This window comes from Gorilla gorilla, chromosome 9, assembly GCF_029281585.2.
Source record: "Gorilla gorilla gorilla isolate KB3781 chromosome 9, NHGRI_mGorGor1-v2.1_pri, whole genome shotgun sequence".
NCBI lineage: Eukaryota > Metazoa > Chordata > Mammalia > Primates > Hominidae > Gorilla > Gorilla gorilla.
Genome location: NC_073233.2, coordinates 1,732,803 through 1,804,891, shown reverse-complemented (window position 1 = coordinate 1,804,891; position 72,089 = coordinate 1,732,803).

The window sequence follows — 72,089 nt, the reverse complement described above, 5'->3', positions numbered from 1 at the left end:
GTTCATACAGATAGCAGTGTAGATATTTCCATGTTCATGCAGATAGTGTTGTAGATATTTCCATGTTCATACAGATAGAGGGGCTGATATTTCCATGTTCATACAGATAGTGGTGCTGATATTTCCATGTTTATACAGGTAGCGTTGTAGATATTTCCATGTTTATACAGATAGCGGTGTAGATATCTCCATCATAATTCAGATGGCGATGTAGATATATATATGTTCATAAAGATGGCCGTGCAGATATTTCCATGTTCATACAGGTGGCGGTGTAGATATATCCATGTTCATACAGATAGTGGTGTAGTTATTTCCATGTGTAAAGAGATAGCGGTGTAGATATTTCCATGTATATGCAGATAGCAGTGGAGATATTTCCATTTTCATGCAGATAGCGGTTTAGATATTTTCATGTTCAAACAGATAGCGGTGTAGATATTTCCATGTTCATACAGATAGCGGTGTAGATATTTCCATGTTTATACAGATAGCGGTGAAGATGTATGCATGTTTACACAGATAGCGGTGTAGATATTTCCATGTTCATACAGATAGCGGTGTAGATATTTCCATGTTCATCCAGATTGCTGTGAAGATATATCCATGTTCATACAGATAGCGGTGTAGATATTTCCATGTTCATACAGATAGTGCTGTAGATATTTCCATGTTCATGCAGATAGCGGTGTAGCTATTCCCATGTTCATACAGATAGCGGTGTAGATATTTCCATGTTCGTACAGATAGCGGTGTAGATATTTCCATGTTCATACAGATAGCGGTGCTTATATTTCCATGTTCATACAGGTAACGGTGTAGATATTTCCCTGTTTATACAGATAGCAGTGTAGATATTTCCATGTTTATACAGATAGCGGTGTAGATATTTCCAAGTTTATACAGATAGCGGTGTAGATATCTCCATCTTAATACAGATGGCGGTGTAGATATTTATATGTTCATACAGATGGCGGTGCAGATATTTCCATGTTCATACAGATGGCGGTGTAGATATTTCCATGTTTATAGAGATAGCGGTGTAGTTATTTCCATGTGTAAAGGGATAGCTTTGTAGATATTTCCATGTACATGCTGATTGCTGTGTAGATATTTCCATTTTCATGCAGATAGCTGTGTAGATATTTCGATGTTCATCCAGATGGCTGTTTAGACATATCCATGTTCATACAGATGGCGGTGAATATAATTCCATGCTCATACAGATAGCGGTGTAGATATTTCCATGTTCATACAGATAGTGGTGTAGATATTTCCATGTTCATACAGATAGAGGGGCTGATATTTCCATGTTCATACAGATAGCGGTGCTGATACTTCCATGTTTATACAGGTAGCGTTGTAGATATTTCCATGTTTATACAGATAGCGGTGTAGATATCTCCATCTTAATACAGATGGCGATGTAGATATTTATATGTTCATACAGATGGCCGTGCGGATATTTCCATGTTCATACAGATGGCGATGTAGATATATCCATGTTCATACAGATAGCGGTGTAGTTATTTCCATGTGTAAAGAGATAGCGGTGTAGATATTTCCATATATATGCAGATAGCTGTGTAGATATTTCCATTTTCATGCAGAAAAAGCGGTTTAGATATTTCCATGTTCAAACAGATAGCGGTGTAGATATTTCCATGTTCATACAGATAGCGGTGTAGATATTTCCATGTTTATACAGAGAGCGGTGAAGATGTATGCATGTTTACACAGATAGCGGTGTAGATATTTCCATGTTCATACAGATAGCGGTGTAGATATTTAAATGTTCATCCTGATGGCTGTGTAGATATATCCATGTTCATACAGATAGCGGTGTAGATATTTCCATGTTCATGCAGATAGCGGTGTAGATATTTCCATGTTCATCCATATGGCTGTGTAGATATATCCATGTTCATACAGATGGCGGTGAAGATATTTCCATGTTCATACAGATAGCAGTGTAGATATTTCCATGTTCGTACATATAGTGGTGTAGATATTTCCATGTTCATCCAGATGGCTGTGTAGTTATTTCCATGTTCATACAGATGGCGGTGAAGTTATTTCCATGTTCATACAGATAGCGGTGTAGATATTTCCATGTTCATACAGATAGCGGTGTAGATATTTCCATCTTCATACAGATAGCGGTGCTGATATTTCCATGTTTATACAGCTAGCGGTGTAGATATTTCCATGTTTATACTGATTGCGGTGTATATATTTCCATGTTTATACAGATAGCGGTGTAGATATTTCCATGTTTATACAGATAGCGGTGTAGGTATCTCCATGTTAATACTGATAGCGGTGTGGATATGTATAAGTTCATACAGATGGCGGTGCAGATATTTCCATGTTCATACAGATGGCGGTGTAGATATCTCCATGTTTATAGAGATAGCGGTGTAGTTATTTCCATGTATAAAGAGATAGCTTTGTAGATATTTCCATTTTCAGGCAGATAGCGGTGTAGATATTTCCATGTTCAAACAGATAGCGTTGTAGATATTTCCATGTTCATACAGATAGCGGTGCTGATATTTCCGTGTTTATACAGGTAGCGGTGTAGGTATTTCCATGTTTATACAGATAGCGGTGTAGATATTTCCATGTTTATACAGATAGCGGTGTAGATATTTCCATGTTTATACAGATAGCGGTGTAGATATCTCCATCTTAATATAGATGGCGGTGTAGATATTTATATGTTCATACAGATGGCGGTGCAGATATTTCCATGTTCATACAGATCGCGGTGTTGATATTTCCATGTTCATACAGATAGCGGTGTTGTTATTTCCATGTGTAAAAGATAGCTGTGTAGATATTTCCATGTATATGCAGATAGCTGTGTAGATATTTCCATTTTCATGCAGATAGCGGTTTAGATATTTCCATGTTCAAACAGATAGTGGTGTAGATATTTCCATGTTCATCCAGATAGCGGTGTAGATATTTCCATGTTTATACAGATAGCGGGGAAGATATTTGCATGTATACACAGATAGCGGTCTAGATATTTCCATGTTCATCCAGATGGCTGTGTTGATATATCCATGTTCATACAGATAACGGTGTAGATATTTCCATGTTCATACAGATAATGGTGTAGATATTTCCATGTTCATACAGATAGCGGTGTAGCTATTTTCATGTTCATGCAAATAGCGGTGTAGATTTTTCCATGTTCATCCAGATGGCTGTGTAGATATATGAATGATCATACAGATGGCGGTGAAGGTATTTCCATGTTCATACAGATAGCGGTGTAGATATTTCCATGTTCATGCAGATAGCGGTGTAGATATTTCCATGTTCATACAGATATCGGTGCTTATATTTCCATGTTTATACAGGTAGCGGTGTAGATATTTCCATGTTGATACAGATAGCGGTGTAGATATTTCCATGTTTATACAGATAGCGGTGTAGATATTTCCAAGTTCACACAGATAGCAGTGTAGCTATTTCCATGTTCATACAGATAGCGGTGTAGATATTTCCATGTTCATACAGATGGCTGTGTAGACATATCCATGTTCATACAGATGGCGGTGAAGGTAATTCCATGTTCATACAGATAGCGGTGTAGATAATTCCATGTTCATACAGATAGTGGTGTAGATATTTCCATGTTCATACAGATTGAGGGGCTGATATTTCCATGTTCATACAAATAGCGGTGTTGATAATTCCATGTTTATACAGTTAGCGGTGTAGATATTTCCATGTTCATCCAGATGGCTGTGTAGATATATCCATGTTCATACGGATGGCGGTGAAGATATTTCCATGTTCGTACAGATAGCGGTGTAGATATTTCCATGTTCATACAGATATGGGTGTAGATATTTCCATGTTCATACAGATAGCGGTGTAGCTATTTCCATGTTCATGCAGGTAGCGGTGTAGGTATTTCCATGTTCATCCGGATTGCTGTGTTGATATATCCATGTTCATACAGATGGCGGTGAAGGTATTTCCATGTTCATACAGATATTGGTGTAGATATTTCCATGTTCATACAGATAGCGGTGTAGCTATTTCCATGTTCATACAGATAGCGGTGTAGATATTTCCATGTTCATCCAGATGGCTGTGTAGATATATCCATGTTCATACAGATAGCGGTGTAGATATTTCCAGGTTCACACAGATAGCGGTGTAGATATTTCCATGTTCGTACAGATAGCGGTGTAGATATTTCCATGTTCATACAGATAGCGGTGCTTATATTTCCATGTTCATACAGGTAGCGGTGTAGATATTTCCCCGTTTATACAGAAAGCAGTGTAGATATTTCCATGTTTATACTGATAGCGGTGTAGATATTTCCAAGTTTATACAGATAACGGTGTAGATATCTCCATCTTAATACAGATGGCGGTGTAGATATTTATATGTTCATACAGATGGCGGTGCAGATATTTCCAAGTTCATACAGATGGCGGTGTAGATATTTCCATGTTTATAGAGATAGCGGTGTAGTTATTTCCATGTGTAAAGGGATAGCTTTGTAGATATTTCCATGTATATGCAGATAGCTGTGTAGATATTTCCATTTTCATGCAGATAGCGGTGCAGATATTTCCATGTTCAAACAGATAGCGGTGTAGATATTTCCATGTTCATACAGATAGTGGTGTAGATATTTCCATGTTCATACAGATAGAGGGGCTGATATTTCCATGTTCATACAGATAGCGGTGCTGATACTTCCATGTTTATACAGGTAGCGTTGTAGATATTTCCATGTTTATACAGATAGCGGTGTAGATATCTCCATCTTAATACAGATGGCGATGTAGATATTTATATGTTCATACAGATGGCCGTGCGGATATTTCCATGTTCATACAGATGGCGATGTAGATATATCCATGTTCATACAGATAGCGGTGTAGTTATTTCCATGTGTAAAGAGATAGCGGTGTAGATATTTCCATATATATGCAGATAGCTGTGTAGATATTTCCATTTTCATGCAGAAAAAGCGGTTTAGATATTTCCATGTTCAAACAGATAGCGGTGTAGATATTTCCATGTTCATACAGATAGCGGTGTAGATATTTCCATGTTTATACAGAGAGCGGTGAAGATGTATGCATGTTTACACAGATAGCGGTGTAGATATTTCCATGTTCATACAGATAGCGGTGTAGATATTTAAATGTTCATCCTGATGGCTGTGTAGATATATCCATGTTCATACAGATAGCGGTGTAGATATTTCCATGTTCATGCAGATAGCGGTGTAGATATTTCCATGTTCATCCATATGGCTGTGTAGATATATCCATGTTCATACAGATGGCGGTGAAGATATTTCCATGTTCATACAGATAGCAGTGTAGATATTTCCATGTTCGTACAGATAGTGGTGTAGATATTTCCATGTTCATCCAGATGGCTGTGTAGTTATTTCCATGTTCATACAGATGGCGGTGAAGATATTTCCATGTTCATACAGATAGCGGTGTAGATATTTCCATGTTCATACAGATAGCGGTGTAGATATTTCCATCTTCATACAGATAGCGGTGCTGATATTTCCATGTTTATACAGCTAGCAGTGTAGATATTTCCATGTTTATACTGATTGCGGTGTATATATTTCCATGTTTATACAGATAGCGGTGTAGATATTTCCATGTTTATACAGATAGCGGTGTAGGTATCTCCATGTTAATACTGATAGCGGTGTAGATATGTATAAGTTCATACAGATGGCGGTGCAGATATTTCCATGTTCATACAGATGGCGGTGTAGATATCTCCATGTTTATAGAGATAGCGGTGTAGTTATTTCCATGTATAAAGAGATAGCTTTGTAGATATTTCCATTTTCATGCAGATAGCGGTGTAGATATTTCCATGTTCAAACAGATAGCGTTGTAGATATTTCCATGTTCATACAGATAGCGGTGCTGATATTTCCGTGTTTATACAGGTAGCGGTGTAGGTATTTCCATGTTTATACAGATAGCGGTGTAGATATTTCCATGTTTATACAGATAGCGGTGTAGATATTTCCATGTTTATACAGATAGCGGTGTAGATATCTCCATCTTAATATAGATGGCGGTGTAGATATTTATATGTTCATACAGATGGCGGTGCAGATATTTCCATGTTCATACAGATCGCGGTGTTGATATTTCCATGTTCATACAGATAGCGGTGTTGTTATTTCCATGTGTAAAAGATAGCTGTGTAGATATTTCCATGTATATGCAGATAGCTGTGTAGATATTTCCATTTTCATGCAGATAGCGGTGTAGATATTTCCATGTTCAAACAGATAGCGGTGTAGATATTTCCATGTTCATCCAGATAGCGGTGTAGATATTTCCATGTTTATACAGATAGCCGGGAAGATATATGCATGTATACACAGATAGCGGTCTAGATATTTCCATGTTCATCCAGATGGCTGTGTTGATATATCCATGTTCATACAGATAACGGTGTAGATATTTCCATGTTCATACAGATAATGGTGTAGATATTTCCATGTTCATACAGATAGCGGTGTAGCTATTTTCATGTTCATGCAAATAGCGGTGTAGATTTTTCCATGTTCATCCAGATGGCTGTGTAGATATATGCATGATCATACAGATGGCGGTGAAGGTATTTCCATGTTCATACAGATAGCGGTGTAGATATTTCCATGTTCATACAGATAGCGGGGTAGATATTTCCAAGTTTATACAGGTAGCGGTGTAGATATCTCCATCTTAATACAGATGGCGGTGTAAGATTTATATGTTCATACAGATGGTGGTGCAGATATTTCCATGTTCATACAGATGGCGGTGTAGATATTTCCATGTTGATAGATATACTGGTGTACTTATTTCCATGTGTAAGGAGATAGCTTTGTAGATATTTCCATGTATATGCAGATAGCTGCGTAGATATTTCCATCTTCATGCAGATAGCGGTGTAGATATTTCCATGTTCAAACAGATAGCGGTGTAGTTATTTCCATGTTCATACAGATAGCGGTGTAGATATTTCCATGTTCGTATACATTGCGGTGTAGATATTTCCATCTTAATACAGATAGCGGTGCTTATATTTCCATGTTTATACAGGTAGCGGTGTAGATATTTCCATGTTTATACAGATAGCGGTGTAGATATTTCCATGTTTATATGGATAGAAGTGTAGATATTTCCAAGTTAATACAGATAGCGGTGTAGATATCTCCATCTTAATACAGTTGGCGGTGTAGAGATTTATATGTTCATACAGATGGTGGTGCAGATATTTCCATGTTCATACAGATGGCGGTGTAGGTATTTCCATGTTTATAGATATACTGGTGTAGTTATTTCCATGTGTAAAGAGATAGCTTTGTAGATATTTCCATGTATATGCAGATAGCTGTGTAGATATTTCCATTTTCATGCAGATAGCGGTGTAGTTATTTCCATGTTCAAACAGATAGCGGTGTAGTTATTTCCATGTTCATACAGATAGCCGTGTAGATATTTCCATCTTCATACAAATAGCGGTGTAGATATTTCCATGTTCATACAGATAGCGGTGTAGATATTTCCATGTTTATGCAGATAGCGGTGTTGATATTTCCATGTTTATACAGATAGCGGTGTAGATATCTCCATCTTAATACAGATGGCGGTGTAGATATTTATGTGTTCATACACACGGCGGTGCAGATATTTCCATGTTTATACAGATGGCGGTGTAGATATTTCCATGTTCATAGAGATAGCGGTGTAGTTATTTCCATGTGTAAAGAGATAGCTGTGAAGATATTTCCATGTATATGCAGATAGCTGTGTAGATATTTCCATTTTCATGCAGATAGCGGTGTAGATATTTCCATGTTCAAACAGGTAGTGGTGCAGATATTTCCATGTTCATACAGATAGCGGTGTAGATATTTCCATGTTTATACAGATAGCGGAGAAGATGTATGCATGTTTACACAGATAGCGGAGAAGATATTTCCATGTTCATACAGATAGCGGTGTAGATATTTCCATGTTCACCCAGATGGCTGTGTAGTTATTTCCATGTTCATACACATGGCGGTGAAGATATTTCCATGTTCATACAGATAGTGGTGTAGATATTTCCATGTTCATACAGATAGTGGTGTAGATATTTCCATGTTCATACAGATAGCGGTGCTGATATTTCCATGTTCATCCAGAAGGCTGTGTAGATATATGCATGTTCGTACAGATGGCGGTGAAGATATTTCCATGTTCATACTGATGGCGCTGTGGATATTACCGTGTTCATACAGATAGCGGTGATGATATTTCCATGTTTATAAAGGTAGCGGTGTAGATATTTCCATGTTTATACAGATAGCGGTGTAAATATTTCCATGTTTATAGAGATAGCGTTGTGGATATTTCCATGTTTATACAGATAGAGGTGTAGATATCTCCATCTTAATACAGATGGCGGTGTAGATATTTATATGTTCATACAGATAGCTTTGCAGATATTTCCATGCTCATACAGATGGCGGTGTAGATATTACCATGTTCATACAGATAGCGGTGGAGTTATTTCCATGTGTAAAGAGATAGCTGTGTAGATATTTCCAAGTATATGCAGATAGCTGTGTAGATATTTCCATTTTCATGCAGATAGCGGTGTAGATATTTCCATGTTCAAACAGATATCGGTGTAGATATTTCCATGTTCATACTGATAGCGGTGTAGATATTTCCATGTTTATACAGATAGCGGTGAAGATGTATGCATGTTTAAACAGATAGCGGTGTAGATATTTCCATGTTCATCCAGATGGCTGTGTAGTTATATCCATGTTCATACAGATGGCGTTGAAGATATTTCCATGTTCATACAGATAGCGGTGTAGATATTTCCATGTTCATACAGATAGCGGTTTAGATATTTCCATGTTCATACAGATAGCGGTGTAGATATTTCCATGTTTACAGATAGTGGTGTAGTTATTTCCATGTTCATCCATATGGCTGTGTAGATATATCCATGTTCATACAGATGGCGGTGAAGGTATTTCCATGTTCATACAGATAGCGGGGTAGATATTTCTATGTTCATATAGATAGCGGTGTAGATATTTCCATGTTCATACAGATAGCGGGGTAGATATTTCCAAGTTTATACAGGTAGCGGTGTAGATATCTCCATCTTAATACAGATGGCGGTGTAAAGATTTATATGTTCATACAGATGGTGGTGCAGATATTTCCATGTTCATACAGATGGCGGTGTAGATATTTCCATGTTGATAGATATACTGGTGTACTTATTTCCATGTGTAAAGAGATAGCTTTGTAGATATTTCCATGTATATGCAGATAGCTGCGTAGATATTTCCATCTTCATGCAGATAGCGGTGTAGATATTTCCATGTTCAAACAGATAGCGGTGTAGTTATTTCCATGTTCATACAGATAGCGGTGTAGATATTTCCATGTTCGTATACATTGCGGTGTAGATATTTCCATCTTAATACAGATAGCGGTGCTTATATTTCCATGTTTATACAGGTAGCGGTGTAGATATTTCCATGTTTATACAGATAGCGGTGTAGATATTTCCATGTTTATATGGATAGAAGTGTAGATATTTCCAAGTTAATACAGATAGCGGTGTAGATATCTCCATCTTAATACAGTTGGCGGTGTAGAGATTTATATGTTCATACAGATGGTGGTGCAGATATTTCCATGTTCATACAGATGGCGGTGTAGGTATTTCCATGTTTATAGATATACTGGTGTAGTTATTTCCATGTGTAAAGAGATAGCTTTGTAGATATTTCCATGTATATGCAGATAGCTGTGTAGATATTTCCATTTTCATGCAGATAGCGGTGTAGTTATTTCCATGTTCAAACAGATAGCGGTGTAGTTATTTCCATGTTCATACAGATAGCCGTGTAGATATTTCCATCTTCATACAAATAGCGGTTTAGATATTTCCATGTTCATACAGATAGCGGTGCTTATATTTCCATGTTTATACAGGTAGCGGTGTAGATATTTCCATGTTTATACAGATAGCGGTGTAGATATTTCCATGTTTATACAGATAGCGGTGTAGATATCTCCATCTTAATACAGATGGCGGTGTAGATATTTATGTGTTCATACACACGGCGGTGCAGATATTTCCATGTTTATACAGATGGCGGTGTAGATATTTCCATGTTTATAGAGATAGCGGTGTAGTTATTTCCATGTGTAAAGAGATAGCTGTGCAGATATTTCCATGTATATGCAGATAGCTGTGTAGATATTTCCATTTTCATGCAGATAGCGGTGTAGATATTTCCATGTTCAAACAGGTAGCGGTGCCTATATTTCCAAGTTCATACAGATAGTGGTGTAGATATTTCCATGTTTATACAGATAGCGGAGAAGATGTATGCATGTTTACACAGATAGCGGTGAAGATATTTCCATGTTCATACAGATAGCGGTGTAGATATTTCCATGTTCACCCAGATGGCTGTGTAGTTATTTCCATGTTCATACACATGGCGGTGAAGATATTTCCATGTTCATACAGATAGTGGTGTAGATATTTCCATGTTCATACAGATAGTGGTGTAGATATTTCCATGTTCATACAGATAGCGGTGCTGATATTTCCATGTTCATCCAGAAGGCTGTGTAGATATATGCATGTTCGTACAGATGGCGGTGAAGATATTTCCATGTTCATACTGATGGCGCTGTGGATATTACCGTGTTCATACAGATAGCGGTGATGATATTTCCATGTTTATAAAGGTAGCGGTGTAGATATTTCCATGTTTATACAGATAGCGGTGTAAATATTTCCATGTTTATAGAGATAGCGTTGTGGATATTTCCATGTTTATACAGATAGAGGTGTAGATATCTCCATCTTAATACAGATGGCGGTGTAGATATTTATATGTTCATACAGATAGCGGTGCAGATATTTCCATGCTCATACAGATGGCGGTGTAGATATTACCATGTTCATACAGATAGCGGTGGAGTTATTTCCATGTGTAAAGAGATAGCTTTGTAGATATTTCCATGTATATGCAGATAGCTGTGTAGATATTTCCATTTTCATGCAGATAGCGGTGTAGATATTTCCATGTTCAAACAGATATTGGTGTAGATATTTCCAGGTTCATACAGATAGCGGTGTAGATATTTCCATGTTTATACAGATAGCGGTGAAGACGTGTGCCTGTTTACACAGATAGAGGTGTAGATATTTTCATGTTTATCCAGATGGCTGTGTAGATATATCCATGTTCATACAGATAGCGGTGTAAATATCTCCATGTTCATACAGACAGTGGTGTAGATATTTCCATGTTCATACAGATAGCGGTGTAGCTATTTCCAAGTCCATGCAGATAGCGGTGTAGATATTTCCATGTTCATCCAGATGGCTGTTTGGATATATCCATCTTCATGCAGATGGCGGTGAAGATATTTCCATGTTCATAAAGATAGCAGTGTAGATATTTCCATGTTCATACAGGTAGCGGTGTAGATATTTCCATGTTTATACAGATAGCGGTGTAGATATTTCCATGTTGATACAGATAGCGGTGTAGATATTTCCATGTTCATCCAGACGGCTGTGTAGATATGTCCATGTTCATACAGATGGCGGTGAAGATATTTCCTTGTTTATACAGATAGCGGTGAAGATGTATGCATGTTTACACAGATAGCAGTGTAGATATTTCCATGTTCATACAGATATCGGTGTAGATATTTCCATGTTCATCCAGATGGCTGTGTAGATATATCCATGTTCATACAGATAGCGGTGAAGATATTTCCATGTTCATCCAGATGGCTCTGTAGATATATCCATGTTCATACGGATGGCGGTGAAGATATTTCCATGTTCGTACAGATAGCGGTGTAGATATTTCCCTGTTTATACACATAGCAGTGTTGATATTTCCATGTTTATACAGATAGCGGTGTAGATATTTCTAAGTTTATACAGATAGCGGTGTAGATATTTCCAAGTTTATACAGATAACGGTGTAGATATCTCCATCTTAATACAGATGGCGGTGTAGATATTTATATGTTCATACAGATGGCGGTGCAGATATTTCCAAGTTCATACAGATGGCGGTGTAGATATTTCCATATTTATAGAGATAGCAGTGTAGTTATTTCCATGTGTAAAGGGATAGCTTTGTAGATATTTCCATGTATATGCAGATAGCTGTGTAGATATTTCCATTTTCATGCAGATAGCGGTGCAGATATTTCCATGTTCAAACAGATAGCGGTGTAGGTATTTCCATGTTTTTACAGATAGCTGTGTAGATATTTCCATGTTCATCCAGATGGCTGTGTAGATATATCCATGTTCATACAGATGGCGGTGAAGATATTTCCATGTTCGTACAGATAGCGGTGTAGATATTTCCATGTTCATACAGATATTGGTGTAGATATTTCCATGTTCATACAGATAGCGGTGTAGATATTTCCATGTTTATACAGATAGCTGTGTAGATATTTCCAGGTTCAAATAGATATCGGTTTAATTTCCATGTTCATTAAGATAGCGGTGTAGATATTTCCATGTTTATACAGATAGCGGTGAAGATGAATGCATGTTTACACAGATAGCGGTGTAGCTATTTCCATGTTCATACAGATAGCGGTGTAGATATTTCCATGTTTATACAGATAGCGGTGTAGATATTTCCATGTTTATACAGAAAGCGGTGTAGATATCTCCACCTTAATACAGATAGCGGTGTAGATATTTATATGTTCATACAGATGGCAGTGCAGATATTTCCATGTTCATACAGATGGCGGTGTAGATATTTCCATGTTCATACAGATAGCGGTGTAGTTATTTCCATGTGTAAAGAGATAGCTGCGTAGATATTTCCATGTATATGCAGATAGCTGTGTAGATATTTCCATTTTCATGCAGATAGCGGTTTAGATATTTCCATGTTCAAACAGATAGCGGTGTAGATATTTCCATGTTCATACAGATGGCGGTGCAGATATTTCCAAGTTCATACAGATGGCGGTGTAGATATTTCCATATTTATAGAGATAGCAGTGTAGTTATTTCCATGTGTAAAGGGATAGCTTTGTAGATATTTCCATGTATATGCAGATAGCTGTGTAGATATTTCCATTTTCATGCAGATAGCGGTGCAGATATTTCCATGTTCAAACAGATAGCGGTGTAGGTATTTCCATGTTTTTACAGATAGCTGTGTAGATATTTCCATGTTCATCCAGATGGCTGTGTAGATATATCCATGTTCATACAGATGGCGGTGAAGATAATTCCATGTTCATACAGATAGCGGTGTAGATATTTCCATGTTCATACAGATAGTTGTGTAGATATTTCCATGTTCATACAGATAGAGGGGCTGATATTTCCATGTTCATACAGATAGCGGTGCTGATATTTCCATGTTTATACAGGTAGCGTTGTAGATATTTCCATGTTCGTACAGATAGCGGTCTAGATATTTCCATGTTCATACAGATATTGGTGTAGATATTTCCATGTTCATACAGATAGCGGTTTAGATATTTCCATGTTCAAACAGATAGCGGTGTAGATATTTCCATGTTCATACAGAAAGCGGTGTAGGTATTTCCATGTTCATCCAGATGGCTGTGTAGATATATCCATGTTAATACAGATAGCGGTGTAGATATTTCCATGTTCATACAGGTAGTCCTGTAGATATTTCCATCTTCATACAGATAGCGGTGAAGCTATTTCCATGTTCATACAGATAGCGGTGAAGCTATTTCCATGTTCGTACAGATAGCGGTGTAGATATTTCCATGTTCATACAGATAGTGGTGCTTATATTTCCATGTTTATACAGGTAGCGGTGTAGATATTTCCATGTTTATACAGATAGCAGTGTAGATATTTCCATGTTTATACAGATAGCTGTGTAGATATTTCCAGGTTCAAACAGATATCGGTTTAATTTCCATGTTCATTAAGATAGCGGTGTAGATATTTCCATGTTTATACAGATAGCGGTGAAGATGAATGCATGTTTACACAGATAGCGGTGTAGATATTTCCATGTTCATACAGATAGCGGTGTAGATATTTCCATGTTCATCCAGATGGCTGTGTAGATATATCCATGTTCATACAGATAGCGGTGTTTATATTTCCATGTTCATACAGATAGTGGTGTAGGTATTTCCATATTCATACAGATAGCGGTGTAGCTATTTCCATGTTCATACAGATAGCGGTGTAGATATTTCCATGTTCGTACAGACAGCGGTGCTGATATTTCCATGTTTATACAGGTAGCGGTGCAGATATTTCCATGTTTATAGAGATAGCGGTGTAGATATTTCCATGTTTATACAGATAGCGGTGTAGATATTTCCATGTTTATACAGAAAGCGGTGTAGATATCTCCACCTTAATACAGATGGCGGTGTAGATATTTATATGTTCATACAGATGGCCGTGCAGATATTTCCATGTTCATACAGATGGCGGTGTAGATATATCCATGTTCATACAGATAGCGGTGTAGATATTTCCATGTTCATACAGATAGTGCTGTAGATATTTCCATGTTCATGCAGATAGCGGTTTAGCTATTTCCATGTTCATACATATATCGGTGTAGATATTTCCATGTTCATACAGGTAGCGGTGTAGATATTTCCATGTTCGTACAGATAGCGGTGTAGATATTTCCATGTTCATACAGATAGCGGTGTAGATATTTCCCTGTTTATACAGATAGCAGTGTAGATATTTCCATGTTCATGCAGATAGCTGTGTAGATATTTCCATTTTCATGCAGATAGCGGTGTAGATATTTCCATGTTCGTACTGATAGTGGTGTAGATATTTCCATGTTCATACAGATAGCGGTGTAGCTATTTCCATGTTCATACAGATAGCGGTGTAGATATTTCCATGTTCATCCAGATGGCTGTGCAGACATATCCATGTTCATACAGATGGCGGTGAAGATAATTCCATGTTCATACAGATAGCGGTGTAGATATTTCCATGTTAATACAGATAGTGGTGTAGATATTTCCAAGTTCATACAGATAGAGGGGCTGATATTTCCATGTTCATACAGATAGCGGTGCTGATATTTCCATGTTTATACTGGTAGCGGTGTAGATCTTTCCATGTTCGTACAGATAGCGGTTTAGATATTTCCATGTTCATTCAGATAGCGGTGCTGATATTTCCATGTTTATACAGGTAGCGGTGCAGATATTTCCATGTTTTTACAGATAGCGGTGTAGATATTTCCATGTTTATACAGATAGCGGTGTAGATATTTCCAGGTTTACACAGATAGCGGTGTAGATATTTCCATGTTCATCCAGATGGCTGTGTAGATATATCCATGTTCATACAGATGGCGGTGAAGATATTTCCATGTTCATACAGATAGCGGTGTAGATATTTCCATGTTCATACAGATAGTGGTGTAGATATTTCCATGTTCATACAGATAGCGGTGTAGCTATTTCCATGTTCATACAGATAGCGGTGTAGGTATTTCCATGTTCATCCAGATGGCTGTGTAGATATATCCATTTTCATACAGATGGCGGTGAAGATATTTCCATGCTCATACAGATAGCGGTGTAGATATGTCCACGTTCATACATATAGTGGTGTTGATATTTCCATGTTCATACAGATAGAGGGTCTGATATTTCCATGTTCATACAGATAGCGGTGCTGATATTTCCATGTTTAAACAGGTAGCGGTGTAGATATTTCCATGTTCATACAGATAGCGGTGTAGATATTTCCATGTTTATACAGATAGCGGTGTAGATATCTCCACCTTAATACAGATGGTGGTGAAGCTATTTCCATGTTCGTACAGATAGCGGTGTAGATATTTCCATGTTCGTACAGATATCGGTGTAGTTATTTCCATGTGTAAAGAGATAGATGCGTAGATATTTCCATGTATATGCAGATAGCTGTGTAGATATTTCCATTTTCATACAGATAGCGGTTTAGATATTTCCATGTTCAAACAGAGAGCGGTGTAGATATTTCCATGTTCATACAGATAGCGGTGTAGGTATTTCCATGTTTATACAGATAGCGGTGAAGATGTATGCATGTTTACACAGATAGCGGTGTAGATATTTCCATGTTCATACAGAAAGCGGTGTAGGTATTTCCATGTTCATCCAGATGGCTGTGTAGATATATCCATGTTAATACAGATAGCGGTGTAGATATTTCCATTTTCATACAGGTAGTGCTGTAGATATTTCCATCTTCATACAGATAGCGGTGAAGCTATTTCCATGTTCATACAGATAGCGGTGAAGCTATTTCCATGTTCGTACAGATAGCGGTGTAGATATTTCCATGTTCGTACAGATAGCGGTGTAGATATTTCCATGTTCATACAGATAGCGGTGCTTATATTTCCATGTTTATACAGGCAGCGGTGTAGATATTTCCATGTTCATACAGATAGCAGTGCTGATATTTCCATGTTTATACAGGTAGCGGTGTAGATATTTCCATGTTTATACAGATAGCGGTGTAGATATCTCCATCTTAATACAGATGGCGGTGTATATATTTATATGTTCATACAGATAGTGGTGTAGATATTTCCATGTTTATACAGGCAGCGGTGTAGATATTTCCATGTTTATACAGATAGCGGTGAAGATGTACGCATGTTTACACAGATAGCGGTGTAGGTATTTCCATGTTCATACAGATAGCGGTGTAGATATTTCCATGTTCATCCAGATGGCTGTGTAGATATATCCATGTTCATACAGATGGCGGTGAAGATATTTCCATGTTCCTACAGATAGCGGTGTAGATATTTCCATATTCATACAGATATTGGTGAAGATATTTCCATGTTCATACAGATAGCGGTGTAGCTATTTCCATGTTAATGCAGATAGCGGAGTAGATATTTCCATGTTCATCCAGATGGCTGTGTAGATATATCCATGTTCATACAGATGGCGGTGAAGATATTTCCATGTTCATACAGCTGGCGGTGTAGCTATTTCCATGTTCATACAGATAGCGGTGTAGATATTTCCATGTTCATCCAGATGGCTGTTTAGACATATCCATGTTCATAGAGATGGCGGTGAATATAATTCCATGCTCATACAGATAGCGGTGTAGATATTTCCATGTTCATACAGATAGTGGTGTAGATATTTCCATGTTCATACAGATAGAGGGGCTGATATTTCCATGTTCATACAGATAGCGGTGCTGATACTTCCATGTTTATACAGGTAGCGGTGTAGATATTTCCATGTTCATCCATATGGCTGTGTAGATATATCCATGTTCATACAGATGGCGGTGAAGATATTTCCATGTTCATACAGATAGCAGTGTAGATATTTCCATGTTCGTACAGATAGTGGTGTAGATATTTCCATGTTCATCCAGATGGCTGTGTAGTTATTTCCATGTTCATACAGATGGAGGTGAAGATATTTCCATGTTCATACAGATAGTGGTGTAGATATTTCCATGTTCATACAGATAGCGGTGTAGATATTTCCATCTTCATACAGATAGCGGTGCTGATATTTCCATGTTTATACAGCTAACGGTGTAGATATTTCCATGTTTATACTGATAGCGGTGTATATATTTCCATGTTTATACAGATAGCGGTGCAGATATTTCCATGTTTATACAGATAGCGTTGTAGGTATCTCCATCTTAATACTGATAGCGGTGTAGATATTTATAAGTTCATACAGATGGCGGTGCAGATATTTCCATGTTCATACAGATGGCGGTGTAGATATCTCCATGTTTATAGAGATAGCGGTGTAGTTATTTCCATGTATAAAGAGATAGCTTTGTAGATATTTCCATTTTCATGCAGATAGCGGTGAAGATATTTCCATGTTCAAACAGATAGCGGTGTAGATATTTCCATGTTCACACAGATAGCGGTGCTGATATTTCCATGTTTATACAGGTAGCGGTGTAGGTATTTCCATGTTTATACAGATAGCGGTGAGGATGTATGCATGTTTACACAGATAGCGGTGTAGATATTTCCATGTTTATACAGATAGCGGTGTATATATCTCCATCTTAATATAGATGGCGGTGTAGATATTTATGTGTTCATACAGATGGCGGTGCAGATATTTCCATGTTCATACAGATGGCGGTGTTGATATTTCCATGTTCATACAGATAGCGGTGTTGTTATTTCCATTTGTAAAGAGATAGCTGTGTAGATATTTCCATGTAGATGCAGATAGCTGTGTAGATATTTCCATTTTCATGCAGATAGCGGTGTAGATATTTCCATGTTCAAACAGATAGCGGTGTAGATATTTCCATGTTCATCCAGATAGCGTTGTAGATATTTCCATGTTTATACAGATAGCGGGGAAGATATATGCAAGTTTACACAGATAGCGGTCTAAATATTTCCATGTTCATCCAGATGGCTGTGTTGATATATCCATGCTCATACAGATAACGGTGTAGATATTTCCATGTTCATACAGATAGTGGTGTAGATATTTCCATGTTCTTACAGATAGCGGTGTAGCTATTCCCATGTTCATGCAGATAGCGGTGTAGATTTTTCCATGTTCATCCAGATGGCTGTGTAGATATATCCATGTTCATACAGATGGCGGTGAAGATATTTCCATGTTCATACAGATAGCGGTGTAGATATTTCCGTGTTCATACAGATAGCGGTGTAGATATTTCCATGTTCATGCAGATAGCAGTGTAGATATTTCCATGTTTATACAGATAGCGGTGTAGATATTTCCATGTTCATACAGATAGCAGTGTAGATATTTCCATGTTTATAAAGATAGAGGTGTAGATATCTCCATCTTAATACAGATGGCGGTGTAGATATTTATATGTTCATACAGATGGAGGTGCAGATATTTCCATGTTCATACTGATGGCCGTGTAGATATTACCATGTTCATACAGATAGCGGTATAGTTATTTCCATGTGTAAAGAGATGGCTGTGTAGATATTTCCATGTATATGCAGATAGCTGTGTAGATATTTCCATTTTCATGCAGATAGCGGTGTAGATATTTCCATGTTCAAACAGATATCGGTGTAGATATTTCCATGTTCATACAGATGGCGGTAAAGATATTTCCATGTTTATACAGATAGCGGTGAAGATGTATGCATGTTTACACACATAGCGGTGTAGATATTTGCATGTTCATACAGATAGTGCTGTAGATATTTCCATGTTCATACACATAGCGGTGTACCTATTTCCATGTTCATACAGATAGCGGCGTAGATATTTCCATGTTCATACAGATAGCGGTGTAGATATTTCCATGTTCATCCAGATGACTGTGTAGATATATCCATGTTCCTACAGATAGCGGTGAAGATATTTCCATGTTCATACAGATAGTGCTGTAGATATTTCCATGTTCATACACATAGCGGTGTACCTATTTCCATGTTCATACAGATAGCGGCGTAGATATTTCCATGTTCGTACAGATAGCGGTGTAGATATTTCCATGTTCATACAGATATCGGTGCTTATATTTCCATGTTTATACAGGCAGCGGTGTAGATATTTCCATGTTCATACAGATAGCGGTGTAGATATTTCCATGTTCATCCAGATGGCTGTGTAGATATATCCATGTTCATACAGATGGCGGTGAAGATATTTCCATGTTCCTACAGATAGCGGTGTAGATATTTCCATATTCATACAGATATTGGTGAAGATATTTCCATGTTCATACAGATAGCGGTGTAGCTATTTCCATGTTAATGCAGATAGCGGAGTAGATATTTCCATGTTCATCCAGATGGCTGTGTAGATATATCCATGTTCATACAGATGGCGGTGAAGATATTTCCATGTTCATACAGCTGGCGGTGTAGCTATTTCCATGTTCATACAGATAGCGGTGTAGATATTTCCATGTTCATCCAGATGGCTGTTTAGACATATCCATGTTCATAGAGATGGCGGTGAATATAATTCCATGCTCATACAGATAGCGGTGTAGATATTTCCATGTTCATACATATAGTGGTGTAGATATTTCCATGTTCATACAGATAGAGGGGCTGAAATTTCCATGTTCATACAGATAGCGGTGCTGATACTTCCATGTTTATACAGGTAGCGGTGTAGATATTTCCATGTTCATCCATATGGCTGTGTAGATATATCCATGTTCATACAGATGGCGGTGAAGATATTTCCTTGTTCATACAGATAGCAGTGTAGATATTTCCATGTTCGTACAGATAGTGGTGTAGATATTTCCATGTTCATCCAGATGGCTGTGTAGTTATTTCCATGTTCATACAGATGGCGGTGAAGATATTTCCATGTTCATACAGATAGTGGTGTAGATATTTCCATGTTCATACAGATAGCGGTGTAGATATTTCCATCTTCATACAGATAGCGGTGCTGATATTTCCATGTTTATACAGCTAACGGTGTAGATATTTCCATGTTTATACTGATAGCGGTGTATATATTTCCACGTTTATACAGATAGCGGTGCAGATATTTCCATGTTTATACAGATAGCGGTGTAGGTATCTCCATCTTAATACTGATAGCGGTGTACATATTTATAAGTTCATACAGATGGCGGTGCAGATATTTCCATGTTCATACAGATGGCGGTGTAGATATCTCCATGTTTATAGAGATAGCGGTGTAGTTATTTCCATGTATAAAGAGATAGCTTTGTAGATATTTCCATTTTCATGCAGATAGCGGTGTAGATATTTCCATGTTCAAACAGATAGCGTTGTAGATATTTCCATGTTCATACAGATAGCGGTGCTGATATTTCCGTTTTTACACCGGTAGCGGTGTAGGTATTTCCATGTTTATACAGATAGCGGTGTAGATATTTCCATGTTTATACAGATAGCGGTGTAGATATTTCCATGTTTATACAGATAGCGGTGTAGATATCTCCATCTTAATATAGATGGCGGTGTAGATATTTATATGTTCATACAGATGGCGGTGCAGATATTTCCATGTTCATACAGATGGCGGTGTTGATATTTCCATGTTCATACAGATAGCGGTGTTGTTATTTCCATGTGTAAAGAGATAGCTGTGTAGATATTTCCATGTATATGCAGATAGCTGTGTAGATATTTCCATTTTCATGCAGATAGCAGTGTAGATATTTCCATGTTCAAACAGATAGCGGTGTAGATATTTCCATGTTCATCCAGATAGCGGTGTAGATATATCCATGTTTATACAGATAGCGGGGAAGATATTTGCATGTTTACACAGATAGCGGTCTAGATATTTCCATGTTCATCCAGATGGCTGTGTTGATATATCCACGTTCATACAGATAACGGTGTAGATATTTCCATGTTCATACAGATAATGGTGTAGATATTTCCATGTTCATACAGATAGCGGTGTAGCTATTTCCATGTTCATGCAGATAGCAGTGTAGATTTTTCCATGTTCATCCAGATGGCTGTGTAGATATATGCATGATCATACAGATGGCGGTGAAGGTATTTCCATGTTCATACAGATAGCGGTGTAGATATTTCCATGTTCATGCAGATATCGGTGTTTATATTTCCATGTTTATACAGGTAGCGGTGTAGATATTTCCATGTTTATACAGATAGCGGTGTAGATATTTCCATGTTTGTACAGATAGCAGTGTAGATATTTCCACGTTCATACAGATAGTGGTGTAGATATTTCCATGTTCATACAGATAGCGGTGTAGCTATTTCCATGTTTATACAGGTAGCGGTGTAGATATTTCCATGTTTATACAGATAGCGGTGTAGATATTTCCATGTTTATACAGATAGCGGTGTAGATATTTCCAAGTTCATACAGATAGTGGTGTAGATATTTCCATTTTCATACAGATAGCGGTGTAGCTATTTCCATGTTCATACAGATAGCGGTGTAGATATTTCCATGTTCATACAGATAGCGGTGTAGATATTTCCATGTTCATACAGATAGCGGTGTAGCTATTTCCATGTTCATACAGATAGCTGTGTAGATATTTCCATGTTCATACAGATGGCTGTGTAGACATATCCATGTTCATACAGATGGCGGTGAAGGTAATTCCATGTTCATACAGATAGCGGTGTAGATAATTCCATGTTCATACAGATAGTGGTGTAGATATTTCCATGTTCATACAGATTAAGGGGCTGATATTTCCATGTTCATACTAATAGCGGTGTTGATAATTCCATGTTTATACAGGTAGCGGTGTAGATATTTCCATGTTCATCCAGATGGCTGTGTAGATATATCCATGTTCATACTTATGGCGGTGAAGATATTTCCATGTTCGTACAGATAGCGGTGTAGATATTTCCATGTTCATACAGAAATGGGTGTAGATATTTCCATGTTCATACAGATAGCGGTGTAGGTATTTCCATGTTCATGCAGGTAGCGTTGTAGATATTTCCATGTTCATCCGGATTGCTGTGTAGATATATCCATGTTCATACAGATGGCGGTGAAGATATTTCCATGTTCATACAGATATTGGTGTAGATATTTCCATGTTCATACAGATAGCGGTGTACCTATTTCCATGTTCATACAGATAGCGGTGTAGATATTTCCATGTTCATCCAGATGGCTGTGTAGATATATCCATGTTCATACAGATAGCAGTGTAGATATTTCCATGTTCATCCAGATGGCTGTGTAGATATATCCATGTTCATACAGATAGCGGTGTAGATATTTCCAGGTTCACACAGATAGCGGTGTAGATATTTCCATGTTCGTACAGATAGCGGTGTAGATATTTCCATGTTCATACAGATAGCGGTTCTTATATTTCCATGTTCATACAGGTAGCGGTGTAGATATTTCCCCGTTTATACAGATAGCAGTGTAGATATTTCCATGTTTATACAGATAGCGGTGTAGATATTTCCAAGTTTATACAGATAACGGTGTAGATATCTCCATCTTAATACAGATGGCGGTGTAGATATTTATATGTTCATACAGATGGCGGTGCAGATATTTCCAAGTTCATACAGATGGCGGTGTAGATATTTTCATGTTTATAGAGATAGCGGTGTAGTTATTTCCATGTGTAAAGGGATAGCTTTGTAGATATTTCCATGTATATGCAGATAGCTGTGTAGATATTTCCATTTTCATGCAGATAGCGGTGCAGATATTTCCATGTTCAAACAGATAGCGGTGTAGATATTTCCATGTTCATACAGATAGTGGTGTAGATATTTCCATGTTTATACAGATAGCGGTGAAGATATATGCATGTTTACACAGACAGCAGTGTAGGTATTTCCATGTTCATACAGATAGCGGTGTAGATATTTCCATGTTCATCCAGATGGCTGTGTAGATATATCCATGTTCATGCAGATGGCGGTGAAGATATTTCCATGTTCGTACAGATAGTGGTGTAGATATTTCCATGTTCATACAGATATTGGTGTAGATATTTCCATGTTCATACAGATAGCGGTGTTGCTATTTCCATGTTCATGCAGATAGCGGTGTAGATATTTCCATGTTCATCCAGATGTCTGTGTAGATATATCCATGTTCATACAGATGGCGGTGAAGATATTTCAAGGTTCATACAAATAGCGGTGTAAATATTTCCATGTTCATTCAGATAGTGGTGTAGATATTTCCATGTTCATACAGATAGCGGTGTAGCTATTTCCATGTTCATACAGATAGCGGTGTAGATATTTCCATCTTCATCCAGATGGCTGTGTAGACATATAAATGTACATACAGATGGCGGTGAAGATAATTCCATGTTCATACATATAGCGGTGTAGATATTTCCATGTTCATGCAGATAGTGGTGTAGATATTTCCATGTTCATACAGATAGAGGGGCTGATATTTCCATGTTCATACAGATAGCGGTGCTGATATTTCAATGTTTATACAGGTAGCGTTGTAGTTATTTCCATGTTTATACAGATAGCGGTGTAGATATCTCCATCTTAATTCAGATGGCGATGTAGATATATATATGTTCATAAAGATGGCCGTGCAGATATTTCCATGTTCATACAGGTGGCGGTGTAGATAGTTCCATGTTCATACAGATAGTGGTGTAGTTATTTCCATGTGTAAAGAGATAGCGGTGTAGATATTTCCATGTATATGCAGATAGCAGTGTAGATATTTCCATTTTCATGCAGATAGCCGTTTAGATATTTCCATGTTCAAACAGATAGCGGTGTAGATATTTCCATGTTCATACAGATAGCGGTGTAGATATTTCCAAGTTTATACAGATAGCGGTGAAGATGTATGCATGTTTACACAGATAGCGGTGTAGATATTTCCATGTTCATACAGATAGCGGTGTAGATATTTCCATGTTCATCCAGATTGCTGTGAAGATATATCCATGTTCATACAGATAGCGGTGTAGATATTTCCATGTTCATACAGATAGTGCTGTAGATATTTCCATGTTCATGCAGATAGCGGTGTAGCTATTTCCATGTTCATACAGATAGCGGTGTAGATATTTCCATGTTCGTACAGATAGCGGTGTAGATATTTCCATGTTCATACAGATAGCGGTGCTTATATTTCCATGTTCATACAGGTAATGGTGTAGATATTTCCCTGTTTATACAGATAGCAGTGTAGATATTTCCATGTTTATACAGATAGCGGTGTTGATATTTCCAAGTTTATACAGATAGCGGTGTAGATATCTCCATCTTAATACAGATGGCGGTGTAGATATTTATATGTTCATACAGATGGCGGTGCAGATATTTCCATGTTCATACAGATGGCGTTGTAGATATTTCCATGTTTATAGAGATAGCGGTGTAGTTATTTCCATGTGTAAAGGGATAGCTTTGTAGATATTTCCATGTACATGCTGATTGCTGTGTAGATAATTCCATTTTCATGCAGATAGCGGTGTAGATATTTCCATGTTCATACTGATGGCTGTTTAGACATATCCATGTTCATACAGATGGCGGTGAATATAATTCCATGCTCATACAGATAGCGGTGTAGATATTTCCATGTTCGTACAGATAGTGGTGTAGATATTTCCATGTTCATCCAGATGGCTGTGTAGTTATTTCCATGTTCATACAGATGGCTGTGAAGATATTTCCATGTTCATACAGATAGCGGTGTAGATATTTCCATGTTCATACAGATAGCGGTGTAGATATTTCCATCTTCATACAGATAGCGGTGCTGATATTTCCATGTTTATACAGCTAGCGGTGTAGATATTTCCATGTTTATACTGATTGCGGTGTATATATTTCCATGTTTATACAGATAGCGGTGTAGATATTTCCATGTTTATACAGATAGCGGTGTAGGTATCTCCATCTTAATACTGATAGCGGTGTAGATATTTATAAGTTCATACAGATGGCGGTGCAGATATTTCCATGTTCATACAGATGGCGGTGTAGATATCTCCATGTTTATAGAGAGAGCGGTGTAGTTATTTCCATGTATAAAGAGATAGCTTTGTAGATATTTCCATTTTCATGCAGATAGCGGTGTAGATGTTTCCATGTTCAAACAGATAGCGTTGTAGATATTTCCATGTTCATACAGATAGCGGTGCTGATATTTCCGTGTTTATACAGGTAGCGGTGTAGGTATTTCCATGTTTATACAGATAGCGGTGTAGATATTTCCATGTTTATATAGATAGCGGTGCTGATATTTCCGTGTTTATACAGGTAGCGGTGTAGGTATTTCCATGTTTATACAGATAGCGGTGTAGATATTTCCATGTTTATATAGATAGCGGTGTAGATATTTCCATGTTTATACAGATAGCGGTGTAGATATCTCCATCTTAATATAGATGGCGGTGTAGATATTTATATGTTCATACAGATGGCGGTGCAGATATTTCCATTTTCATACAGATGGCGGTGTTGATATTTCCATGTTCATACAGATAGCGGTGTTGTTATTTCCATGTGTAAAGAGATAGCTGTGTAGATAATTCCATGTATATGCAGATAGCTGTGTAGATATTTCCATTTTCATGCAGATAGCGGTGTAGATATTTCCATGTTCAAACAGATAGCGGTGTAGATATTTCCATGTTCATCCAGATAGCGGTGTAGATATTTCCATGTTTATACAGATAGCGGGGAAGATATATGCATGTATACACAGATAGCGGTCTAGATATTTCCATGTTCATCCAGATGGCTGTGTTGATATATCCATGTTCATACAGATAACGGTGTAGATATTTCCATGTTCATACATGTAATGGTGTAGATATTTCCATGTTCATACAGATAGCGGTGTAGCTATTTTCATGTACATGCAGATAGCGGTGTAGATTTTTCCATGTTCATCCAGATGGCTGTGTAGATATATGCATGAACATACAGATGGCGGTGAAGGTATTTCCATGTTCATACAGATAGCGGTGTAGATATTTCCAGGTTCACACAGATAGCGGTGCTTATATTTCCATGTTCATACAGTTAGCGGTGTAGATATTTCCCCGTTTATACAGATAGCAGTGTAGATATTTCCATGTTTATACAGATAGCGGTGTAGATATTTCCAAGTTTATACAGATAACGGTGTAGATATCTCCATCTTAATACAGATGGCGGTGTAGATATTTATATGTTCATACAGATGGCGGTGCAGATATTTCCAAGTTCATACAGATGGCGGTGTAGATATTTCCATGTTTATAGAGATAGCGGTGTAGTTATTTCCATGTGTAAAGGGATAGCTTTGTAGATATTTCCATGTATATGCAGATAGCTGTGTAGATATTTCCATTTTCATGCAGATAGCGGTGCAGATATTTCCATGTTCAAACAGATAGCGGTGTAGATATTTCCATGTTCATACAGATAGTGGTGTAGATATTTCCATGTTTATACAGATAGCGATGAAGATATATGCATGTTTACACAGACAGTGGTGTAGGTATTTCCATGTTCATACAGATAGTGGTGTAGATATTTCCAGGTTCATCCAGATGGCTGTGTAGATATATCCATGTTCATACAGATGGCGGTGAAGATATTTCCATGTTCGTACAGATAGCGGTGTAGATATTTCCATGTTCATACAGATATTGGTGTAGATATTTCCATGTTCATACAGATAGCGGTGTTGCTATTTCCATGTTGATGCAGATAGCGGTGTAGATATTTCCATGTTCATCCAGATGTCTGTGTAGATATATCCATGTTCATCCAGATGGCGGTGAAGATATTTCCAGGTTCATACAAATAGCGGTGTAAATATTTCCATGTTCATTCAGATAGTGGTGTAGATATTTCCATGTTCATACAGATTAAGGGGCTGATATTTCCATGTTCATACTAATAGCGGTGTTGATAATTCCATGTTTATACAGGTAGCGGTGTAGATATTTCCATGTTCATCCAGATGGCTGTGTAGATATATCCATGTTCATACTTATGGCGGTGAAGATATTTCCATGTTCGTACAGATAGCGGTGTAGATATTTCCATGTTCATACAGATATGGGTGTAGATATTTCCATGTTCATACAGATAGCGGTGTAGGTATTTCCATGTTCATGCAGGTAGCGTTGTAGATATTTCCATGTTCATCCGGATTGCTGTGTAGATATATCCATGTTCATACAGATGGCGGTGAAGATATTTCCATGTTCATACAGATATTGGTGTAGATATTTCCATGTTCATACAGATAGCGGTGTACCTATTTCCATGTTCATACAGATAGCGGTGTAGATATTTCCATGTTCATCCAGATGGCTGTGTAGATATATCCATGTTCATACAGATAGCAGTGTAGATATTTCCATGTTCATCCAGATGGCTGTGTAGATATATCCATGTTCATACAGATAGCGGTGTAGATATTTCCAGGTTCACACAGATAGCGGTGTAGATATTTCCATGTTCGTACAGATAGCGGTGTAGATATTTCCATGTTCATACAGATAGCGGTTCTTATATTTCCATGTTCATACAGGTAGCGGTGTAGATATTTCCCCGTTTATACAGATAGCAGTGTAGATATTTCCATGTTTATACAGATAGCGGTGTAGATATTTCCAAGTTTATACAGATAACGGTGTAGATATCTCCATCTTAATACAGATGGCGGTGTAGATATTTATATGTTCATACAGATGGCGGTGCAGATATTTCCAAGTTCATACAGATGGCGGTGTAGATATTTTCATGTTTATAGAGATAGCGGTGTAGTTATTTCCATGTGTAAAGGGATAGCTTTGTAGATATTTCCATGTATATGCAGATAGCTGTGTAGATATTTCCATTTTCATGCAGATAGCGGTGCAGATATTTCCATGTTCAAACAGATAGCGGTGTAGATATTTCCATGTTCATACAGATAGTGGTGTAGATATTTCCATGTTTATACAGATAGCGGTGAAGATATATGCATGTTTACACAGACAGCAGTGTAGGTATTTCCATGTTCATACAGATAGCGGTGTAGATATTTCCATGTTCATCCAGATGGCTGTGTAGATATATCCATGTTCATGCAGATGGCGGTGAAGATATTTCCATGTTCGTACAGATAGTGGTGTAGATATTTCCATGTTCATACAGATATTGGTGTAGATATTTCCATGTTCATACAGATAGCGGTGTTGCTATTTCCATGTTCATGCAGATAGCGGTGTAGATATTTCCATGTTCATCCAGATGTCTGTGTAGATATATCCATGTTCATACAGATGGCGGTGAAGATATTTCAAGGTTCATACAAATAGCGGTGTAAATATTTCCATGTTCATTCAGATAGTGGTGTAGATATTTCCATGTTCATACAGATAGCGGTGTAGCTATTTCCATGTTCATACAGATAGCGGTGTAGATATTTCCATCTTCATCCAGATGGCTGTGTAGACATATAAATGTACATACAGATGGCGGTGAAGATAATTCCATGTTCATACATATAGCGGTGTAGATATTTCCATGTTCATGCAGATAGTGGTGTAGATATTTCCATGTTCATACAGATAGAGGGGCTGATATTTCCATGTTCATACAGATAGCGGTGCTGATATTTCAATGTTTATACAGGTAGCGTTGTAGTTATTTCCATGTTTATACAGATAGCGGTGTAGATATCTCCATCTTAATTCAGATGGCGATGTAGATATATATATGTTCATAAAGATGGCCGTGCAGATATTTCCATGTTCATACAGGTGGCGGTGTAGATAGTTCCATGTTCATACAGATAGTGGTGTAGTTATTTCCATGTGTAAAGAGATAGCGGTGCAGATATTTCCATGTATATGCAGATAGCAGTGTAGATATTTCCATTTTCATGCAGATAGCGGTTTAGATATTTCCATGTTCAAACAGATAGCGGTGTAGATATTTCCATGTTCATACAGATAGCGGTGTAGATATTTCCAAGTTTATACAGATAGCGGTGAAGATGTATGCATGTTTACACAGATAGCGGTGTAGATATTTCCATGTTCATACAGATAGCGCTGTAGATATTTCCATGTTCATCCAGATTGCTGTGAAGATATATCCATGTTCATACAGATAGCGGTGTAGATATTTCCATGTTCATACAGATAGTGCTGTAGATATTTCCATGTTCATGCAGATAGCGGTGTAGCTATTTCCATGTTCATACAGATAGCGGTGTAGATATTTCCATGTTCGTACAGATAGCGGTGTAGATATTTCCATGTTCATACAGATAGCGGTGCTTATATTTCCATGTTCATACAGGTAACGGTGTAGATATTTCCCTGTTTATACAGATAGCAGTGTAGATATTTCCATGTTTATACAGATAGCGGTGTTGATATTTCCAAGTTTATACAGATAGCGGTGTAGATATCTCCATCTTAATACAGATGGCGGTGTAGATATTTATATGTTCATACAGATGGCGGTGCAGATATTTCCATGTTCATACAGATGGCGTTGTAGATATTTCCATGTTTATAGAGATAGCGGTGTAGTTATTTCCATGTGTAAAGGGATAGCTTTGTAGATATTTCCATGTACATGCTGATTGCAGTGTAGATAATTCCATTTTCATGCAGATAGCGGTGTAGATATTTCCATGTTCATCCTGATGGCTGTTTAGACATATCCATGTTCATACAGATGGCGGTGAATATAATTCCATGCTCATACAGATAGCGGTGTAGATATTTCCATGTTCATACAGATAGTGGTGTAGATATTTCCATGTTCATACAGATAGAGGGGCTGATATTTCCATGTTCATACAGATAGCGGTGCTGATACTTCCATGTTTATACAGGTAGCGTTGTAGATATTTCCATGTTTATACAGATAGCGGTGTAGATATCGCCATCTTAATACAGATGGCGATGTAGATATTTATATGTTCATACAGATGGCCGTGCGGATATTTCCATGTTCTTACAGATGGCGGTGTAGATATATCCATGTTCATACATATAGCGGTGTAGTTATTTCCATGTGTAAAGAGATAGCGGTGTAGATATTTCCATATATATGCAGATAGCTGTGTAGATATTTCCATTTTCATGCAGAAAAAGCGGTTTAGATATTTCCATGTTCAAACAGATAGCGGTGTAGATATTTCCATGTTCATACAGATAGCGGTGTAGATATTTCCATGTTTATACAGATAGCAGTGAAGATGTATGCATGTTTACACAGATAGCGGTGTAGATATTTCCATGTTCATACAGATAGCGGTGTAGATATTTAAATGTTCATCCTGATGGCTGTGTAGATATATGCATGTTCATACAGATAGCGGTGTAGATATTTCCATGTTCATGCAGATAACGGTGTAGATATTTCCATGTTCATCCATATGGCTGTGTAGATATATCCATGTTCATACAGATGGCGGTGAAGATATTTCCATGTTCATACAGATAGCAGGGTAGATATTTCCATGTTCGTACAGATAGTGGTGTAGATATTTCCATGTTCATCCAGATGGCTTTGTAGTTATTTCCATGTTCATACAGATGGCGGTGAAGATATTTCCATGTTCATACAGATAGCGGTGTAGATATTTCCATGTTCATACAGATAGCGGTGTAGATATTTCCATCTTCATACAGATAGCGGTGCTGATATTTCCATGTTTATACAGCTAGCAGTGTAGATATTTCCATGTTTATACTGATTGCGGTGTATATATTTCCATGTTTATACAGATAGCGGTGTAGATATTTCCATGTTTATACAGATAGCGGTGTAGGTATCTCCATCTTAATACTGATAGCGGTGTAGATATTTATAAGTGCATACAGATGGCGGTGCAGATATTTCCATGTTCATACAGATGGCGGTGTAGATATCTCCATGTTTATAGAGAGAGCGGTGTAGTTATTTCCATGTATAAAGAGATAGCTTTGTAGATATTTCCATTTTCATGCAGATAGCGGTGTAGATGTTTCCATGTTCAAACAGATAGCGTTGTAGATATTTCCATGTTCATACAGATAGCGGTGCTGATATTTCCGTGTTTATACAGGTAGCGGTGTAGGTATTTCCATGTTTATACAGATAGCGGTGTAGATATTTCCATGTTTATACAGATAGCGGTGTAGATATTTCCATGTTTATACAGATAGCGGTGTAGATATCTCCATCTTAATATTGATGGCGGTGTAGATATTTATATGTTCATACAGATGGCGGTGCAGATATTTCCATGTTCATACAGATGGCGGTGTTGATATTTCCATGTTCATACAGATAGCGGTGTTGTTATTTCCATGTGTAAAGAGATAGCTGTGTAGATAATTCCATGTATATGCAGATAGCTGTGTAGATATTTCCATTTTCATGCAGATAGCGGTGTAGATATTTCCATGTTCAAACAGATAGCGGTGTAGATATTTCCATGTTCATCCAGATAGCGGTGTAGATATTTCCATGTTTATACAGATAGCGGGGAAGATATATGCATGTATACACAGATAGCGGTCTAGATATTTCCATGTTCATCCAGATGGCTGTGTTGATATATCCATGTTCATACAGATAACGGTGTAGATATTTCCATGTTCATACAGATAATGGTGTAGATATTTCCATGTTCATACAGATAGCGGTGTAGCTATTTTCATGTTCATGCAGATAGCGGTGTAGATTTTTCCATGTTCATCCAGATGGCTGTGTAGATATATGCATGATCATACAGATGGCGGTGAAGGTATTTCCATGTTCATACAGATAGCGGTGTAGATATTTCCATGTTCATGCAGATAGCGGTGTAGATATTTCCATGTTCATACAGATATCGGTGCTTATATTTCCATGTTTATACAGGTAGCGGTGTAGATATTTCCATGTTTATACAAATAGCGGTGTTGATAATTCCATGTTTATACAGTTAGCGGTGTAGATATTTCCATGTTCATCCAGATGGCTGTGTAGATATATCCATGTTCATACGGATGGCGGTGAAGATATTTCCATGTTCGTACAGATAGCGGTGTAGATATTTCCATGTTCATACAGATATGGGTGTAGATATTTCCATGTTCATACAGATAGCGGTGTAGCTATTTCCATGTTCATGCAGGTAGCGGTGTAGATATTTCCATGTTCATCCGGATTGCTGTGTAGTTATATCCATGTTCATACAGATGGCGGTGAAGATATTTCCATGTTCATACAGATATTGGTGTAGATATTTCCATGTTCATACAGATAGCGGTGTAGCTATTTCCATGTTCATACAGATAGCGGGGTAGATATTTCCATGTTCATCCAGATGGCTGTGTAGATATATCCATGTTCATACAGATAGCGGTGTAGATATTTCCATGTTCATCCAGATGGCTGTGTAGATATATCCATGTTCATACAGATAGCGGTGTAGATATTTCCAGGTTCACACAGATAGCGGTGTAGATATTTCCATGTTCGTACAGATAGCGATGTAGATATTTCCATGTTCATACAGATAGCGGTGCTTATATTTCCATGTTCATACAGGTAGCGGTGTAGATATTTCCCTGTTTATACAGATAGCAGTGTAGATATTTCCATGTTTATACAGATAGCGGTGTAGATATTTCCAAGTTTATACAGATAGCGGTGTAGATATCTCCAACTTAATACAGTTGGCGGTGTAGATATTTATATGTTCATACGGATGGCGGTTTAGATATTTCCATGTTCATACAGATAGCGGTGTAGATATCTCCATCTTAATACAGATGGCGCTGTAGATATTTATATGTTCATACAGATGGTGGTGCAGATATTTCCATGTTCATACACATGGCGGTGTAGATATTTCCATGTTTATAGATATACTGGTGTAGTTATTTCCATGTGTAAAGAGATAGCTTTGTAGACATTTCCATGTATATGCAGATAGCTGTGTAGATATTTCCATTTTCATGCAGATAGCGGTGTAGATATTTCCATGTTCAAACAGATAGCAGTGTAGTTATTTCCATGCTCATACAGATAGCGGTGTAGATATTTCCATGTTTATACAGATAGCGGTGTAGATATTTCCATGTTTATACAGATAGCGGTGTAGATATCTCCATCTTAATACAGATGGCGGTGTAGATATTTATATGTTCATTCAGATGGCGGTGCAGATATTTCCATGTTCATACAGATGGCGGTGTAGATATTTCCATGTTTATAGGATAGCGGTGTAGTTATTTCCATGTGAAAAGAGATAGCTTTGTAGATATTTCCATGTATATGCAGATAGCTGTGTAGATATTTCCATTTTCATGCAGATAGCGGTGTAGATATTTCCATGTTCAAACAGATAGCGGTGTAGATATTTCCGTCTTCATACATATAGCGGTGTAGATATTTCCATGTTCCTACAGATAGCGGTGCTGATATTTCCATGTTTATACAGGTAGCGGTGTAGATATTTCCATGTTCATACAGATAGTGGTGTAGATATTTCCATGTTCATACAGATAGAGGGGCTGATATTTCCATGTTCATACAGATAGCGGTGCTGATATTTCCAGGTTTAAACAGGTAGCGTTGTAGATATTTCCATGTTTATACTCATAGCCGTGTAGATATTTCCATGTTTATGCAGATAGCGGTGTAGATATTTCCATGTTTATACAGATAGCGGTGTAGATATCTCCATCTTAATACAGATGGCAGTGTAGATATTTATATGTTCATACAGATGGCGGTGCAGATATTTCCATGTTCATACAGATGGCGGTGTAGATATTTCCATGTTTATAGACATAGCGGTGTAGTTATTTCCATGTGTAAAGAGATAGCTTTGTAGATATTTCCATGTATTTGCAGATAGCTGTGAAGATATTTCCATTTTCATGCAGATAACGGTGTAGATATTTCCATGTTCAAACAGATAGCGATGTAGATATTTCCATGTTCATACAGATAGCGGTGTAGATATTTCCATGTTCATACAGATAGCGGTGTAGTTATTTCCATGTGTAAAGAGTTAGCTGTGTAGATATTTAAATGAATATGCAGATAGCTGTGTAGATATTTCCATTTTCATGCAGATAGCGGTTTAGATATTTCCATGTTCAAACAGATAGCGGTGTAGACATTTCCATGTTCATACAGAGGGCGGTGCTGATATTTCCATGTTTATACAGGTAGAGGTGTAGATATTTCCATGTTTATACAGATAGCGGTGTAGTTATTTCCATGTTTATACAGATAGCGGTGTAGATATCTCCATCTTAATACAGATGGCGGTGAAGATATTTCCATGTTCATACAGATAGCGGTGTAGATATTTCCATGTTCCTACAGATAGCGGTGTAGATATTTCCATGTTCGTACAGATAGTGGTGTAGATATTCCCATGTTCATACATATAGCGGTGTAGATATTTCCATTTTCATCCAGATGGCTTTGTAGATGTATCCATGTTCGTACAGATGGCGGTGAAGATAATTCCATGTTCATACAGATGGCGGTGTAGATATTTCCGTGTTCATACAGATAGCGGTGCTGATATTTCCATGTTTATACAGGTAGCGCTGTAGATATTTCCATGTTTAAGCAGTTAGCGGTGTAGATATTTCCATGTTTATACAGATAGCGGTGTAGATATTTCCATGTTTATACATATAGAGGTGTAGATATCTCCATCTTCATACAGATGGCGGTGTAGATATTTATATGTTCAAACAGATGGCGGTGCAGATATTTCCATGTTCATACAGATGGTGATGTAGATATTACCATGTTCATACAGATAGCGGTGTAGTTATTTCCATGTGTAAAGAGATAGCTGTGTAGATATTTCCATTTTCATGCAGATAGCTGTGAAGATATTTACATTTTCATGCAGATAGCGGTGTAGATATTTCCATGTTCAAACAGATATCGGTGTAGATATTTCCATGTTCATACAGATAGCGGTGTAGATATTTCCATGTTTATACAGATAGCGGTGAAGATGTATGCATATTTACACAGAGAGCGGTGTAGATATTTCCATGTTCATCCAGATGGCTGTGTAGATATATCCATGTTCATACAGATAGTGGTGTAGCTATTTCCATGTTCATGCAGATAGTGGTGTAGATATTTCCATGTTCATACAGATAGCGGTGTAGATATTTCCATGTTCATACAGATAGCGGTGTAGCTATTTCCATGTTCATGCAGATAGCGGTTTAGATATTTCCATGTTCATCCAGATGGCTGTGTAGATATATCCATGTTCATACAGATGGCGGTGAAGGTATTTCCATGTTCATACAGATAGAGGTGTATATATTTCCATGTTCTTACAGATAGTGGTGTAGATATTTCCATGTTCATACAGATAGTGGTGTAGCTATTTCCATGTTCAAACAGATAGCGGTGTAGATATTTCCATGTTCATCTAGATGGCTGTGTAGATATATGCAAGTTAATACAGATGGCGGTGAAGATATTTCCATGTTCATACGGATAGCGGTGTAGTTATTTCCATGTTACTACAGATAGCGGTGTAGTTATTTCCGTGTGTAAAGAGATAGCTGTGTAGATATTTCCATGTATATGCAGATAGCTCTGTAGATATTTCCATTTTCATGCAGATAGCGGTGTAGATATTTCCATGTTTATATAGATTGCGGTGAAGATGTGTGCATATTTACACAGATAGCGGTGTAGATATTTCCAAGTTCATACTGATAGCGGTGTAGGTATTTCCATGTTCATCCAGATGGCTGTGTAGATATTTCCATGTTCATACAGATAGCGGTGTAGATATTTCCATGTTCATACAGGTAGTGGTGTAGATATTTCCATGTTCATACAGATAGCGTTGTAGATATTTCCATGTTCATGCTGATAGCAGTGTAGATATTTCCAAGTTCGTACAGATAGCGGTGTAGATATTACCATGTTCATACATATAGCGGTGTAGATATTTCCATTTTCATCCAGATGGCTGTGTAGATATATCCATGTTCGTACAGATGGCGGTGAAGATATTTCCAGGTTCACACAGATAGCGGTGTAGATATTTCCATGTTCGTACAGATAGCGATGTAGATATTTCCATGTTCATACAGATAGCGGTGCTTATATTTCCATGTTCATACAGGTAGCGGTGTAGATATTTCCCTGTTTATACAGATAGCAGTGTAGATATTTCCATGTTTATACAGATAGCGGTGTAGATATTTCCAAGTTTATACAGATAGCGGTGTAGATATCTCCAACTTAATACAGTTGGCGGTGTAGATATTTATATGTTCATACGGATGGCGGTTTAGATATTTCCATGTTCATACAGATAGCGGTGTAGATATCTCCATCTTAATACAGATGGCGCTGTAGATATTTATATGTTCATACAGATGGTGGTGCAGATATTTCCATGTTCATACACATGGCGGTGTAGATATTTCCATGTTTATAGATATACTGGTGTAGTTATTTCCATGTGTAAAGAGATAGCTTTGTAGACATTTCCATGTATATGCAGATAGCTGTGTAGATATTTCCATTTTCATGCAGATAGCGGTGTAGATATTTCCATGTTTATACAGATAGCGGTGTAGATATTTCCATGTTTATACAGATAGCGGTGTAGATATCTCCATCTTAATACAGATGGCGGTGCAGATATTTATATGTTCATTCAGATGGCGGTGCAGATATTTCCATGTTCATACAGATGGCGGTGTAGATATTTCCATGTTTATAGGATAGCGGTGTAGTTATTTCCATGTGAAAAGAGATAGCTTTGTAGATATTTCCATGTATATGCAGATAGCTGTGTAGATATTTCCATTTTCATGCAGATAGCGGTGTAGATATTTCCATGTTCAAACAGATAGCGGTGTAGATATTTCCGTCTTCATACATATAGCGGTGTAGATATTTCCATGTTCCTACAGATAGCGGTGCTGATATTTCCATGTTTATACAGGTAGCGGTGTAGATATTTCCATGTTCATACAGATAGTGGTGTAGATATTTCCATGTTCATACAGATAGAGGGGCTGATATTTCCATGTTCATACAGATAGCGGTGCTGATATTTCCAGGTTTAAACAGGTAGCGTTGTAGATATTTCCATGTTTATACTCATAGCCGTGTAGATATTTCCATGTTTATGCAGATAGCGGTGTAGATATTTCCATGTTTATACAGATAGCGGTGTAGATATCTCCATCTTAATACAGATGGCAGTGTAGATATTTATATGTTCATACAGATGGCGGTGCAGATATTTCCATGTTCATACAGATGGCGGTGTAGATATTTCCATGTTTATAGACATAGCGGTGTAGTTATTTCCATGTGTAAAGAGATAGCTTTGTAGATATTTCCATGTATTTGCAGATAGCTGTGAAGATATTTCCATTTTCATGCAGATAACGGTGTAGATATTTCCATGTTCAAACAGATAGCGATGTAGATATTTCCATGTTCATACAGATAGCGGTGTAGATATTTCCATGTTCATACAGATAGCGGTGTAGTTATTTCCATGTGTAAAGAGTTAGCTGTGTAGATATTTAAATGAATATGCAGATAGCTGTGTAGATATTTCCATTTTCATGCAGATAGCGGTTTAGATATTTCCATGTTCAAACAGATAGCGGTGTAGACATTTCCATGTTCATACAGAGGGCGGTGCTGATATTTCCATGTTTATACAGGTAGAGGTGTAGATATTTCCATGTTTATACAGATAGCGGTGTAGTTATTTCCATGTTTATACAGATAGCGGTGTAGATATCTCCATCTTAATACAGATGGCGGTGAAGATATTTCCATGTTCATACAGATAGCGGTGTAGATATTTCCATGTTCCTACAGATAGCGGTGTAGATATTTCCATGTTCGTACAGATAGTGGTGTAGATATTCCCATGTTCATACATATAGCGGTGTAGATATTTCCATTTTCATCCAGATGGCTTTGTAGATGTATCCATGTTCGTACAGATGGCGGTGAAGATAATTCCATGTTCATACAGATGGCGGTGTAGATATTTCCGTGTTCATACAGATAGCGGTGCTGATATTTCCATGTTTATACAGATAGCGGTGTAGATATTTCCATGTTTATACATATAGAGGTGTAGATATCTCCATCTTCATACAGATGGCGGTGTAGATATTTATATGTTCAAACAGATGGCGGTGCAGATATTTCCATGTTCATACAGATGGTGATGTAGATATTACCATGTTCATACAGATAGCGGTGTAGTTATTTCCATGTGTAAAGAGATAGCTGTGTACATATTTCCATGTATAGGCAGATAGCTGTGTAGATATTTACATTTTCATGCAGATAGCGGTGTAGATATTTCCATGTTCAAACAGATATCGGTGTAGATATTTCCATGTTCATACAGATAGCGGTGTAGATATTTCCATGTTTATACAGATAGCGGTGAAGATGTATGCATATTTACACAGAGAGCGGTGTAGATATTTCCATGTTCATCCAGATGGCTGTGTAGATATATCCATGTTCATACAGATAGTGGTGTAGCTATTTCCATGTTCATGCAGATAGTGGTGTAGATATTTCCATGTTCATACAGATAGCGGTGTAGATATTTCCATGTTCATACAGATAGCGGTGTAGCTATTTCCATGTTCATGCAGATAGCGGTTTAGATATTTCCATGTTCATCCAGATGGCTGTGTAGATATATCCATGTTCATACAGATGGCGGTGAAGGTATTTCCATGTTCATACAGATAGAGGTGTATATATTTCCATGTTCTTACAGATAGTGGTGTAGATATTTCCATGTTCATACAGATAGCGGTGTAGCTATTTCCATGTTCAAACAGATAGCGGTGTAGATATTTCCATGTTCATCTAGATGGCTGTGTAGATATATGCAAGTTAATACAGATGGCGGTGAAGATATTTCCATGTTCATACGGATAGCGGTGTAGTTATTTCCATGTTACTACAGATAGCGGTGTAGTTATTTCCGTGTGTAAAGAGATAGCTGTGTAGATATTTCCATGTATATGCAGATAGCTCTGTAGATATTTCCATTTTCATGCAGATAGCGGTGTAGATATTTCCATGTTTATATAGATTGCGGTGAAGATGTGTGCATATTTACACAGATAGCGGTGTAGATATTTCCAAGTTCATACTGATAGCGGTGTAGGTATTTCCATGTTCATCCAGATGGCTGTGTAGATATGTCCATGTTCATACAGATAGCGGTGTAGATATTTCCATGTTCATACAGGTAGTGGTGTAGATATTTCCATGTTCATACAGATAGCGTTGTAGATATTTCCATGTTCATGCTGATAGCAGTGTAGATATTTCCAAGTTCGTACAGATAGCGGTGTAGATATTACCATGTTCATACATATAGCGGTGTAGATATTTCCATTTTCATCCAGATGGCTGTGTAGATATATCCATGTTCGTACAGATGGCGGTGAAGATATTTCCATGTTCATACAGATGGCGGTGTAGATATTTCCATGTTCATACAGATAGCGGTGCTGATATTTCCATGTTTATACAGGTAGCGGTGTAGATATTTCCATGTTTATACAGATAGCGGTGTACATATTTCCATGTTTATACAGATAGCGGAGTAGATATTTCCATGTTTATATAGATAGAGGTGTAGATATCTCCATCTTAATACAGATGGCAGTGTAGATATTTATATGTTCATACAGATGGCGGTGCAGACATTTCCATGTTCATACAGATGGTGGTGTAGATATTACCATGTTCATACAGATAGCGGTGTTGTTATTTCCATGTGTAAAGAGATATCTGTGTAGATATTTCCATGTATATGCAGATAGCTGTATAGATATTTCCATTTTCATGCAGACAGCGTTGTAGATATTTCCATGTTCAAACAGATATCGGTGTAGATATTTCCATGTTCATACAGATAGCGGTGTAGATATTTCCATGTTTATACAGATAGCGGTGAAGATGTATGCATGTTTACACAGATAGCGGTATAGATATTTCCATGTTCATCCAGATGGCTGTGTAGATATATCCATGTTCATACAGATAGCGGAGTAGCTATTTCCATGTTCATACAGATAGTGGTGTAGATGTTTCCATGTTCATACAGATAGCGGTGTAGCTATTTCCATGTCCATGCAGATAGCGGTGTAGATATTTCCATGTTCATCCAGATGGCTGTGTAGATATATCCATCTTCATACAGATGGCGGTGAAGATATTTCCATGTTCATACAGATAGCAGTGTAGATATTTCTATGTTCATACAGATAGTGGTGTAGATAATTCCATGTTCATACAGATAGCGGTGTAGTTATTTCCATGTGTAAAGAGATAGCTGTTTAGATATTTCCATGAATAGTCAGATAGCTCTGTAGATATTTCCATTTTCATGCAGATAGCGGTGTAGATATTTCTAAGTTCAAAAAGATAGCGGTGTAGATATTTCCATGTTCATACAGATAGCGGTGTAAAAATATCCATGTTTATACAGATAGCGGTGAAGATGTATGCCTGTTTACACCGTAAGCGGTGTAGATATTTCCATGTTCATATAGATAGCAGTGTAGATATTTCCATGTTCATCCAGATGGCTGTGTAGTTATATCCATGTTCATACAGATGGCGTTGAAGATATTTCCATGTTCATACAGATAGCGGTGTAGATATTTCCATGTTCATACAGATAGCGGTTTAGATATTTCCATGTTCATACAGATAGCGGTGTAGAAATTTCCATGTTTATACAGATAGCGGTGAAGATGTATGCCTGTTTACACAGATCGCGGTGTAGATATTTCCATGTTCATACAGATAGCGGTGTAGATATTTCCATGTTCTTCCAGATGGCTGTGTAGATATATCCATGTATAAACAGATGGCGTTGAATATATTTCCATGTTCATACAGATAGCGTAGTAGATATTTCCATGTTTAAACAGATAGCGGTGTAGATATCTCCATCTTAATACAGATGGCGGTGTATATAGTTATATGTTCATACAGATGGCGGTGGAGGTATTTCCATGTTCATACAGATGGCGGTGTAGATATTTCCATGTTTATAGAGACAGCGGTGTAGTTATTTACATGTGTAAAGAAATAGCTGTGTAGATATTTCCATGTATATGCAGATAGCTGTGTAGATATTTCCATATTCATGCAGATAGCTGTGTAGATATTACCATGTTCAAACAGATAGCGGTGTAGGTATTTCCATGTTCATGCAGATAGCGGTGTAGATATATCCATGTTTATACTGATAGCGGTGAAGAGGTATGCATGTTTACACAGATAGCGGTGTAGATATTTCCATGTTCATACAGATAGCGGTGTAGATATTTCCATGTTCATCCAGAAGGCTGTGTAGATATATCCATGTTCATACAGATAGCGGTGTAGCTATTTCCATGTTCATACAGATAGCAGTGTAGATATTTCCATGTTCATACAGATAGTGGAGTAGATATTTCCATGTTCATACAGATAGCGGTGTAGCTATTTCCATGTTCATACAGATAGCGGTGTAGATATTTCCATGTTCATCCAGATTGCTGTGTAGATATATCCATGTTCATACAGATGGCGGTGAAGATATTTCCATGTTCATATGGATAGCGGTGTAGATATTTCCATGTTCATCCAGATGGCTGTGTAGATATATCCATGTTCATACAGATGACGGTGAAGGTATTTCCATGTTCTTACAGATAGCAGTGTAGATATTTCCATGTTCATACAGATAGTGGTGTAGATAATTCCATGTTCATACAGATAGCGGTGTAGTTATTTCCATGTGTAAAGAGATAGCTGTGTAGATATTTCCAATTTATTCAGATAGCTGTGTAGATATTTCCATTTTCATGAAGATAGCGGTGTGGATATTTCTAAGTTCAAAAAGATAGCTGTGTAGATATTTCCATGTTCATACAGATAGCGGTGTAGAAATTTCCATGTTTATACAGATAACGGTGAAGATGTATGCCTGTTTACACAGATCACGGTGTAGATATTTCCATGTTCATACAGATAGCGGTGTAGATATTTCCATGTTCATCCAGATGGCTGTGTAGGTATATCCATGTTTATACAGACGGCGTTGAAGATATTTCCATGTTCATACAGATAGTGGTGTAGATATTTCCATGTTCTTACAGATAGCGGTTTAGATATTTCCATGTTCATTCAGATAGAGGTGTAGTTATTTCCATGTTCATACAGATAGCGGTGTAGTTATTTCCATGTTCATCCATATGGCTGTGTAGATATATCCATGTTCGTACAGATGGGGGTGAAGATATTTCCATGTTCATACAGATAGCGGTGTATATATTTCCATGTTCTTACAGATAGTGGTGTAGATATTTCCATGTTCATACAGATAGCGGTGTAGCTATTTCCATGTTCATACAGATAGCGGTGTAGATATTTCCATGTTCATCCAGATGGCTGTGTATATATATCCATGTTCATTCAGATGGCGGTGAAGATATTTCCATGCCCATACAAATAGCGGTGAAGATATGTCCCTGTTCATACAGATAGTGGTGTAGATATTTCCATGTTCATACAGATAGTGGTGTAGTTATTTCCATGTTCATCCAGATGGCTGTGTAGATATATCCATGTTCATACAGATATCGGTGTAGATATTTCCATGTTCATACAGATAGTGCTGTAGATATTTCCATGTTCAAACAGATAGCGGTGTAGCTATTTCCATGTTCATACAGATAGCGGTGTAGATATTTCCATGTTCGTATAGATTGCGGTGTAGATATTTCCATCTTAATACAGATAGCGGTGCTTATATTTCCATGTTTATACAGGTGGCGGTGTAGATATTTCCATGTTCATACAGATAGCGGTGTAGAAATTTCCATGTTTATACAGATAGCGGTGAAGATGTATGCCTGTTTACACAGATCGCGGTGTAGATATTTCCATGTTCATACAGATATCGGTGTAGATATTTCCATGTTCATCCAGATGGCTGTGTAGATATATCCATGTTCATACAGATAGCGGAGTAGATATTTCCATGTTCATACAGATAGTGGTGTAGATGTTTCCATGTTCATACAGATAGCGGTGTAGCTATTTCCATGTCCATGCAGATAGCGGTGTAGATATTTCCATGTTCATCCAGATGGCTGTGTAGATATATCCATGTTCATACAGATGTCGGTGAAGATATTTCCATGTTCATACAGATAGCAGTGTAGATATTTCCATGTTCATACAGACAGTGGTGTAGATAATTCCATGTTCATACAGATAGCGGTGTAGTTATTTCCATGTGTAAAGAGATAGCTGTGTAGATATTTCCATGTATATTCAGATAGCTGTGTAGATATTTCCATTTTCATGCAGATAGCGGTGTAGATATTTCTAAGTTCAAAAAGATAGCGGTGTAGATATTTCCATGTTCATAAAGATAGCGGTGTAAAAATATCCATGTTTATACAGATAGCGGTGAAGATGTATGCCTGTTTACACAGAAAGCGGTGTAGATATTTCCATGTTCATATAGATAGCGGTGTAGATATTTCCATGTTCATCCAGATGGCTGTGTAGTTATATCCATGTTCATACAGATGGCGTTGAAGTTATTTCCATGTTCATACAGATAGCGGTGTAGATATTTCCATGTTCATACAGATAGCGGTTTAGATATTTCCATGTTCATACAGATAGCGGTGTAGAAATTTCCATGTTTATACAGATAGCGGTGAAGATGTATGCCTGTTTACACAGATCGCGGTGTAGATATTTCCATGTTCATACAGATAGCGGTGTAGATATTTCCATGTTCATCCAGATGGCTGTGTAGATATATCCATGTTTAAACAGATGGCGTTGAAGATATTTCCATGTTCATACAGATAGCGGTGTAGATATTTCCATGTTTATACAGATAGCGGTGTAGATATCTAAATCTTAATACAGATGGCGGTGTAGATAGTTATATGTTCATACAGATGGCGGTGGAGATATTTCCATGTTCATACAGATGGCGGTGTAGATATTTCCATGTTTATAGAGATAGCGGTGTAGGTATTTACATGTGTAAAGAAATAGCTGTGTAGATATTTCCATGTATATGCAAATAGCTGTGTAGATATTTCCATTTTCATGCAGATAGCGGTGTAGATATTACCATGTTCAAACAGATAGCGGTGTAGGTATTTCCATGTTCATGCAGATAGCGGTGTAGATATATCCATGTTTATACTGATAGCGGTGAAGAGGTATGCATGTTTACACAGATAGCGGTGTAGATATTTCCATGTTCATACAGATAGCGGTGTAGATATTTCCATGTTCATACAGATAGTGGAGTAGATATTTCCATGTTCATACAGATAGCGGTGTAGCTATTTCCATGTTCATACAGATAGCGGTGTAGATATTTCCATGTTCATCCAGATTGCTGTGTAGATATATCCATGTTCATACAGATGGCGGTGAAGATATTTCCATGTTCATATGGATAGCGGTGTAGATATTTCCATGTTCATCCAGATGGCTGTGTAGATATATCCATGTTCATACAGATGACGGTGAAGGTATTTCCATGTTCTTACAGATAGCAGTGTAGATATTTCCATGTTCATACAGATAGTGGTGTAGATAATTCCATGTTCATACAGATAGCGGTGTAGTTATTTCCATGTGTAAAGAGATAGCTGTGTAGATATTTCCAATTTATTCAGATAGCTGTGTAGATATTTCCATTTTCATGAAGATAGCGGTGTGGATATTTCTAAGTTCAAAAAGATAGCTGTGTAGATATTTCCATGTTCATACAGATAGCGGTGTAGAAATTTCCATGTTTATACAGATAACGGTGAAGATGTATGCCTGTTTACACAGATCACGGTGTAGATATTTCCATGTTCATACAGATAGCGGTGTAGATATTTCCATGTTCATCCAGATGGCTGTGTAGGTATATCCATGTTTATACAGACGGCGTTGAAGATATTTCCATGTTCATACAGATAGTGGTGTAGATATTTCCATGTTCTTACAGATAGCGGTTTAGATATTTCCATGTTCATTCAGATAGAGGTGTAGTTATTTCCATGTTCATACAGATAGCGGTGTAGTTATTTCCATGTTCATCCATATGGCTGTGTAGATATATCCATGTTCATACAGATGGGGGTGAAGATATTTCCATGTTCATACAGATAGCGGTGTATATATTTCCATGTTCTTACAGATAGTGGTGTAGATATTTCCATGTTCATACAGATAGCGGTGTAGCTATTTCCATGTTCATACAGATAGCGGTGTAGATATTTCCATGTTCATCCAGATGGCTGTGTATATATATCCATGTTCATTCAGATGGCGGTGAAGATATTTCCATGCCCATACAAATAGCGGTGAAGATATGTCCCTGTTCATACAGATAGTGGTGTAGATATTTCCATGTTCATACAGATAGTGGTGTAGTTATTTCCATGTTCATCCAGATGGCTGTGTAGATATATCCATGTTCATACAGATATCGGTGTAGATATTTCCATGTTCATACAGATAGTGCTGTAGATATTTCCATGTTCAAACAGATAGCGGTGTAGCTATTTCCATGTTCATACAGATAGCGGTGTAGATATTTCCATGTTCGTATAGATTGCGGTGTAGATATTTCCATCTTAATACAGATAGCGGTGCTTATATTTCCATGTTTATACAGGTGGCGGTGTAGATATTTCCATGTTCATACAGATAGCGGTGTAGAAATTTCCATGTTTATACAGATAGCGGTGAAGATGTATGCCTGTTTACACAGATCGCGGTGTAGATATTTCCATGTTCATACAGATATCGGTGTAGATATTTCCATGTTCATCCAGATGGCTGTGTAGATATATCCATGTTCATACAGATAGCGGAGTAGATATTTCCATGTTCATACAGATAGTGGTGTAGATGTTTCCATGTTCATACAGATAGCGGTGTAGCTATTTCCATGTCCATGCAGATAGCGGTGTAGATATTTCCATGTTCATCCAGATGGCTGTGTAGATATATCCATGTTCATACAGATGTCGGTGAAGATATTTCCATGTTCATACAGATAGCAGTGTAGATATTTCCATGTTCATACAGATAGTGGTGTAGATAATTCCATGTTCATACAGATAGCGGTGTAGTTATTTCCATGTGTAAAGAGATAGCTGTGTAGATATTTCCATGTATATTCAGATAGCTGTGTAGATATTTCCATTTTCATGCAGATAGCGGTGTAGATATTTCTAAGTTCAAAAAGATAGCGGTGTAGATATTTCCATGTTCATAAAGATAGCGGTGTAAAAATATCCATGTTTATACAGATAGCGGTGAAGATGTATGCCTGTTTACACAGAAAGCGGTGTAGATATTTCCATGTTCATATAGATAGCGGTGTAGATATTTCCATGTTCATCCAGATGGCTGTGTAGTTATATCCATGTTCATACAGATGGCGTTGAAGTTATTTCCATGTTCATACAGATAGCGGTGTAGATATTTCCATGTTCATACAGATAGCGGTTTAGATATTTCCATGTTCATACAGATAGCGGTGTAGAAATTTCCATGTTTATACAGATAGCGGTGAAGATGTATGCCTGTTTACACAGATCGCGGTGTAGATATTTCCATGTTCATACAGATAGCGGTGTAGATATTTCCATGTTCATCCAGATGGCTGTGTAGATATATCCATGTTTAAACAGATGGCGTTGAAGATATTTCCATGTTCATACAGATAGCGGTGTAGATATTTCCATGTTTATACAGATAGCGGTGTAGATATCTAAATCTTAATACAGATGGCGGTGTAGATAGTTATATGTTCATACAGATGGCGGTGGAGATATTTCCATGTTCATACAGATGGCGGTGTAGATATTTCCATGTTTATAGAGATAGCGGTGTAGGTATTTACATGTGTAAAGAAATAGCTGTGTAGATATTTCCATGTATATGCAGATAGCTGTGTAGATATTTCCATTTTCATGCAGATAGCGGTGTAGATATTACCATGTTCAAACAGATAGCGGTGTAGGTATTTCCATGTTCATGCAGATAGCGGTGTAGATATATCCATGTTTATACTGATAGCGGTGAAGAGGTATGCATGTTTACACAGATAGCGGTGTAGATATTTCCATGTTCATACAGATAGCGGTGTAGATATTTCCATGTTCATCCAGAAGGCTGTGTAGATATATCCATGTTCATACAGATAGCGGTGTAGCTATTTCCATGTTCATACAGATAGCGGTGTAGATATTTCCATGTTCATACAGATAGTGGAGTAGATATTTCCATGTTCATACAGATAGCGGTGTAGTTATTTCCATGTGTAAAGAGATAGCTGTGTAGATATTTCCATGTATATTCAGATAGCTGTGTAGATATTTCCATTTTCATGCAGATAGCGGTGTGGATATTTCTAAGTTCAAAAAGATAGCGGTGTAGATATTTCCATGTTCATACAGATAGCGGTGTAGAAATTTCCATGTTTATACAGATAGCCGTGAAGATGTATGCCTGTTTACACAGATCACGGTGTAGATATTTCCATGTTCATACAGATAGCGGTGTAGATATTTCCATGTTCATCCAGATGGCTGTGTATTTATATCCATGTTTATACAGATGGCGTTGAAGATATTTCCATGTTCATACAGATAGCGGTGTAGATATTTCCATGTTCTTACAGATAGCGGTTTAGATATTTCCATGTTCATTCAGATAGAGGTGTAGTTATTTCCATGTTCATACAGATAGCGGTGTAGTTATTTCCATGTTCATCCATATGGCTGTGTAGATATATCCATGTTCATACAGATGGGGGTGAAGATATTTCCATGTTCATACAGATAGCGGTGTATATATTTCCATGTTCTTACAGATAGTGGTGTAGATATTTCCATGTTCATACAGATAGCAGTGTAGCTATTTCCATGTTCATACAGATAGCGGTGTAGATATTTCCATGTTCATCCAGATGGCTGTGTATATATATCCATGTTCATTCATATGGCGGTGTGGATATCTCCATGTTCATACAGATAGTGCTGAAGATATTTCCATGTTCAAACAGATAGCGGTGTAGCTATTTCCATGTTCATACAGATAGCGGTATAGATATTTCCATGTTCGTATAGATTGCCGTGTAGATATTTCCATCTTAATACAGATAGCGGTGCTTATATTTCCATGTTTATACAGGTAGCGGTGTAGATATTTCCATGTTCATACAGATAGCGGTGTAGAAATTTCCATGTTTATACAGATAGCGGTGAAGATGTATGCCTGTTTACACAGATCGCGGTGTAGATATTTCCATGTTCATACAGATAGCGGTGTAGATATTTCCATGTTCATCCAGATGGCTGTGTAGATATATCCATGTTTAAACAGATGGCGTTGAAGATATTTCCATGTTCATACAGATAGCGGTGTAGATATTTCCATGTTTATACAGATAGCGGTGTAGATATCTCCATCTTAATACAGATGGCGGTGTAGATAGTTATATGTTCATACAGATGGCGGTGGAGATATTTCCATATTCATACAGATGGCGGTGTAGATATTTCCATGTTTATAGAGATAGCAGTGTAGTTATTTACATGTGTAGAGAAATAGCTGTGTAGATATTTCCATGTATATGCAGATAGCTCTGTAGATATTTCCATTTTCATGCAGATAGCGGTGTAGATATTACCATGTTCAAACAGATAGCGGTGTAGGTATTTCCATGTTCATACAGATAGCGGTGTAGATATATCCATGTTTATACTGATAGCGGTGAAGATGTATGCATGTTTACACAGATAGCGGTGTAGATATTTCCATGTTCATACAGATAGCGGTGTAGATATTTCCATGTTCATCCAGAAGGCTGTGTAGATATATCCATGTTCATACAGATAGCGGTGTAGCTATTTCCATGTTCATACAGATAGCGGTGTAGATATTTCCATGTTCATCCAGACTGTTGTGTAGATATATCCATCTTCATACAGATGGCGGTGAAGATATTTCCATGTTCATAAAGATAGCAGTGTAGATATTTCCAAGTTCATACAGATAGTGGTGTAGATAATTCCATGTTCATACAGATAGCGGTGTAGTTATTTCCATGTGTAAAGACATAGCTGTGTAGATATTTCCATGTATATTCAGATAGCTGTGTAGATATTTCCATTTCCATGCAGATAGCGGTGTAGATACTTCTACGTTCAAAAAGATAGCGGTGTAGATATTTCCAAGTTCATACAGATAGCGGTGTAGAAATTTCCATGTTTATACAGATAGCGGTGAAGATGTATGCCTGTTTACACAGATAGTGGTGTAGATATTTCCATGTTCATACAGAGAGTGGTGTAGATATTTCCATGTTCATCCAGATGGCTGTGTAGATATATCCATGTTCATTCAGATGGCGTTGAAGATATTTCCATGTTCATACAGATAGCGGTGTAGATATTTCCATGTTCATACAGATAGCGGTTTAGATATTTCCATGTTCATACAGATAGCGGTGTAGATATTTCCATGTTTACAGATAGCGGTGTAGTTATTTCCATGTTCATCCATATGGCTGTGTAGATATATCCATGTTCACACAGATGGCGGTGAAGGTATTTCCATGTTCATACACATAGCGGTGTAGATATTTCCATGTTCATATAGATAGCGGTGTAGATATTTCCATGTTCATACAGATAGCGGTGTAGATATTTCCAAGTTTATACAGGTAGCGGTGTAGATATCTCCATCTTAACACAGATGGCGGTGTAAAGATTTATAAGTTCATACAGATGGTGGTGCAGATATTTCCTTGTTCATACAGATGGCGGTGTAGATATTTCCATGTTGATAGATATACTGGTGTAGTTATTTCCATGTGTAAAGAGATAGCTTTGTAGATATTTCCATGTATATGCAGATAGCTTTGTAGATATTTCCATTTTCATGCAGATAGCGGTGTAGATATTTCCATGTTCAAACAGATAGCGGTGTAGTTATTTCCATGTTCATAAAGACAGCGGTGTAGATATTCCCATGTTTATACAGATATCGGTGTAGATATTTCCATGTTTATACGGATAGCGGTGTAGATATCCCCATCTTAATACAGATGGCGGTGTAGATATTTATATGTTCATACACATGGCGGTGCAGATATTTCCATGTTCATACAGATGGCGGTGTAGATATGTCCATGTTTATAGAGATAGCGGTGTAGTTATTTCCAAGTATAAAGAGACAGCTGTGTGGATATTTCCATGTATATGCAGATAGCTGTGTAGATATTTCCATTTTCATGCAGATAGCGGTGTAGATATTTCCATGTTCAAACAGATAGCGGTGCAGATAGTTCCATGTTCATACAGATAGCGGTGTAGATATTTCCATGTTTATACACATAGTGGAGAAGATGTATGCATGTTTACACAGATAGCGGTGAAGATATTTCCTTGTTCATACAGATAGCGGTGTAGATATTTCCATGTTCATCCATATGGCTGTGTAGTTATTTCCATGTTCATACACATGGCGGTGAAGATATTTCCATGTTCATACAGATAGCGGGGTAGATATTTCCATGTTCATACAGATAGCGGTGTAGATATTTCCATGTTCATACAGATAGCGGTGTAGATATTTCCATGTTCATCCAGATGGCTGTGTATATATATCCATGTTCATTCATATGGCGGTGTGGATATCTCCATGTTCATACAGATAGTGCTGAAGATATTTCCATGTTCAAACAGATAGCGGTGTAGCTATTTCCATGTTCATACAGATAGCGGTATAGATATTTCCATGTTCGTATAGATTGCCGTGTAGATATTTCCATCTTAATACAGATAGCGGTGCTTATATTTCCATGTTTATACAGGTAGCGGTGTAGATATTTCCATGTTCATACAGATAGCGGTGTAGAAATTTCCATGTTTATACAGATAGCGGTGAAGATGTATGCCTGTTTACACAGATCGCGGTGTAGATATTTCCATGTTCATACAGATAGCGGTGTAGATATTTCCATGTTCATCCAGATGGCTGTGTAGATATATCCATGTTTAAACAGATGGCGTTGAAGATATTTCCATGTTCATACAGATAGCGGTGTAGATATTTCCATGTTTATACAGATAGCGGTGTAGATATCTCCATCTTAATACAGATGCCGGTGTAGATAGTTATATGTTCATACAGATGGCGGTGGAGATATTTCCATATTCATACAGATGGCGGTGTAGATATTTCCATGTTTATAGAGATAGCAGTGTAGTTATTTACATGTGTAGAGAAATAGCTGTGTAGATATTTCCATGTATATGCAGATAGCTCTGTAGATATTTCCATTTTCATGCAGATAGCGGTGTAGATATTACCATGTTCAAACAGATAGCGGTGTAGGTATTTCCATGTTCATACAGATAGCGGTGTAGATATATCCATGTTTATACTGATAGCGGTGAAGATGTATGCATGTTTACACAGATAGCGGTGTAGATATTTCCATGTTCATACAGATAGCGGTGTAGATATTTCCATGTTCATCCAGAAGGCTGTGTAGATATATCCATGTTCATACAGATAGCGGTGTAGCTATTTCCATGTTCATACAGATAGCGGTGTAGATATTTCCATGTTCATCCAGACTGTTGTGTAGATATATCCATCTTCATACAGATGGCGGTGAAGATATTTCCATGTTCATAAAGATAGCAGTGTAGATATTTCCAAGTTCATACAGATAGTGGTGTAGATAATTCCATGTTCATACAGATAGCGGTGTAGTTATTTCCATGTGTAAAGACATAGCTGTGTAGATATTTCCATGTATATTCAGATAGCTGTGTAGATATTTCCATTTCCATGCAGATAGCGGTGTAGATACTTCTACGTTCAAAAAGATAGCGGTGTAGATATTTCCAAGTTCATACAGATAGCGGTGTAGAAATTTCCATGTTTATACAGATAGCGGTGAAGATGTATGCCTGTTTACACAGATAGTGGTGTAGATATTTCCATGTTCATACAGAGAGTGGTGTAGATATTTCCATGTTCATCCAGATGGCTGTGTAGATATATCCATGTTCATTCAGATGGCGTTGAAGATATTTCCATGTTCATACAGATAGCGGTGTAGATATTTCCATGTTCATACAGATAGCGGTTTAGATATTTCCATGTTCATACAGATAGCGGTGTAGATATTTCCATGTTTACAGATAGCGGTGTAGTTATTTCCATGTTCATCCATATGGCTGTGTAGATATATCCATGTTCACACAGATGGCGGTGAAGGTATTTCCATGTTCATACACATAGCGGTGTAGATATTTCCATGTTCATATAGATAGCGGTGTAGATATTTCCATGTTCATACAGATAGCGGTGTAGATATTTCCAAGTTTATACAGGTAGCGGTGTAGATATCTCCATCTTAACACAGATGGCGGTGTAAAGATTTATAAGTTCATACAGATGGTGGTGCAGATATTTCCTTGTTCATACAGATGGCGGTGTAGATATTTCCATGTTGATAGATATACTGGTGTAGTTATTTCCATGTGTAAAGAGATAGCTTTGTAGATATTTCCATGTATATGCAGATAGCTTTGTAGATATTTCCATTTTCATGCAGATAGCGGTGTAGATATTTCCATGTTCAAACAGATAGCGGTGTAGTTATTTCCATGTTCATAAAGACAGCGGTGTAGATATTCCCATGTTTATACAGATATCGGTGTAGATATTTCCATGTTTATACGGATAGCGGTGTAGATATCCCCATCTTAATACAGATGGCGGTGTAGATATTTATATGTTCATACACATGGCGGTGCAGATATTTCCATGTTCATACAGATGGCGGTGTAGATATGTCCATGTTTATAGAGATAGCGGTGTAGTTATTTCCAAGTATAAAGAGACAGCTGTGTGGATATTTCCATGTATATGCAGATAGCTGTGTAGATATTTCCATTTTCATGCAGATAGCGGTGTAGATATTTCCATGTTCAAACAGATAGCGGTGCAGATAGTTCCATGTTCATACAGATAGCGGTGTAGATATTTCCATGTTTATACACATAGTGGAGAAGATGTATGCATGTTTACACAGATAGCGGTGAAGATATTTCCTTGTTCATACAGATAGCGGTGTAGATATTTCCATGTTCATCCATATGGCTGTGTAGTTATTTCCATGTTCATACACATGGCGGTGAAGATATTTCCATGTTCATACAGATAGCGGGGTAGATATTTCCATGTTCATACAGATAGCGGTGTAGATATTTCCATGTTCATACAGATAGCGGTGCTGATATTTCCATGTTCATCCAGATGGCTGTGTAGATATATCCATGTTCGTACAGATGGCGGTGAAGATATTTCCATGTTCATACAGATGGCGGTGTATATATTTCCGTGTTCATACAGATAGCGGTGATGATATTTCCATGTATATACAGGTAGCGGTGTAGATATTTCCATGTTTATACAGACAGCGGTGTAGATATTTCCATGTTTATACAGATAGCGGTGTAAATATTTCCATGTTTATATAGATAGAGGGGTAGATATCTCCATCTTAATACAGATGGCGGTGTAGATATTTATATGTTCATATAGATGGCGGTGCAGATATTTCCATGTTCATACAGATGGCAGTGTAGATATTACCATGTTCATACAGATAGCGGTGTAGTTATTTCCATGTGTAAAGAGATAGCTGTGTAGATATTTCCAAGTATATGCAGATAGCTGTGTAGATATTTCCATTTTCATGCAGATAGCGGTGTAGATATTTCCATGTTCAAACAGATATCGGTGTAGATATTTCCATGTTCAAACAGATAGCGGTGTAGTTATTTCCATGTTCATACAGATAGCGGTGTAGATATTTCCATGTTCGTATACATTGCGGTGTAGATATTTCCATCTTAATACAGATAGCGGTGCTTATATTTCCATGTTTATACAGGTAGCGGTGTAGATATTTCCATGTTTATACAGATAGCGGTGTAGATATTTCCATGTTTATATGGATAGAAGTGTAGATATTTCCAAGTTAATACAGATAGCGGTGTAGATATCTCCATCTTAATACAGTTGGCGGTGTAGAGATTTATATGTTCATACAGATGGAGGTGCAGATATTTCCATGTTCATACAGATGGCGGTGTAGGTATTTCCATGTTTATAGATATACTGGTGTAGTTATTTCCATGTGTAAAGAGATAGCTTTGTAGATATTTCCATGTATATGCAGATAGCTGTGTAGATATTTCCATTTTCATGCAGATAGCTGTGTAGTTATTTCCATGTTCAAACAGATAGCGGTGTAGTTATTTCCATGTTCATACAGATAGCGGTGTAGATATTTCCATCTTCATACAAATAGCGGTGTAGATATTTCCATGTTCATACAGATAGCGGTGTAGATATTTCCATGTTTATGCAGATAGCGGTGTAGATATTTCCATGTTTATACAGATAGCGGTGTAGATATCTCCATCTTAATACAGACGGCGGTGTAGATATTTATGTGTTCATACACATGGCGGTGCAGATATTTCCATGTTTATACAGATGGCGGTGTAGATATTTCCATGTTCATAGAGATAGCGGTGTAGTTATTTCCATGTGTAAAGAGATAGCTGTGCAGATATTTCCATGTATATGCAGATAGCTGTGTAGATATTTCCATTTTCATGCAGATAGCGGTGGAGATATTTCCATGTTCAAACAGGTAGCGGTGCAGATATTTCCATGTTCATACAGATAGCGGTGTAGATATTTCCATGTTTATACAGATAGCGGAGAAGATGTATGCATGTTTACACAGATAGCGGTGAAGATATTTCCATGTTCATACAGATAGCGGTGTAGATATTTCCATGTTCACCCAGATGGCTGTGTAGTTATTTCCATGTTCATACACATGGCGGTGAAGATATTTCCATGTTCATACAGATAGCAGTGAAGATATTTCCATGTTCATACAGATAGCGGTGTAGATATTTCCATGTTCATACAGATAGCGGTGCTGATATTTCCATGTTCATCCAGATGGCTGTGTAGATATATCCATGTTCGTACAGATGGCGGTGAAGATATTTCCATGTTCATACTGATGGCGGTGTGGATATTACCGTGTTCATACAGATAGCGCTGATGATATTTCCATGTTTATAAAGGTAGCGGTGTAGATATTTCCATGTTTATACAGATAGCGGTGTAGATATTTCCATGTTTATAGAGATAGCGTTGTGGATATTTCCATGTTTATACAGATAGAGGTGTAGATATCTCCATCTTAGTACAGATGGCGGTGTAGATATTTATATGTTCATACAGATGGCGGTGCGGATATTTCCATGCTCATAGAGCTGGCGGTGTAGATATTACCATGTTCATACAGATAGCGGTGTAGTTATTTCCTTGTGTAAAGAGATATCTGTGTAGATATTTCCATGTATATGCAGATAGCTGTGTATATATTTCCATTTTCATGCAGATAGCGGTGTAGATATTTCCATGTTCAAACAGATATTGGTTTAGATATTTCCAGGTTCATACAGATAGCGGTGTAGATATTTCCATGTTTATACAGATAGCGGTGAGGACGTGTGCCTGTTTACACAGATAGAGGTGTAGATATTTCCATGTTTATACAGATAGCGGTGAGGACGTGTGCCTGTTTACACAGATAGAGGTGTAGATATTTTCATGTTTATCCAGATGGCTGTGTAGATATATCCATGTTCATACAGTTAGCGGTGTAGATATCTCCATGTTCATACAGACAGTGGTGTAGATATTTCCATGTTCATACAGATAGCGGTGTAGCTATTTCCAAGTCCATGCAGATAGCGGTGTAGATATTTCCATGTTTATACAGATAGCGGTGAAGATGTATGCCTGTTTACACAGATCGCGGTGTAGATATTTCCATGTTCATACAGATAGCGGTGTAGATATTTCCATGTTCTTCCAGATGGCTGTGTAGATATATCCATGTTTAAACAGATGGCGTTGAAGATATTTCCATGTTCATACAGATAGCGGTGTAGATATTTCCATGTTTATACAGATAGCGGTGTAGATATCTCCATCTTAATACAGATGGCGGTGTATATAGTTATATGTTCATACAGATGGCGGTGGAGGTATTTCCATGTTCATACAGATGGCGGTGTAGATATTTCCATGTTTATAGAGATAGCGGTGTAGTTATTTACATGTGTAAAGAAATAGCTGTGTAGATATTTCCATGTATATGCAGATAGCTGTGTAGATATTTCCATATTCATGCAGATAGCTGTGTAGATATTACCATGTTCAAACAGATAGCGGTGTAGGTATTTCCATGTTCATGCAGATAGCGGTGTAGATATATCCATGTTTATACTGATAGCGGTGAAGAGGTATGCATGTTTACACAGATAGCGGTGTAGATATTTCCATGTTCATACAGATAGCGGTGTAGATATTTCCATGTTCATCCAGAAGGCTGTGTTGATATATCCATGTTCATACAGATAGCGGTGTAGCTATTTCCATGTTCATACAGATAGCGGTGTAGATATTTCCATGTTCATACAGATAGTGGAGTAGATATTTCCATGTTCATACAGATAGCGGTGTAGCTATTTCCATGTTCATACAGATAGCGGTGTAGATATTTCCATGTTCATACAGATAGTGGAGTAGATATTTCCATGTTCATACAGATAGCGGTGTAGATATTTCCATGTTCATACAGATAGTGGAGTAGATATTTCCATGTTCATACAGATAGCGGTGTAGATATTTCCATGTTCATCCAGATGGCTGTGTAGATATATCCATGTTCATACAGATGGCGGTGAAGATATTTCCATGTTCATATGGATAGCGTTGTAGATATTTCCATGTTCATCCAGATGGCTGTGTAGATATATCCATGTTCATACAGATGGCGGTGAAGGTATTTCCATGTTCTTACAGATAGCAGTGTAGATATTTCCATGTTCATACAGATAGTGGTGTAGATAATTCCATGTTCATACAGATAGCGGTGTAGTTATTTCCATGTGTAAAGAGATAGCTGTGTAGATATTTCCATGTATATTCAGATAGCTGTGTAGATATTTCCATTTTCATGAAGATAGCGGTGTGGATATTTCTAAGTTCAAAAAGATAGCGGTGTAGATATTTCCATGTTCATACAGATAGCGGTGTAGAAATTTCCATGTTTATACAGATAACGGTGAAGATGTATGCCTGTTTACACAGATCACGGTGTAGATATTTCCATGTTCATACAGATAGCAGTGTAGATATTTCCATGTTCATCCAGATGGCTGTGTAGGTATATCCATGTTTATACAGATGGCGTTGAAGATATTTCCATGTTCATACAGATAGTGGTGTAGATATTTCCATGTTCTTACAGATAGCGGTTTAGATATTTCCATGTTCATTCAGATAGAGGTGTAGTTATTTGAATGTTCATACAGATAGCGGTGTAGTTATTTCCATGTTCATCCATATGGCTGTGTGGATATATCCATGTTCGTACAGATGGGGGTGAAGATATTTCCATGTTCATACAGATAGCGGTGTATATATTTCCATGTTCTTACAGATAGTGGTGTAGATATTTCCATGTTCATACAGATAGCGGTGTAGCTATTTCCATGTTCATACAGATAGCGGTGTAGATATTTCCATGTTCATCCAGATGGCTGTGTATATATATCCATGTTCATTCAGATGGCGGTGAAGGTATTTCCATGCTCATACAAATAGCGGTGAAGATATGTCCCTTTTCATACAGATAGTGGTGTAGATATTTCCATGTTCATACAGATAGCGGTGTAGTTATTTCCATGTTCATCCAGATGGCTGTGTAGATATATCCATGTTCATACAGATATCGGTGTAGATATTTCCATGTTCATACAGATAGTGCTGTAGATATTTCCATGTTCAAACATATAGCGGTGTAGCTATTTCCATGTTCATACAGATAGCGGTGTAGATATTTCCATGTTCGTATAGATTGCGGTGTAGATATTTCCATCTTAATACAGATAGCGGTGCTTATATTTCCATGTTTATACAGGTAGCGGTGTAGATATTTCCATGTTCATACAGATAGCGGTGTAGAAATTTCCATGTTTATACAGATAGCGGTGAAGATGTATGCCTGTTTACACAGATCGCGGTGTAGATATTTCCATGTTCATACAGATATCGGTGTAGATATTTCCATGTTCATCCAGATGGCTGTGTAGATATATCCATGTTCATACAGATAGCGGAGTAGATATTTCCATGTTCATACAGATAGTGGTGTAGATGTTTCCATGTTCATACAGATAGCAGTGTAGCTATTTCCATGTCCATGCAGATAGCGGTGTAGATATTTCCATGTTCATCCAGATGGCTGTGTAGATATATCCATGTTCATACAGATGTCGGTGAAGATATTTCCATGTTCATACAGATAGCAGTGTAGATATTTCCATGTTCATACAGATAGTGGTGTAGATAATTCCTTGTTCATACAGATAGCGGTGTAGTTATTTCCATGTGTAAAGAGATAGCTGTGTAGATATTTCCATGTATATTCAGATAGCTGTGTAGATATTTCCATTTTCATGCAGATAGCGGTATAGATATTTCTAAGTTCAAAAAGATAGCGGTGTAGATATTTCCATGTTCATACAGATAGCGGTGTAAAAATATCCATGTTTATACAGATAGCAGTGAAGATGTATGCCTGTTTACACAGAAAGCGGTGTAGATATTTCCATGTTCATATAGATAGCGGTGTAGATATTTCCATGTTCATCCAGATTGCTGTGTAGTTATATCCATGTTCATACAGATGGCGTTGAAGATATTTCCATGTTCATACAGATAGCGGTGTAGATATTTCCATGTTCATACAGATAGCGGTTTAGATATTTCCATGTTCATACAGATAGCGGTGTAGAAATTTCCATGTTTATACAGATAGCGGTGAAGATGTATGCCTGTTTACACAGATCGCGGTGTAGATATTTCCGTGTTCATACAGATAGCGGTGTAGATATTTCCATGTTCATCCAGATGGCTGTGTAGATATATCCATGTTTAAACAGATGGCGTTGAAGATATTTCCATGTTCATACAGATAGCGGTGTAGATATTTCCATGTTTATACAGATAGCGGTGTAGATATCTCCATCTTAATACAGATGGCGGTGTAGATAGTTATATGTTCATACAGATGGCGGTGGAGATATTTCCATGTTCATACAGATGGCGGTGTAGATATTTCCATGTTTATAGAGATAGCGGTGTAGTTATTTACATGTGTAAAGAAATAGCTGTGTAGATATTTCCATGTATATGCAGATAGCTGTGTAGATATTTCCATTTTCATGCAGATAGCGGTGTAGATATTACCATGTTCAAACCGATAGCGGTGTAGGTATTTCCATGTTCATGCAGATAGCGGTGTAGATATATCCATGTTTATACTGATAGCGGTGAAGAGGTATGCATCTTTACACAGATAGCGGTGTAGATATTTCGATGTTCATACAGATAGCGGTGTAGATATTTCCATGTTCATCCAGAAGGCTGTGTAGATATATCCATGTTCATACAGATAGCGGTGTAGCTATTTCCATGTTCATACAGATAGCGGTGTAGGTATTTCCATGTTCATACAGATAGTGGAGTAGATATTTCCATGTTCATACAGATAGCGGTGTAGTTATTTCCATGTGTAAAGAGATAGCTGTGTAGATATTTCCATGTATATTCAGATAGCTGTGTAGATATTTCCATTTTCATGCAGATAGCGGTGTGGATATTTCTAAGTTCAAAAAGATAGCGGTGTAGATATTTCCATGTTCTTACAGATAGCGGTGTATAAATTTCCATGTTTATACAGATAGCCGTGAAGATGTATGCATGTTTACACAGATCACGGTGTAGATATTTCCATGTTCATACAGATAGCGGTGTAGATATTTCCATGTTCATCCAGATGGCTGTGTATTTATATCCATGTTTATACAGATGGCGTTGAAGATATTTCCATGTTCATACAGATAGCGGTGTAGATATTTCCATGTTCTTACAGATAGCGGTTTAGATATTTCCATGTTCATACAGATAGCGGTGTAGTTATTTCCATGTTCATCCATATGGCTGTGTGGATATATCCATGTTCGTACAGATGGGGGTGAAGATATTTCCATGTTCATACAGATAGCGGTGTATATATTTCCATGTTCTTACAGATAGTGGTGTAGATATTTCCATGTTCATACAGATAGCGGTGTAGCTATTTCCATGTTCATACAGATAGCGGTGTAGATATTTCCATGTTCATCCAGATGGCTGTGTATATATATCCATGTTCATTCAGATGGCGGTGAAGGTATTTCCATGCTCATACAAATAGCGGTGAAGATATGTCCCTTTTCATACAGATAGTGGTGTAGATATTTCCATGTTCATACAGATAGCGGTGTAGTTATTTCCATGTTCATCCAGATGGCTGTGTAGATATATCCATGTTCATACAGATATCGGTGTAGATATTTCCATGTTCATACAGATAGTGCTGTAGATATTTCCATGTTCAAACATATAGCGGTGTAGCTATTTCCATGTTCGTACAGATAGCGGTGTAGATATTTCCATGTTCGTATAGATTGCGGTGTAGATATTTCCATCTTAATACAGATAGCGGTGCTTATATTTCCATGTTTATACAGGTAGCGGTGTAGATATTTCCATGTTCATACAGATAGCGGTGTAGAAATTTCCATGTTTATACAGATAGCGGTGAAGATGTATGCCTGTTTACACAGATCGCGGTGTAGATATTTCCATGTTCATACAGATATCGGTGTAGATATTTCCATGTTCATCCAGATGGCTGTGTAGATATATCCATGTTCATACAGATAGCGGAGTAGATATTTCCATGTTCATACAGATAGTGGTGTAGATGTTTCCATGTTCATACAGATAGCAGTGTAGCTATTTCCATGTCCATGCAGATAGCGGTGTAGATATTTCCATGTTCATCCAGATGGCTGTGTAGATATATCCATGTTCATACAGATGTCGGTGAAGATATTTCCATGTTCATACAGATAGTGTAGATATTTCCATGTTCATACAGATAGTGGTGTAGATAATTCCTTGTTCATACAGATAGCGGTGTAGTTATTTCCATGTGTAAAGAGATAGCTGTGTAGATATTTCCATGTATATTCAGATAGCTGTGTAGATATTTCCATTTTCATGCAGATAGCGGTATAGATATTTCTAAGTTCAAAAAGATAGCGGTGTAGATATTTCCATGTTCATACAGATAGCGGTGTAAAAATATCCATGTTTATACAGATAGCAGTGAAGATGTATGCCTGTTTACACAGAAAGCGGTGTAGATATTTCCATGTTCATATAGATAGCGGTGTAGATATTTCCATGTTCATCCAGATTGCTGTGTAGTTATATCCATGTTCATACAGATGGCGTTGAAGATATTTCCATGTTCATACAGATAGCGGTGTAGATATTTCCATGTTCATACAGATAGCGGTTTAGATATTTCCATGTTCATACAGATAGCGGTGTAGAAATTTCCATGTTTATACAGATAGCGGTGAAGATGTATGCCTGTTTACACAGATCGCGGTGTAGATATTTCCGTGTTCATACAGATAGCGGTGTAGATATTTCCATGTTCATCCAGATGGCTGTGTAGATATATCCATGTTTAAACAGATGGCGTTGAAGATATTTCCATGTTCATACAGATAGCGGTGTAGATATTTCCATGTTTATACAGATAGCGGTGTAGATATCTCCATCTTAATACAGATGGCGGTGTAGATAGTTATATGTTCATACAGATGGCGGTGGAGATATTTCCATGTTCATACAGATGGCGGTGTAGATATTTCCATGTTTATAGAGATAGCGGTGTAGTTATTTACATGTGTAAAGAAATAGCTGTGTAGATATTTCCATGTATATGCAGATAGCTGTGTAGATATTTCCATTTTCATGCAGATAGCGGTGTAGATATTACCATGTTCAAACCGATAGCGGTGTAGGTATTTCCATGTTCATGCAGATAGCGGTGTAGATATATCCATGTTTATACTGATAGCGGTGAAGAGGTATGCATCTTTACACAGATAGCGGTGTAGATATTTCGATGTTCATACAGATAGCGGTGTAGATATTTCCATGTTCATCCAGAAGGCTGTGTAGATATATCCATGTTCATACAGATAGCGGTGTAGCTATTTCCATGTTCATACAGATAGCGGTGTAGGTATTTCCATGTTCATACAGATAGTGGAGTAGATATTTCCATGTTCATACAGATAGCGGTGTAGTTATTTCCATGTGTAAAGAGATAGCTGTGTAGATATTTCCATGTATATTCAGATAGCTGTGTAGATATTTCCATTTTCATGCAGATAGCGGTGTGGATATTTCTAAGTTCAAAAAGATAGCGGTGTAGATATTTCCATGTTCATACAGATAGCGGTGTATAAATTTCCATGTTTATACAGATAGCCGTGAAGATGTATGCATGTTTACACAGATCACGGTGTAGATATTTCCATGTTCATACAGATAGCGGTGTAGATATTTCCATGTTCATCCAGATGGCTGTGTATTTATATCCATGTTTATACAGATGGCGTTGAAGATATTTCCATGTTCATACAGATAGCGGTGTAGATATTTCCATGTTCTTACAGATAGCGGTTTATTTATTTCCATGTTCATTCAGATAGAGGTGTAGTTATTTCCATGTTCATACAGATAGCGGTGTAGTTATTTCCATGTTCATCCATATGGCTGTGTAGATATATCCATGTTCATACAGATGGGGGTGAAGATATTTCCATGTTCATACAGATAGCGGTGTATATATTTGCATGTTCTTACAGATAGTGGTGTAGATATTTCCATGTTCATACAGATAGCAGTGTAGCTATTTCCATGTTCATACAGATAGCGGTGTAGATATTTCCATGTTCATCCAGATGGCTGTGTATATATATCCATGTTCATTCAGATGGCGGTGAAGATATTTCCATGCTCATACAAATAGCGGTGAAGATATGTCCCTGTTCATACAGATAGTGGTGTAGATATTTCCATGTTCATACAGATAGCGGTGTAGATATTTCCATGTTCATCCAGATGGCTGTGTAGATATATCCATGTTCATGCAGATAGCGGTGTAGATATTTCCATGTTCATACAGATAGTGCTGAAGATATTTCCATGTTCAAACAGATAGCGGTGTAGCTATTTCCATGTTCATACAGATAGCGGTGTAGATATTTCCATGTTCGTATAGATTGCGGTGTAGATATTTCCATCTTAATACAGATAGCGGTGCTTATATTTCCATGTTTATACAGGTAGCTGTGTAGATATTTCCATGTTCATACAGATAGCAGTGTAGATATTTCCATGTTTATACAGATAGCGGTGAAGATGTATGCCTGTTTACACAGATAGTGGTGTAGATATTTCCATGTTCATACAGAGAGTGGTGTAGATATTTCCATGTTCATCCAGATGGCTGTGTAGATATATCCATGTTCATACAGATGGCGTTGAAGATATTTCCATGTTCATACAGATAGCGGTGTAGATATTTCCATGTTCATACAGATAGCGGTTTAGATATTTCCATGTTCATACAGATAGCGGTGTAGATATTTCCAAGTTTATACAGGTAGCGGTGTAGATATCTCCATCTTAATACAGATGGCGGTGTAAAGATTTATAAGTTCATAGAGATGGTGGTGCAGATATTTCCTTGTTCATACAGATGGCGGTGTAGATATTTCCATGTTGATAGATATACTGGTGTAGTTATTTCCATGTGTAAAGAGATAGCTTTGTAGATATTTCCATGTATATGCAGATAGCTTTGTAGATATTTCCATTTTCATGCAGATAGCGGTGTAGATATTTCCATGTTCAAACAAATAGCGGTGTAGTTATTTCCATGTTCATAAAGACAGCGGTGTAGATATTCCCATGTTTATACAGATATCGGTGTAGATATTTCCATGTTTATACAGATAGCGGTGTAGATATCCCCATCTTAATACAGATGGCGGTGTAGATATTTATATGTTCATACACATGGCGGTGCAGATATTTCCATGTTCATACAGATGGCGGTGTATATATTTCCGTGTTCATACAGATAGCGGTGATGATATTTCCATGTATATACAGGTAGCGGTGTAGATATTTCCATGTTTATACAGATAGCGGTGTAGATATTTCCATGTTTATACAGATAGCAGTGTAAATATTTCCATGTTTATATAGATAGAGGGGTAGATATCTCCATCTTAATACAAATGGCGGTGTAGATATTTATTATGTTCATATAGATGGCGGTGCAGATATTTCCATGTTCATACAGATGGCAGTGTAGATATTACCATGTTCATACAGATAGCGGTGTAGTTATTTCCATGTGTAAAGAGATAGCTGTGTAGATATTTCCAAGTATATGCAGATAGCTGTGTAGATATTTCCATTTTCATGCAGATAGCGGTGTAGATATTTCCATGTTCAAACAGATATCGGTGTAGATATTTCCATGTTCAAACAGATAGCGGTGTAGTTATTTCCATGTTCATACAGATAGCGGTGTAGATATTTCCATGTTCGTATACATTGCGGTGTAGATATTTCCATCTTAATACAGATAGCGGTGCTTATATTTCCATGTTTATACAGGTAGCGGTGTAGATATTTCCATGTTTATACAGATAGCGGTGTAGATATTTCCATGTTTATATGGATAGAAGTGTAGATATTTCCAAGTTAATACAGATAGCGGTGTAGATATCTCCATCTTAATACAGTTGGCGGTGTAGAGATTTATATGTTCATACAGATGGTGGTGCAGATATTTCCATGCTCATACAGATGGCAGTGTAGGTATTTCCATGTTTATAGATATACTGGTGTAGTTATTTCCATGTGTAAAGAGATAGCTTTGTAGATATTTCCATGTATATGCAGATAGCTGTGTAGATATTTCCATTTTCATGCAGATAGCTGTGTAGTTATTTCCATGTTCAAACAGATAGCGGTGTAGTTATTTCCATGTTCATACAGATAGCGGTGTAGATATTTCCGTCTTCATACAAATAGCGGTGTAGATATTTCCATGTTCATACAGATAGCGGTGTAGATATTTCCATGTTTATGCAGATAGCGGTGTAGATATTTCCATGTTTACAGATAGCGGTGTAGTTATTTCCATGTTCATCCATATGGCTGTGTAGATATATCCATGTTCACACAGATGGCGGTGAAGGTATTTCCATCTTCATACAGATAGCGGTGTAGATATTTCCATGTTCATATAGATAGCGGTGTAGATATTTCCATGTTCATACAGATAGCGGTGTAGATATTTCCAAGTTTATAGAGGTAGCGGTGTAGATATCTCCATCTTAATACAGATGGCGGTGTAAAGATTTATAAGTTCATACAGATGGTGGTGCAGATATTTCCTTGTTCATACAGATGGCGGTGTAGATATTTCCATGTTGATAGATATACTGGTGTAGTTATTTCCATGTGTAAAGAGATAGCTTTGTAGATATTTCCATGTATATGCAGAGAGCTTTGTAGATATTTCCATTTTCATGCAGATAGCGGTGTAGATATTTCCATGTTCATACAGATGGCGGTGCTGATATTTCCATGTTTATACAGGTAGAGGTGTAGATATTTCCATGTTTATACAGATAGCGGTGTAGTTATTTCCATGTTTATACAATTAGCGGTGTAGTTATTTCCATGTTTATACAGATAGCGGTGTAGATATTTCCATGTTTATACTGATAGCGGTGTAGATATCTGCATCTTAATACAGATGGCGGTGAAGATATTTCCATGTTCATACAGATAGCGGTGTTGATATTTCCATGTTCATTCAGATAGCGGTGTAGATATTTACATGTTCGTACAGATAGCGTTGTAGATATTCCCATGTTCATATATATAGCGGTGTAGATATTTCCATTTTCATCCAGATGGCTGTGTTGATATATCCATGTTCATACAGATGGCGGTGAAGATATTTCCATGTTCATACTGATGGCGGTGTAGATATTTCCGTGTTCATACAGATAGCGGTGCTGATATTTCCATGTTTATACAGGTAGCGGTGTAGATATTTCCATGTTTATACAGATAGCGTTGTAGATATTTCCATGTTCATACAGATAGCGGTGTAGATATTTCCATCTTTATACAGATAGAGGTGTAGACATCTCCATCTTAATACAGATGGCAGTGTAGATATTTATATGTTCATACAGATGGAGGTGCAGATATTTCCATGTTCATACTGATGGCCGTGTAGATATTACCATGTTCATACAGATAGCGGTATAGTTATTTCCATGTGTAAAGAGATGGCTGTGTAGATATTTCCATGTGTATGCAGATAGCTGTGAAGATATTTCCATTTTCATGCGGATAGCGGTGTAGATATTTCCATGTTCAAACTGATATCGGTGTAGATATTTCCATGTTCATACAGATGGCGGTAAAGATATTTCCATGTTTATACAGATAGCGGTGAAGATGTATGCATGTTTACACAGATAGCGGTGTAGATATTTGCATGTTCATACAGATATCGGTGTAGATATTTCCATGTTCATCCAGATGACTGTGTAGATATATCCATGTTCCTACAGATAGCGGTGAAGATATTTCCATGTTCATACAGATAGTGCTGTAGATATTTCCATGTTCATACACATAGCGGTGAACCTATTTCCATCTTCATACAGATAGCGGCGTAGATATTTCCATGTTCGTACAGATAGCGGTGTAGTTATTTCCATGTTCATACAGATATCGGTGCTTATATTTCCATGTTTATACAGGGAGCGGTGTAGATATTTCCATGTTTATACAGATAGCGGTGTAAACATTTCCATGTTTATACAGATAGCGGTGTAGATATTTCCAAGTTCATACAGATAGTGGTGTAGATATTTCCATGTTCATGCAGATAGCGGTGTAGCTATTTCCATGTTCATACAGACAGCGGTGTAGATATTTCCATGTTCATACAGATAGCGGTGTAGCTATTTCCATGTTCATACAGATAGCGGTGTAGATATTTCCATGTTCATACAGATAGCGGTGTAGATATTTCCATGTTCATCCAGATGGCTGTGTAGACATATCCATGTCCATACAGATGGCGGTGAAGGTAATTCCATGTTCATACAGATAGCGGTGTGGATAATTCCATGTTCATACAGATGGTGGTGTAGATATTTCCATGTTCATACAGATTGAGGGGCCGATATTTCCATGTTCATACAGATAGCGGTGTTGATAATTCCATGTTTATACAGGTAGCGGTGTAGATATTTCCATGTTCATCCAGATGGCTGTGCAGATATATCCATGTTCATACGGATGGCGGTGAAGATATTTCCATGTTCGTACAGATAGCGGTGTAGATATTTCCATGTTCATACAGATATGGGTGTAGATATATCCATGTTCATACAGATAGCGGTGTAGCTATTTTCATGTTCATGCAGATAGTGGTGTAGATATTTCCATGTTCATCCGGATGGCTGTGTAGATATATCCAAGTTCATACAGATGGCGGTGAAGATATTTCCATGTTCATACAGATATCGGTGTAGATATTTCCATGTTCATACAGATAGTGGTGTAGATATTTCCATGTTCATACAGATAGAGGGGCTGATATTTCCATGTTCATACAGATAGTGGTGCTGATATTTCCATGTTTATACAGGTAGCGGTGTAGATATTTCCATGTTTATACAGATAGCGGTGTAGATATCTCCATCTTAATACAGATGGCGGTGTAGATATTTATTTGTTCATACAGATAGCCGTGCAGATATTTCCATATTCATACAGGTTGCGGTGTAGATATTTCCATGTTCATACAGATACCGGTGTAGTTATTTCCATGTGTAAAGAGATAGCGGTGTAGATATTTCCATGTATATGCAGATTGCTGTGTAGATATTTCCATGTTCATACTGATAGCGGTGTAGATATTTCCATGTTCATCCAGATGGCTGTGTAGATATATCCATGTTCATACAGATTGCGGTGTAGATATTTCCATGTTCATACAGATAGTGCTGTAGATATTTCCATGTTCATACACATTGCGGTGTAGCTATTTCCATGTTCATACAGACAGCAGTGTAGATATTTCCATGTTCGTACAGATAGCGGTGTAGATATTTCAATGTTCATACAGATAGCGGTGCTTATATTTCCATGTTCATACAGGTAGCGGTGTAGATATTTCCCTGTTTATACAGATAGCAGTGTAGATATTTCCATGTTTATACAGATAGCGTTGTAGATATTTCCAACTTTATACAGATAACGGTGTAGTTATCTCCATCTTAATACAGATGGCGGTGTAGATAATTATATGTTCCTACAGATGGCGGTGCAGATATTTCCAAGTTCATACAGACGGCGGTGTAGATATTTCCATGTTTATAGAGATAGCGGTGTAGTTATTTCCATGTGTAAAGGGATAGCTTTGTAGATATTTCCATGTATATGCAGATAGCTCTGTAGATATTTCCATTTTCATGCAGATAGCGGTGCAGATATTTCCATGTTCAAACAGATAGCTGTGTAGATATTTCCATGTTCATACAGATAGCGGTGTAGATATTTCCATGTTTATACAGATAGCGGTGAAGATATATGCATGTTTACACAGATAGCGGTGTAGGTATTTCCATGTTCATACAGATAGCGGTGTAGATATTTCCATGTTCATCCAGATGGCTGTGTAGATATATCCATGTTCATACTGATGGCGGTGAAGACATTTCCATGTTCATACAGATAGCGGTGTAGATATTTCCATGTTCATACAGATATTGGTGTAGATATTTCCATGTTCATACAGATAGCGGTGTTGCTATTTCCATGTTCATGCAGATAGCGGTGTAGATATTTCCATGTTCATCCAGATGTCTGTGTAGATATTTCCATGTTCATACAGATGGCGGTGAAGATATTTCCAGGTTCATACAAATAGCAGTGTAAATATTTCCATGTTTATTCAGATAGTGGTGTAGGTATTTCCATGTTCATACAGATAGTGGTGTAGCTATTTCCATGTTCATACAGATAGCGGTGTAGATATTTCCATCTTCATCCAGATGGCTGTGTAGACATATCCATGTTCATACAGATGGTGGTGAAGATAATTCCATGTTCATACAGATAGCGGTGTAGATATTTCCATGTTCATACAGATAGTTGTGTAGATATTTCCATGTTCATACAGATAGAGGGGCTGATATTTCCATGTTCATACAGATAGCGGTGCTGATATTTCCATGTTTATACAGGTAGCGTTGTAGAAATTTCCATGTTTATACAGATAGCGGTGTAGATATCTCCATCTTAATACAGATGGCGATGTAGATATTTATATGTTCATAAAGATGGCCGTGTAGATATTTCCATGTTCATACAGATGGCGGTGTAGATATATCCATGTTCATACAGATAGCGGTGTATTTATTTCCATGTGTAAAGAGATAGCGGTGTAGATATTTCCATGTATATGCAGATAGCTGTGTAGATATTTCCATTTTCATGCAGATAGCGGTTTAGATATTTCCATGTTCAAACAGATAGCGGTGTAGATATTTCCATGTTCATACAGATAGCGGTGTAGATATTTCCATATTTATACAGATAGCGGTGAAGATGTATGCATGTTTACACAGATAGCGGTGTAGATATTTCCATGTTAATACAGATAGCGGTGTAGATATTTCCATGTTCATCCAGACGGCTGTGTAGATATACCCATGTTCATACAGATAGCGGTGTAGATATTTCCATGTTCATACAGATAGTGGTGTAGATATTTCCATGTTCATGCAGATAGCGGTGTAGATATTTCCATGTTCATACAGATAGCGGTGTAGATATTTCCATGTTCATACAGATAGCGGTGCTTATATTTCCATGTTCATACAGGTAACGGTGTATATATTTCCCTGTTTATACAGATAGCAGTGTAGATATTTCCATGTTTATACAGATAGCGGTGTAGATATTTCCAAGTTTATACAGATAGCGGTGTATATATCTCCATCTTAATACAGATGGCGGTTTAGATATTTATATGTTCATAAAGATGGCGGTGCAGATATTTCCATGTTCACACAGATGGCGGTGTAGATATATCCATGTTCATACAGATAGCGGTGTATTTATTTCCATGTGTAAAGAGATAGCGGTGTAGATATTTACATGTATATGCAGATAGCAGTGTATATATTTCAATTTTCATGCAGATAGTGGTTTAGATATTTCCATGTTCAAACAGATAGCGGTGTAGATATTTCCATGTTCATACAGATAGCGGTGTAGATATTTCCAGGTTTATACAGATAGCGGTGAAGATGTATGCATGTTTACACAGATAGAGGTGTAGATATTTCCATGTTAATACAGATAGCGGTGTAGATATTTCCATGTTCATCCAGATGGCTGTGTAGATATACCCATGTTCATACAGATAGCGGTGTAGATATTTCCATGTTCATACAGATAGTGGTGTAGATATTTCCATGTTCATGCAGATAGCGGTGTAGATATTTCCATGTTCATACAGATAGCGGTGTAGATATTTCCATGTTCATACAGATAGCGGTGTAGATATTTCCATGTTCATACAGATAGAGGGGCTGATATTTCCATGTTCATACAGATAGCGGTGCTTATATTTCCATGTTCATACAGGTAACGGTGTAGATATTTCCCTGTTTATACAGATAGCAGTGTAGATATTTCCATGTTTATACAGATAGCGGTGTAGATATTTCCAAGTTTATACAGATAGCGGTGTAGATATCTCCATCTTAATACAGATGGCGGTTTAGATATTTATATGTTCATACAGATGGCGGTGCAGATATTTCCATGTTCATACAGATGGCGGTGTAGATATTTCCATGTTTATAGAGATAGCGGTGTAGTTATTTCCATGTGTAAAGGGATAGCTTTGTAGATATTTCCATGTACATGCAGATAGCTGTGTAGATATTTCCATTTTCATGCAGATAGCGGTGTAGATATTTCCATGTTAAAACAGATAGTGGCGTAGGTATTTCCATCTTCATACAGATAGCGGTGTAGATATTTCCATGTTCATACAGATAGCGGTGCTTATATTTCCATGTTCATACAGGTAACGGTGTATATATTTCCCTGTTTATACAGATAGCAGTGTAGATATTTCCATGTTTATACAGATAGCGGTGTAGATATTTCCAAGTTTATACAGATAGCGGTGTAGATATCTCCATCTTAATACAGATGGCGGTTTAGATATTTATATGTTCATAAAGATGGCGGTGCAGATATTTCCATGTTCATACAG